This window comes from Mus musculus, chromosome 17 (genome assembly GCF_000001635.26).
Source record: "Mus musculus strain C57BL/6J chromosome 17, GRCm38.p6 C57BL/6J".
Lineage (NCBI taxonomy): Eukaryota > Metazoa > Chordata > Mammalia > Rodentia > Muridae > Mus > Mus musculus.
Genome location: NC_000083.6, coordinates 32,109,089 through 32,178,524, shown reverse-complemented (window position 1 = coordinate 32,178,524; position 69,436 = coordinate 32,109,089). Strand labels below are relative to the sequence as shown.

General features: G+C 49.5%; 1 protein-coding gene and 3 long non-coding RNA genes across 6 annotated transcripts; 2 read left to right on the top strand and 2 right to left on the bottom strand.

Moving 5' to 3' along the window:
• The first annotated feature begins 11,628 nt into the window (after positions 1-11,628).
• Notch3 (notch 3) lies at positions 11,629-57,705 on the top strand. 3 transcript variants are annotated; one of them, XM_017317293.1, is made up of 33 exons: positions 11,629-11,849; positions 14,281-14,362; positions 19,543-19,685; positions 19,768-20,106; positions 20,192-20,314; positions 20,401-20,634; positions 22,118-22,273; positions 22,382-22,567; positions 23,674-23,787; positions 24,098-24,211; positions 24,539-24,772; positions 24,890-25,000; positions 26,817-27,009; positions 27,088-27,239; positions 27,809-27,922; positions 28,395-28,550; positions 30,535-30,760; positions 31,062-31,263; positions 31,397-31,544; positions 31,934-32,118; positions 33,691-33,823; positions 33,901-34,158; positions 34,239-34,357; positions 34,716-35,281; positions 36,976-37,308; positions 38,726-38,880; positions 39,172-39,394; positions 40,625-40,709; positions 42,978-43,140; positions 44,797-45,137; positions 46,176-46,323; positions 54,146-54,243; positions 55,665-57,705. In XM_017317293.1, exons 1-33 carry the CDS (start codon positions 11,732-11,734, stop codon positions 56,703-56,705), a joined length of 6,993 nt encoding a protein of 2,330 aa, XP_017172782.1. In that variant the 5' UTR covers positions 11,629-11,731; the 3' UTR covers positions 56,706-57,705. The 3 variants fall into 3 exon arrangements, with proteins under 3 accessions (XP_017172782.1, NP_032742.1, XP_030105415.1); NM_008716.3 differs by having other exon boundaries at positions 11,635-11,849; positions 44,833-45,137; XM_030249555.1 differs by lacking the exons at positions 11,629-11,849; positions 14,281-14,362 and adding an exon at positions 18,272-18,533.
• On the bottom strand, positions 35,590-38,731 carry Gm41568. The gene is made up of 2 exons (XR_876749.3): positions 38,387-38,731; positions 35,590-37,597 (listed from the first exon to the last, which is right to left on the bottom strand). It is a non-coding gene; the product is annotated as a predicted gene, 41568 (long non-coding RNA).
• Gm38585 lies at positions 47,033-65,359 on the bottom strand. Its single transcript, XR_876750.3, has 2 exons — positions 64,515-65,359; positions 47,033-50,926 (listed from the first exon to the last, which is right to left on the bottom strand). It is a non-coding gene; the product is annotated as a predicted gene, 38585 (long non-coding RNA).
• Positions 65,360-65,507: 148 nt separating this feature from the next.
• Gm30729 lies at positions 65,508-68,394 on the top strand. Its single transcript, XR_385541.3, has 3 exons — positions 65,508-65,596; positions 67,247-67,424; positions 68,341-68,394. It is a non-coding gene; the product is annotated as a predicted gene, 30729 (long non-coding RNA).
• The last annotated feature ends 1,042 nt before the right edge of the window (positions 68,395-69,436 follow it).

Sequence of the window (69,436 nt, the reverse complement as noted above, 5' to 3'; positions counted from 1 at the left end):
AAGGGTCAGAGCCAGCTGACGTGACCTACAGGGAAGGACCCAGATCACCTTCTGTCAGTGTTTCAATCTGTTCAGCCCTGATGAAAGCCTAAGCTGGGCAAGGGAAGAAAGGAGATGTGCTTGGAGGAGGCAGAGCAGGCTGGGCCGTTGAGAGATGAGCACTGGCCGTGTAAAGGGAGATTCAACCTGTGGCTAAGGAGGAGGGAAGAATTTATCTTCCAGCCATTTCTTGCTTGTTTGTTTTCATTACATGCGTGTGGCAAGAAATCATCTAGCCACTCCCTCACTTTTAAAGTTGTCTTTTTGATTTTCATTTATTTATTTTGTTTATTGAAATGAGGTCTCTCTGTAGCTAGCTCAGAGTACTCATGAATTTTCTATGTAGCTTATCCTGGCCTCAAAAGCACAGCCTTAGCTTCCCAAACTCACACACACACACAATGCGATCACAAGCACACACACAATGCGATCACAAGCACACACTCAGGGATCACAAGCACACACACAATGCGATCACACGCACACACACAATGTGATCATACGCACACACACAATGCGATCACAAGCACACACTCAGGGATCACAAGCACACACACAATGCGATCACACGCACACACACAATGCAATCACAAGCACACACTCAGGGATCACAAGCACACACACAATGCATCACAAGCACACACACAATGCAATCACAAGCACACACACTGCCCAGCTGCTCTAGGGCTTCTTCTTTTTCTTTTTCCTTTTTTTTTGTTTTTGTTTTTTTTTTTTTGTTTTGTTTTGTTTTTTGTTTTTTGTATTTTTTGTTTTTTGTTTTTTTAAGACATGGTTTCTCTGTGCAGCCCTGGCTGTCCTGGAACTCATTCTGTAGACCAGGCTGGCCACGAACTCAGAGGTCTGCCTGCTTTGGCCTCCTGAGTGCTGGGCTTAATGGCCTGGCTCCTCTAGGCTTTTTAAAGAATAAATATTTATTATATTTATATGTATGCCTGAGTTTATGTGCAGCTGTGTCAGTTTATGTGCATTTTGTGTGTGCAGGCTTTTAAGATTTGTATCTTTTAGAGGCTGGAGCGATAGCTCAGTGGTTAAGAGCATGTATTGCTCTTTCAGAGGACCTGAGTTCCCAGGACTGATGCCAGAGGCCTCACAAACTACCTTTAACTCCAGCTCTAGAGAACCTGACATCATCTTCTGGATCCGTGGTCACCTGCAGACATGTGAGCACAAAACCGTGTGAGCACCCGTGCAAATTCACACGCACACATACACACACAATTAAAAATAAAATAAATATTTTAAATGTATCTTTTAAACTTTTTTTTACAGTGATAGGAATCTAACCAAGAACTGCACAGCTCCTCCAATGAGCTACATACACCTCAGCCCAGGGAAGCAACTTCCCTTCTCTAAAGCAAGAAGAAGGGGTGGAAGGGCAAATGTGCTTAGAAGAAGTAGGGGTGACACTCTTTTCTTCGCCAAAACTGCTTCAGCAGTAGTTCAGCTAAACTGAAATGAGATTCCTCTTCTCCACTTCCCTTTCCACCTCATGTCCTCCCTCCAGACACTCTACCACCCACCATTCCTTCCCCATCATCTAATGGGGACTGGGGTATCTGAATCCAGACAAGGGGCTCTCTGGGAATGGGCTGGTCCTGGTGGTGTGTACATTTCAAGTCATCCAATTAACAGTTACTAGGACTGGGGGGTGGAGGTTAGCTCAGGGGCAAACACTTGCCAAGTATACGTGTAGCCTTGGGTTCTAGCTCCAGCTTGCAGCTCCATCATAAGACAATTATTTTACCTCTTGTGCACCAGACTATGCTAGTCTGAGGGCAGGGAGGGGACCCACGCAGGATCACATGGAAGATCTGGAGCTCTGAGAAGAAGATCATGGCGGCATGTGGATAGGTGTCCCCTAAGAGACAAGAAGGTGGGATTTTTCTCAGAATAATCGTCCTCTCTCACTAAACTTTCCCAGTGTTTCCCACTGTACTTGCTGTAGTACTTGGTTTGGGATGGGAGGTACCACCCTGTCATGTGGTCTAGAATTGTATGAGAAAGCAAGATGAACAAACCATGAAAATTTATTGAGCAAGCAGTGCCTCCTCCATGGCCTCTGCTCCTGTTCCCGCCTCCGGGCTCCTGACTTGAGTTCCTGCCTTGGCTTCCTGGATGTTAGGATGGGATGTGAGACAAAATAAATCTCCTTTCCAAGTTGCTTTTGTTTGTTTGTTTGTTTGTTTGGTTGGTTGGTTGGTTTTTCGAGACAGGGTTTCTCTGTGTAGCCCTGGCTGTCCTGGAACTCACTTTGTAGACCAGGCTGACCTCAAATTCAGAAATCCACCTGCCAGCCGGGCGTGGTGGCATATGCCTTTAATCCCAACACTAGGGAGAGAAATCCTGTCTCAAAACACCAAAAATAAATAAATAAGTAAGTAAATAAATAAATAAAACCAAAACCAAAACAAACCCACAAAAAAAAAAAAAAAAAAATCTGGCCGGGTGTGGTGGCGCACGCCTTTAATCCCAGAACTCGGGAGGCAGAGGCAGGCGAATTTCTGAGTTCGAAGCCAGCCTGGTCTACAAAGTGAGTTCCAGGACAGCCAGGGCTACACAGAGAAAACCTGTCTCAAAAAAAAAAAAAAAAAAAAAAGAAAAAAAGAAAAAGAAAAAGAAAAAAAAGAAAAAGAAAGGAAAAGAAATCTGCCTGCCGAGTGCTGGGATTAAAGTGTATGCCACCACTGCCCGGCCCAAGTTGCTTTTGGTTTTGGTATTTTATCAAATCAATAGAAAGCAAACTAAGGGACTAGAGAGCTGGCTCTGTGGTTCAGAGCACAGGCTGCTCTTCTAGAGGACCCAGGTTCAGTTCCCAACACCCACATGGCAGCTCACACCTGTCTGTAACTCCAGTTCCAGAGGATCTGGCACCTCACACAGACATACATGCAGGGGAAACACACTAATTCACGTAAAAATAAGTAAATATTAAAAAAAGAAAGCAAACTAAGATAGGGTTTTTTTGTTTTGTTTTGTTTTTGTAGCCCAGGCCGCTCTTGAATTCGAAATTCTCTTCACCTGAGTACTGTAGTTACAGGCATCGACCACCATACCAAGATTTTTTTTTCCTCCCTCTCATCAGAGGAACTGGCTCTGGCTCTCAGGCTCTGAGTTAGACCACCTCCATTACATAGGCCTTTGCCAGGCTGGGTGTGTTGATTAGAATCCTAGTACTTGGAAGGCTGAGGACGGAGAACCTAGTTGTCCTAGTTAGGGTGTTATGGCTTGTGAACCATGACCAAGACAAGATTTAATTGTGGCTGACTTACAAGTTCAGAGGTTCAGCCCCTTGTCATCAAGGTGGGAGCATGGCAGCATCCAAGCAGGCATGGTCCATGAGGAGCTGAAAATTCTACATCTTCATCTGAAGGCTGCTAGCAGAATACTAGCTTCCAGTGACCCACAATGACACACCTACTCCAACAGGGCCACCCCTTCTAATAGAACCACTCCCTAGGAAGTGGACCTTCCCAAACTCACACACGCACACAATGTGACCGAGCATATATGAACCATCACACTAGTGTTCAAGTCCAGCTTGGGTTACATATAAAAACGTTGTCTCAGCTGGGCAGTGGTGGCGCACGCCTTTAATCCTAGCACTTGGGAGGCAGAGGCAGGCAGATTTCTGAGTTAGAGGCCAGCCTGGTCTACAGAGTGAGTTCCAGGACAACTAGAGCTACGCAGAGAAACCCTGTCTCAAAAAAACAAAACAAAACAAAACAAAACAAAAAAACCCTTGTCTCAAAAAACAAACAGGGCATGGGTGTTCCTGACAAATCCTTGGATTTGATCCCCAACACATGAAGTGAATGTGGCATTACATACCTATAATCCCAGCACTTGGCAGGTAGAGGCAGAAGGAACAGAAACCAAGGTCATCTTTGGCTATATAGTGAGTTAGTGAGTGAGTCACTTCAAGGATAGCCTAAAATACTTGAGAACCTGTTTCATAAATACATACATACATACATACATACATACATACATATATAATAGGATGGTAAGATGGCTCACCTGGTACTTGCCACCAGGCTTTGGATTTGAAACAATCCCTAGAATCTACATGATAGTAGAGAACCCACTTCCACAAGTTATCCTCTGACCTCCACAGACACCATGGCACACATGCTATTCAGGTACACACACATATACACAGAAACCAATAATGTCTTAAAATGTTGTTACGAAGGCTTAAAATGTAGACGAAGAGATGTCTCAGGGGTTAAGAGCACGGGGTGCTCTTCTAGAGGACCTAGGTTCAATCCCCAAAACTCACATGTCAGCTCAAAACTCCAGTTTCAGGGAATCCCATGGCCTTTTGTGGCTTTTGAAAGCATCTGCCACTAAAGTGGTCCACAAACATGTACACACAGGTAAAATACTCATGCTGAACATAGAAAAATAAAAATAAAAAATTTAAGTGTAATTTAAAAGAAAACACAGCCGGGCAGTAGTGGCGTAGGCCTTTAATCCCAGCACTTGGGAGGCAGAGGCAGGCAGATTTCTGAGTTCGAGGCCAGCCTGGTCTACAGAGTGAGTTCCAGGACAGCCAGGGCTACAGAGAGAAACTCTGTCTCGAAAAAAAAACCAAAAAAGGAAAAAAAAAAGAAAGAAAGAAAGAAAAAAGAAAACACAGACAAGTAAGTAAACAAGTGGTTTAGGGAATGAATGAATGAATGAAGAAAAGGCAGTGTGTTGGTGTGAACTGCTGTGTGAAGAGCTGTCCTGGGTGTGTGATTAGTGTTTCTGGCCCTGCAAACAGCCTGGTAAAGGCTCAAAGGTTGGAGACAGGGAGGTGAGGTTATTAAGGACAGTTTCCATGCCACTCTAGTCAGGTTGGTAGTTCAGGAATCAGAAGATCCCAGGGAGGCTGTATCATCAGGCCTGGCTGGGTCTGCAGCCCACATGTCCTGGAGTTCAGTTCCACCAACACTTGCCTCTACATCGTCCTGGGCTCTCACAGTTCCCTTCCTGGGTGTGAGGACACAGAGGGCGGTCCTGGGAGGAAAAGCTAAGGGCATGTTCTCAGATTCCTAGTCCGAGTGCCTACAGCTGTGTCTTGGCCTGGACCCACGTCCCAAGTCCCCAGGGACTGAGCTCATGGAGGAGAAATGTAGTCCCTAGCCAAGGCAGCCAGCAGGGTCAGGGGAGGAGGGGCTTGCCCATCCACACCACACAGGTCTGAGCATCCAAAGGCTGCAAGGTTGTGGGAACGATCACTGCGCTTGTCCTTTGCCCTTGGGAGCCTCGGATCTTGGGCAATGCTTCTGCCACAGCTAGAGAAGAGCAACAGGGATTTGAAAGGATGGAGACCTTTCTTTCTGTCTGATTCCTGTTTTGTAGCTGTCTTCCTTTAGTCTCCACTCCATGTCATCTTCATCCTGGAGTTCACAGTTTCCCATGGAACAGGAGCCTCAGGATTAACAAATTCCTCGAATGCTTTTTGTGCTGGGGAAATCTCCGCACCCCTAGGGCATCATTTTAAGAGAAAGTTTCCACTCAGATGGAGAGAAACGTGGCCTACCAGAGGACTCTAGCCACAGGCTCTTCTCTGGATCCCATGAGCATCTGAATGGATCTGAAGAGGGTGTTTTGGAACCACCAGACAACTTTTATAAGCATCCTAACACTTCCAGGGTTACCCCTCTCTGTTCTCATTCCCTGTTAGGGGCTCTTGGGGCACTCATCTTTCTTCTGATCCTCAAAAACTGCTCAGTTTCCTGTGGGAAGGCTGTGACCACAGAGGGAGATAAAGCCATCTCCAGCCCCTTGTGAAAAAGGCTGAATCAAAGGAAGAGAGCTCGGGGGTGGGGAGAAGACTTCAACTTGTAGGGAGGAAGGGCTTCCTGGAGAAATTTTTTTGTTGTTTTGTTTTTTAATTTCTTTTTTTTAAAAAATCTTTAAAATTTTGAAGGGAGGCGGGGCATGAGTGTGGAGGTCAGAGAATCAGTGTCTGGAGTCAATTCTCTCCTAACATGGGCACCAGAGATAAAGTTTAGTTTATCGGGCTTGGTGGCAAGCTCCTTTGCCCACTGAGCCATCTCTCCAGTCATTTATTTATTTATTTATTTATTTATTTATTTATTTATTTATTTTGATTTTGAGACAAAGTTTTACCATGTAGTCATGGGCTGCCCCGAAATTCTGTATGCACACTAGACGCCCTCATGCTGGCAGAGATCCACCTACCTCTACTGGGATTAAAGTTGAGCGCCACCATGCTCAGCTTTGATTTCGTTTTAACTCGAGTGTCTTTATTTATTTTGTACATGCATGAGACATTCTGTGCATGGAGAAGTCGGTCGGCTCTTTTCCTTTTATCACATGGTTCCTGCGATGCAACCCTCATTGAGCCCCCTGAACTGTATCTCTCTGACCCTGTTTCAGTGGAGGCGAGGGTAGGGTTGAGACACGTTTCATACATCCCAAGCTGGCCTTGAACTTGCTCTACAGCTGAAGCAGATCTTGGGCTTCCTGAACGGCCCCCTCTTTCTGAGCACTGAGATCACAGCCAACGCACCACGAGTACTTTATGCAATAGAGATTCAACCCAGGGCTTTGTGTGTGCTAGACAAACACTCTACCAACTGAATTATAGTCCCAGGAACGAAATTTATTCTTTAATACTATCTTATTTTATGTATGTGGGTGGTGTTTTGCTGCGTGTATGTCTGTGCACCACGTGCCTGGCTGATGCCTTCAGAGGCCAAGAGAGCCCCTGAAATTGGAGTTATAGATGGTTGTGAGCTGCTGCATGGGTGCTGGGAATCAAACCTAGGTTCTCTGGAAGAGCAGCCAGTACTTTTAACTGCTAAGAGAAGTGAACAGGAGGACACCAGGTCCAGGAATGAGGAAAGGGAAAGAATTTCAGAGAGGGTCCATTATGGGCATTGGGTAGCATGTGAGAAGTAACAAACCATTCCTGACAACTATGAAGGTGCTCCATGCATACATGCATGTACACATGCATATATATTATATATATATATATACATGTGTGTGTGTATGTGTGTGTACTTGAACTCACAGAGACATGACTGTCTGCCATTGCCTGTTTTTTTTGTTTTTTTTTTTTTAATCTTGAATTTTCAATCCATCTGCCTCCACCTGCTAGGATTACAGTTGTCATCCCCATACTTACTTACTTTTTTTTTTTTTTTTGGAGAGAGAGAGTTTGTTGATTTTTGCTTCATTTATATGGATGTTCTGCCTGTATGTATGTCTGTGCACTATGTGTGCGATACCCACAGAGGTCAGAAAAGGATATTTTGAGTCCTCTGGAACTAGAGTTACATATGGTTGTGAACTATTGTGTGGGTGCTGGGACTCAGAGCTGGATTCTTCAGAAGAGCAGCCATGGCTCTTAACCACTGAGCCAGCTTCACCATCCTATGTTCTGCATGGTTTGCTAGGAATCAACCTGGGCTTCATATATATGAGATAATACGTTTCTTGATCATTGGAATTTCAGGAGTTCCCCATGACTGTCTTCAAAGGTGCATTTTACGTTTTTTTGGTTTTTCGAGACTGGATTTCTCTGTGTAGCTTTGGCTGTCCTGGAACTCACTCTGTAGACCAGGCTGGCCTCGAACTCAGAAATCTGCCTGCCTCTGCCTCCCAAATGCTGGGATCAAAGACATGCGCCACCACTGCCCGGCTCAAAAGAGCATTTTAAAAACATTTGTTGTCAGTCACTTCCTGCCTAGAGAGGAAGCAGAAGGGTCCTCCCATCACGGACAGAAAGAAAAGTCTGAGCCAGGGCCATGAAAAGTGCAGGCCTGCTGGTTGAAGATAGTTTGATACAGGATAAAGAGCCATATCTTTAAGAAATATGGCTTGTGCTAGACCCAGTGATCCGAGTTTAATTCCCAGAACCCACATAGTAGAGAGAACTGACTTTCAAGCTGCCCTCTGACCCCGATACCCGTGTGGCAAATGCATACCATCACATAAACATGCACAAAGGAAGTAAAATGCAATTTTGTTTTATTACTAATGTTGATCATGTGTGTGTCTGGGTATGGGCTTATGCATGTGAGTGCAATTGTCTTTGGAGACAAGAAGTTCAAATACCCTAGAGCTGGAGCTACTGGTAGTTGTAAGAAGTTCTGGGAATCCAACTCAGGTCCTCTGCAGGAACACTAGGTGTTCTTAACCCTGAGTCATTTCTCCAGTGCCAATAAGATGTAATAATTTTTTTTCAAAACAGGATCTGTAACTTTGATTTTCCTAGAATTGGCTCTGTAGACCAGGCTGGCCTCTCCTACTGAGTGCTGGGATTAAAGGTGTGTACCACCACTGCTGGGCATAATTTTTTTTTACAATGGGGGTTGTACAACAGGATGGGGTGGGGCTTGGATTTCCTCCTGGGCTTATAGCAGAGGAGGAACTTGAGCTGCACCTGCCCAAGCTGATTAAAGAGACATAGTTGAGTCGGTTGACAGATAGCTGACTCAGCACATTGCAGTGACTCAGCCTACCTCCTTCTTACGCAACATTTTTTTTTCTTTGTCCAACCTTTACTCCTTCCTTATTTCTCCCCTGCAATACACAGGGCCAGGAGTCTCCTAGACCCCAGTTCAAATCTGAGCTCTAAATGCCTACACAGTGAGTTCCAGGCCACTCAAGGGTACATACTGAGACCTTGTCTCAACATACACCCTCATAAAAAGAGAAGACAGCCACAGGATTCTATTTATATGGAATACTATACTGAGGGCTGAGAGAGATGGCACACAGCCAAGCCTGATGACTTGAGTTTGATTCCAAACCCACGTGGTAGAGGGGAAGAACTGACTCCTACAAGTGGTCCTCTGACCCCCGCACAGATGCTGTGCATGCCCCACAACCCTAGGAACAAATACAATCATAGAAAATAAATGTCCAGAGCAAGCAAAGCCACAAATGCAGGGAGCTGGTGGCAGGGATATTAACAAGATCCCTTTTCCAGGATAATGGAATGTCTTGGAGCTAGAGAGGTCATAACTGAGAATATATTAAGTGGCACTGAATTGCAAACATCAAAATCTCAAATATGTACATTTATATAATATAAATTATACCTCAACTTAAAAATAATCAAGAATCAGGTGTGGTGGTGCACAGTGCATGAGCATAGGAGACCTCAAAAATGGCCCCACAGTGACACACTTCCTCAAACCAACAAGGCCACATCTCCTAATGGTGCCACTCCTTATGAACCAAACACTCAAATACATGAATAGGAAGCTATTCCTATTCAAGCCACCACACTGCGCTTGGCAGCACATGCCTACAGTCTCAGTATTAGGGAGTTGGAGGTATATTCAAGATCTCAAGGTCAGTCCGGACTACACTGTGAGTTCAAGGGGAGTCCGAGCTGCATTCAAAGACCCTGTGTCAAAACAAGGGGAGTGGCTGATTTGGTAGAGTAGTTGGTCAACATGCTCAAGGCCCTAGGCATCATCACAGCACTGCAAAATAAATAAACAGAATATTGAGATAAGAGGAAGAAAACGTCACCAACTCAGCCTAAGCCGTGAAAGTTTAATACCACCGATACTAGGAAAAGATGGCAGGTACCCTGATAATATGCCCTGGGAAGGATACGGGGATTCTGCCAAAGACGCATAAAGTTAATCTTGTAGAACTCGCAGGTCATTGCAGGTCCAAGAGGCACTCTTTCAAACAACTGACCTCAAACTAAGGCTGAGGTGAAGATCTGGGATCCAGTCTTCGGTCCACAAAGAAGCTATAAGGGATGTTATTCGGAATAACCATAAAACTTTGAGTAGAAACTTGGGTGAGGACTGGAGATGTGGTTACATGGTAGAGTGTCTCCCTTACACACTGGAAACCCCAGGTTCTGGCCCCAGCATCACAAAAATCAGGCATGGAAGCTCATACCCTTAATCCTAGCACTGGGAGGCAAAGCCAGGAAGACTGGGACTTCTAGGTCATTCTGGTTTCAGTAAGTTCAAGGCCAGTCTGGGTTGCACGAGACTCTGCCTGAAAAGGAGAAGCCCCCAAAGTAGGACAACAACGAAGTGGGCCTGAAAGACTGTTCAGTTGTTAAGAGAGCAGCAGCAGCAGCAGGAGGATCTGATTTCAGATTCCAGTTGTCTCATGTAACAAGCTGGCTATTCCACAAATGACCATAACTCCAGCTTTGAGGGGTGCAGTGCCTTCCCTGGTCTCTGCATATGCAGGTACTCACACTAGTGCACACACACACACACACACACACACACACACACACACACACACACACAGAGAAACACACACACACAAATAAATCTTTAAAAAGTGTATCCGTGACTGTCCTGGAATTTGCTAGGTAGACCAGGCTGGCTTTGAATTCACAGATCTATCTGCCTTTGCCTCTGGAGACCGTGTGAACCATGACATCTTCCCCAATTAACAAAAATACACTTATTTATTATGTAGCCAGTTGGGGGGGGGGGCGCGGCAGGGAGGGGAGATGGGCCCTCTACAATGTAGAGATCAGAGGACAACTTGTGGAAGTTGTTCTCTCCTCCCACTACAGGAGTGTCTGTGTATGCCCTTCCAGGATTATATGGGTCCTCTGTTTCAGTCCTTTGGTCTCCTAGTGATGGAGATGTTCAAGAACGGCACCCTTCACCCGACTCCTGAGATTTCCCCTGAATGCACCTCTAGAGCTTCCATTCTCACTTCACACAGAGGGAGTGTTCAGAGCCTTTGCAGGTCTCCTGGATGTAAAACTCAGTGAATGGCAACGAAATGATAGGCCTCATGGTAAAACCATGTAGAGTGTGGGATGTGCTAGGAGCTGGTGTGGATTTTTTTTACAAAGTATTTTATCTTATTTCTTGCGCACATAAGCGTGTGTGTGTGTGTGTGTGTGTGTGTGTGTGCGCGCGCGTGCGTGCAAGCATTCGAGCACAGTGTGTGTAGGAGTGCATGTGTATCACGGGGTACATGTGGCAGTCAGAAGACAATGTATGTGTTGGTTTTTTTATTTTAGCATGGGAGGCCCAGGAATTGAACTCGGGTGTCTGTGATTGGCAGCAAGCACCTTTCCCTCTTCGGTAGACCTTTGTGATCTTCACATTGTAGGAGAGCTGCACACAGGTACATGAGACTCATATCCACGAAACCCCTGGCCAGATTGTAAATGCTGCCCGCCCGGGTTTGTGGCGCAGTTGGAGCCTGAGTTTTGAGGTGATTGATGTTTAGTGTCCCCATGAAACTTCTATATGGTTTGCATGGGTGCGGCTACTTTTGTTCATTGGCCTCTCTACACCCAGGTTTAGAGGGTTTGGAGTCAGGGGTGTTTGCGTTTGTGTCATGACTGTGTGTGTGAGCCCTGGCTTTGGTTGTGTGCTGGAGGATAAGGATGGATGTGCTCACGAGCTGGATACCTGTCACGTCACGCAGGTTAAGCCCGCATCTCTTGTGGCAGACCTGAGTGTACCGAGGTCTGCAAGTCCCAGGCTTGGCGGGTAGAAGGGTCGGACCCCAGGAGGCCGGGCAGGGGGCGGGGGCGCTCAGAGCCGGCCCCGGGGCGGGGCGAGCCGCCCAGGCCTGGGGGCGGGGCAGCCCGACAGCCTCACTTCGGCGAAGTTGGCGGCGCGGAGGCTGGCCCGGGACGTGCCCGGAGCCCTGGGAAAGAGGGAGGAGGGAGGAGGGAGGGTCGTGGCCGGCCGCCATGGGGCTGGGGGCCCGGGGCCGCCGCCGCCGTCGTCGCCTGATGGCCTTGCCACCGCCACCACCGCCCATGCGGGCGCTGCCCCTGCTGCTGCTGCTAGCGGGGCTGGGGGCTGCAGGTGAGGGATCAGGGACTCGGAGGGTGGGACTGGGGTTGCAGGGGCGGGGAAGCAAAAAAAAAAAAGTATATATATATATATATATATTCTCCTAAGTTTGGAATTTAGAGGACCTGCCCCCCCAGGATTAAAGCCGGGGCAGAGATGCAGCAGCTGGGGGTGTGTATCAGTCATGGGGTTCGCACAGATTCATGATGGGAAGGCAGGATCCTAGAGGCCCAAGGAATCGAGACCCTTGAATGAATCAAGAGTCCAAGAGTAGGAGCTGGAGTTGTGGGAATCTGGGGCTGAAATTCGGAAGCGAGGTGTACCAAAAGTTTCAGGCTCACCCCATCCTACTTCTGCCTGGAGTCCTGGGAAGGTTAGGATGGGGGCTCAAGGACCCCCCAAGGCCTAGGACCCCTTGCACAAAAGCGCCTCCCCTATCCCGGGCGGGCCGTGAAGGGGGGGGGGGGACAAGGAGGGGGCGCGGAGTTCTCGGAGCTCTGAACTCGGAGAAAACGTCTCATGTTGGAGAGCTGCAAGACCCGGCGCTGGAGCGCGAGAAGCAGGAGCTGGAGCCCTTGCGAAGCCCGCGCCCCCTCCCCCGCGTGCCGCCCGATCCCTCTTCAGGCCGCCGGGATCCCGTAGTCTCGGGACCCCGTCTCTGTGCCGGGAGGAGAAGGGGCGAGGTCCACGTGCTCATCTCCAGCTTCTGGGCCCCCATCCCTGTGGCCGCAGCCCCTCCCCAGCATGCCTGGGCCCCCCTCCCCTCTTCCTCCACTCTGAGCTCCCCTCCCCCGCTCGGGACAATGGCTTCGCCGTCTAGACACCCCCTCCCCCCGGCCGGCCTCACGCTTTCTTTGCCAGACAAAGCGGGACCCACGAAGGGCCAGAGCGGGGACTGAGGGGGCGCCCCCACCCCTGCCCCGGGAGGCCTGATCAGCGGGGGAGGGGCATAGGCAGTTGGCTGTGGCCAGGGGTTCTAGGGCTCCTATGGTGGGACTCAGTGCTGGGCCGGGTGAGAGTTGCATAGAGAGTGGCTTAGCCTCTAGGCTCTACTAGGCAGGACTGGGCAGGAGCCACCGCCCCCGCGGGGCCAGTGCAGACTCATGGCCTGTCACACATAGAAAGGGAAAAAAATGCATGTGCACAGGTTTAGTACAGCCATAGATGCACACTTGGCACACACAAGACACACCTATGTGTTTGCTGCTCACATGTTGATGTGCATTCAGGCATAGGTCACCCAAGACCTGCTAGGCATTCATGTTCAAGGTCACATTTATAGCTGCCAATCCATGACCCAGACAAGCACACCAGTGGCCACACAGCTGTATGCTTGAATACTGCTGTTCATATAGATGGATGCACAGTGCATGCAGCTCGTGTGCACATGGTGTACAAGGCTATGCTGTTTGAAGATACCAGCATGGTACCAAGCACATGCACTATTAGTCACTATTAGTAATATAGTGGCCTAATACACAGACTGTCACACAAACTCACAGGCATATGTACACACACACACACACACACACAGAGCTCACATGGTTGTGTTCTCCCCCCCCCCCATACAGCTTCTAGTGTGATGTCACAAAATTGAATAGGTCCTTCATTCTTAACTCATCCTTTTACTGTCTCTGTTTTTTTTTTTTTTTTTTTTTTTTTTTTTTTTTTGGTTGGTTTCTCCTTTCAGTTTCTGTCTGTCCCTATTTCTCAATTCTCCCCCAATCTCCTTTCCTTCTCTCTCTGAGGAACAAAACTTCTACAGGGGCCCACACCTGTCTGAGCACATAATTCTCCACCAGCTCAGACCTGGCCACACCTCTCACCATCTGGCAAGACTGCCACACCCAAAGTGGGATACAACCCTGAGGGATGGGGACACTGGACAGGGCAGCACATATCTTGCACCAGTTCTCTCCCTTACACTCCATAGCCTATCCATCTAGTACCCAAAACCACCTCTCTATGGCTGCTGTTGGTTCCTCCTAGGTGTACGCTTTGCCTACTCTTTCAAGAGCTAGCAGGGACTACAGTAGACACAGGCTCAACACTGCCTGCCTTCTCCATCTACCCAAGACATGGGCTTGAAGCTGCAGATCCCCTTTAACACTCAGCATCTTTACTTCCTACTCTGTGCCTTTTCTCTGTTGTGCACATCCTAGTCAAGGCAACTTCCTGAGCCCACACATCTGGCACAAGTCAACTCCTCCTTCTCACCCCTGCCTTGTGGTTCCCAGGGCTTGAGCTGGCAGGGACAGCTGCAGCCCCAACAGCTGGGGCTGGGGTGGGGGGCCGTGGGAACTGTAGATAGGGGGCCTCTTAGTACCCACACAGATACCCTCCTAGCCCAGTGCAGCTGTTGCCTGGCAGACAGGAGGGGAGGGTCTGATTTGGGGTTCTGTGTGCCTGTCTGACCTCCCCACCTTCTTTTGCCCCCACACAGCACCCCCTTGTCTGGATGGAAGCCCATGTGCAAATGGAGGTCGGTGCACCCACCAGCAGCCCTCCCTGGAGGCTGCTTGCCTGTGAGTGTCTGGCCCAGCGCCATCAGTGGGCCCTGTGTGGGGAGGGAATAGGTCCTCTGCCTCTGAGTCTCCTGGGGGATGCTGGTATCACTTCCTCCATGTGTGTGGCTTCGGTAACCTCTTGTGTTTCCCCATAGGGAATCAGACAGCTTTAAGAGCAGAAGCTCTGGTGTCTCTCTGGCTTGGGTTCAAATCCCGCATCATCTTGCTAAGTGTCTGAGACTTAACCAGTTCGTTAAGTCACAGTGCTCTGGAATAAAAGATTGATTTCCAAGGCCAATGACAGTGGCTTGACAGTGACAAGGACGTCCATGCCCTCCCATATGTCAGAATACAGGAGGCACCCAGGAGACCTATTTTAGAGCCCTGTTTTATTTTGTTCTAGTTTGTATGACCTTTGGTTAGTCATTTCTCTTTTCTGAACCTCACGGCATCTGTGAAGCAGGAGTGCTTTCCCTGGCCTGTGACTGTGCAGGAAGGGACCCAAGAATTATTTGGGAAATGCAGAAAGTTAGAGAAGAGGAGGAGGGTTTGGGAGCTACCAGAGGCAGGCAGAACTCTAGATTCTGGGACATCTCGAGCAAGTGCTGGGGACCTTCCCAGCCACTTTTGCATCTACAATGGCTTTTCTTTCATGAGGTTGACTGTAAAGATTTGAAAAGGACCTTTAACTGGGCTTACGCTTGTATTTCCCAGCAGAAGCAGGAGGTCATTCCGTACAGTTCCAGGGCAGTCTGGGCTCTCACAGAGTGAGCTTGTCTCAATGTTTTGTTTTCTAAAGGGGGCTGGGGCAGCTGAGAGCTTAGTAGGTAAAGGCACTTGCTGCCAAACTGGACAACCTGAGTTAAGTCCTGGGGACCCAAAAGATGGAAAGAGAGAACTAATCTCGGCAAGTTGTTCTCTGGCCTCTGCATGAATACATACACACACAGATAATGTAATAAAAATCAAAACTATATTAAAAATAAGAGAAACTTTTGAAACCTTTTGACGACTGGAGATTTCAATGGTGTTTGCCCAGTACATACAAAGCCCTGGGTTGGAGGGAAAGGACCTCAAGGTCTGTGGGCTTATTGGTTTTGTTTTCTTTTTAATAGTAATAGCATTCCATTCAGCAGCTATTAATTAGTTCGTTCATCAGTGTGTTCATTTCCTCAATACTGTGTGGGCTAGCCAGTGGATCAGCCTCAAGCTAGGTGGGGCCAGGATGACTTCCGATATAGAAAAACAAAAACCTTTAAAATTCAATGGCTGGAATCTCATTTAGCTTTATTGGGGGTCACTGGCCGAGGGGCATCCTGAGGCTGAGGGTTGGGAGGGTCCTTACTTGGAAGCAGTCGCTTGGAAGGGAGGCTGAGGCGTGGGGCGGGGCGCCTGCGCAGTAGAACTACACGCCTGGACAGCTGCCGACAGGTGAATACGCCTGAGGCTGCCCCGCCCCTCGACAGGTGAATCACCGGCTCACGCGGCCTCCGGGAGCCCGGATCGCGCGGAGTGGAGCTCGCTTAAGGCTCCAGAATAGAGATTTGGGGGGGACCTCAGCCTATGTTCTTCTCATCCCAACCCACTCTTTCAGGCTTCTCAAATCCTGCTGTCTCCTTAGGAGTGACCGCCCCCTCCCCAATGACACTTTCTCCCCCACTTCTCCCCAGTCTTCCGACCGGGAGAAGGCTTCGGAGTTCTCCGTCGCTTGGTCCTTGTCTGTCTTGCTAGTCCGTTCCCTCCTTGGAAGCTGCTCCCCCGCCCCCCTCCCGCTCCGCTACGTCTCCCCTAAAGCTAAGGCGGCGAGGCGGGTCCGGGGCTGGAACCGGCCGGACCGGTCGGCGGGGGCGCGAGGTGCAGAGCGTGGGAACCCGCCCGCGGCGCAGGGAGGGTGCCGCGCCCAGCTTGGCGATGATACCCGTGGTCCCCAGTGCTCTGCACGCAGCGCCCCCTCCTGGCGTGTCATCGTCGCCGCCTTGCAGGACTGGGTAGGGGGTTGAGAGCATCACCTCCAAGGTTCGAATGTCCACCACACCCTTGCAGGGTTGAGCTTCGACAGGGTTGAGCTTCGACACGTTTATCTAGGAACGGAATTCGGGGTGGGGGTATTGTAGGGTGACGCTAAGAAATGAGTCACCTGCTTTGAGTTCTGCCCTTGGTGTTTGAGACAAGACTGAGCTAGGGGATCCTCGCTGGGAGCCGGAAGGGTAGGGTAGAGGAGAGGAGGGTTGAGGTAGGGGTGATGTACGTTGTGTCATTGCATAGTTGCATAGCCAGGATTGTTTGACTACTCCAGTCCCCTTCCTTAGCCCTCCTCACCTCTGTCCGTAGAAAGGTTACAAACTTAAGTCGTCTTTTAGTTTTTATTTTCTAGCACTCAGGACTTAGATTTTTTCGAGACAGGGTTTCTCTGTGTAGCCCTGGCTGTTCTGGAACTCACTCTATAGACCAGGCTGGCCTCGAACTCAGAAACCCGCCTGCCTCTGCCTCCCAAGTGCTGGGATTAAAGGCGTGTGGCACCCCTGTCCCACTACTCAGGACTATCTTGATGGGTTTGGGGAAGGGGCCGCAGGCCTTGGTCCAGATTGAGGGCTGAGGTGCCCATGCCAAGCCCCACCGATCCATGAGAGGAGGATTGCATGCTCTTGGGAGAAAGGAGTTTATGATTTGTGGCTATCTTCCTGCCTCTCCATATGAGTGAGAGTTTCCCATATTCGTGTGGGAGGCTGTGGCTTCTTGTCTGTGTATGCCAGGCCAGTATGCCCAGTTGTATGTGTCTGTGCGGTTTCTGGGTCTTTCTGGGTGTGTCTGCCTCCTGGAGTCTGAGGCTTTTCATTTGTTGTTCCCAGTACCTGGAATGCCCTTCCCCACATCACCCTTTGGCTCACCCATTTTTTTGCCGTTTTTTGTTGTTTGAAAATATAACACCCACTCATTCTATCACCCTTAGGCTGCTTGTGAGTTTCCTGTGGTTGCTGTACCAGATTACCACAAACAGGGTGGCTTAAAACAACAGAAATGTACTCTGGAAAATCCTGGAGGCCGGAAGTCTGAAATTAAGGCGTTGCCAGAACTGGCTTTCTTTACTGACCATCCAGGGGGAGAAGACTTTCTTATGTCTTGTCCAGTTTCTGATTGGCTCAGGCTTATGGCTGCCCCACCCTACTCTCTGCCTTTGTCTGCACATGACCTTTCTTCTCTCTTTAGTTTCTATCTGTCTCTCTCCCGTGTCCTGGGAAAGGAACCTAGGCCCCTGCACATACCATACAAGAACTACCACTGTGTCATGTCCCTGGCTTTTCTCTTGTAAAGATACTGTGTGTTGGGGCTGGTGGCACGACTCAGTAGTTTAGAGCAGAGTTTGGTCCCCAGCTCTCATTGGTTACTCACCTGTAACTCCAGCTCCAGGGGTTTTGGCCTCTGAGGAAGGACACTGTACTCAGGTGCACACATACTCACACACAACCACACATGCATACAATAAATAGGGGCTGAAAATGGCTCCACAGTTAAGAGCGTGTATTATTTTCTCAGAGGACTTGGATTTGATCCCTGGAATCCGCATGATAACTCATAACCATCCTTAATGCCAACGCCCTCTTCAGACCTCCATGGGCATCAGGCACGCACAGCATGCACGTACATACATGCGTGGAAAACACTTATCCACATCAAAGTAAAATAAATCTTTTAAAAATTGGCTTGAAATACAAAGTGAACTTGTCTTGGTATTCTTCACAATTACATTGGCAAAAATTCTTCTTCCCTTTCTTTTTCTTGTGCTGAGAATTGAATCTAGGGCTTTATGCATCCTAGGCAAGTGCAGTACCACTGAGCTATATTCCAAATCCTCTTGTTATTTGTTTAAAATATATGTATTGATCTTGAGACAGCGTCTCATGCAGTCAAGGCTAGCCTCAAACTTGCTATGTGGCCAAGGCTGACCTTGAACTCCTCATCCTCCTGCTTTTTCCTCGGAATGCCAGGTTTGTGTGAACCACCTTGCCTGGCACATCTCCTTTAAAAAGAAATAAAGTGATAGTCACAGCTTCTGGGACATGGGCGTGTTCTTCAGTGTACCACGTCCTTTGTGAGCTTGTGGCATGTACAAGCTGTTTTTGGTATGTTCGTATTAATGTGTTACCTGTCTATGTTTTCTTTGCCTGACCTGGCTATGAGGACCAAAAGGGTAAGAGTCACTTTTATTTTGCTTGCTGCTGTGTTTTAGTATGTAGTAGGTGTCAATAATATTTGTTGTCAGAATAAATGAGGATGGCTGGGAATGGTGGCACTTGCCTTTAAACCCAGTGCTAGAGGCAGAGAGGCAGAGGGGCAGAGGGGCAGAGGCAGAAGAGAGGCAGAGAGGCAGAGAGGCAGAGAGGCAGAGAGGCAGAGGCAGAGAGGCAGAGAGGCAGAGAGGCAGAGAGGCAGAGAGGCAGAGGCAGAAGAGAGGCAGAGAGGCAGAGAGGCAGAGGCAGAAGAGAGGCAGAGGCAGAGGCAGAGGGGCAGAGGCAGAGAGGCAGAGGGGCAGAGGGACAGAGGCAGAGGCAGAGAGGCAGAGAGGCAGAGGCAGAGAGGCAGAGGCAGAGAGGCAGAGAGGCAGAGAGGCAGAGGCAGAGGCAGAGGGGCAGAGGCAGAGAGGCAGAGAGGCAGAGGCAGAGGCAGAGGGGCAGAGGCAGAGAGGCAGAGGGGCAGAGAGGCAGAGGCAGAGGCAGAGGCAAAAGAGAGGCAGAGGCAGAGAGGCAGAGGGACAGAGAGGCAGAGGCAGAGAGGCAGAGAGGCAGAGGCAGAGGCAGAGGGGCAGAGGCAGAAGAGAGGCAGAGAGGCAGAGGCAGAGGCAGAGGCAGAGAGGCAGAGAGGCAGAGAGGCAGAGAGGCAGAGAGGCAGAGAGGCAGAGAGGCAGAGGGGCAGAGGCAGAGGAAGAGAGGCAGAGAGGCAGAGAGGCAGAGAAGCAGAGAGGCAGAGGCAGAGACAGAGAGACAGAGGCAGGTAAATTACTGTGAATTCCAGTCTAGCCAGCGATATGTAGTGAGACCCTGCCTAAAATATATTAAAAAAAAAAAAAAAAAGGGAAGGAAGAGTAAATGGATTTGTCTGATAGTCTGTCTGGCACGAGTGTTGTTTGATAAACGCATCTTGTGTTATCTGTCTGGCATTGCCATGCTTTTATACCGTCCCGACCACACATCTTCCCACAGGTGCCTGCCAGGCTGGGTGGGTGAGCGGTGCCAGCTGGAAGACCCTTGCCACTCAGGCCCTTGTGCTGGCCGAGGCGTTTGCCAGAGTTCAGTGGTGGCGGGCACCGCCCGATTCTCCTGTCGTTGTCTCCGTGGCTTCCAAGGTGAAGGGGTGTGTCTGGACGGGAACCCTTGGTAGGCGAGAATGTAGTCAGACCCAAGCTCACCCTCTCCTGGTTCTTCCAGGCCCAGACTGCTCCCAGCCAGACCCCTGCGTCAGCAGGCCCTGTGTTCATGGTGCCCCCTGCTCAGTGGGGCCGGATGGCCGATTTGCCTGTGCCTGCCCACCTGGCTACCAGGGTCAAAGCTGCCAAAGTGACATAGATGAGTGCCGATCTGGTACAACTTGCCGTCATGGTGGTACCTGTCTCAATACACCTGGATCCTTCCGCTGCCAGTGTCCTCTTGGTTATACAGGGCTGCTGTGTGAGAACCCCGTAGTGCCCTGTGCCCCTTCCCCGTGTCGTAATGGTGGCACCTGTAGGCAGAGCAGTGATGTCACATATGACTGTGCTTGCCTTCCTGGTAAGTAAGTTGTGCCCAGGGAAGGCAGCTGGGGACAATAGGCTAGCCTCTTAGTGACCATTGTCACCTTGTCCTCCCCTACGAGGCTTCGAGGGCCAGAACTGTGAAGTCAACGTGGATGACTGTCCTGGACATCGGTGTCTCAATGGGGGAACGTGTGTAGACGGTGTCAATACTTACAACTGCCAGTGCCCTCCGGAGTGGACAGGTGGGCATCAGGGCTGCAGAGAACCAGGGTGGCTGACCTCAGGTGGGCACACGGGCAACTTAGACTAGCACATCTTTGTGCCCTAGGCCAGTTCTGTACAGAAGATGTGGATGAGTGTCAGCTGCAGCCCAATGCCTGCCACAATGGGGGTACCTGCTTCAACCTACTGGGTGGCCACAGCTGTGTATGTGTCAATGGCTGGACGGGTGAGAGCTGCAGTCAGAATATCGATGACTGTGCTACAGCCGTGTGTTTCCATGGGGCCACCTGCCATGACCGTGTGGCCTCTTTCTACTGTGCCTGCCCTATGGGGAAGACAGGTGAGTGGCCCTTTTCTTTGTAGGCAACAGAATGGTTTCAGCATGAAAGGTAAAAACAGACTCTGAGTTGAGCGTTAGAAAGATTGGGGGCTGGGGATGTTTCTTCCTGGCAGAGTGTGTGCTTAGTGTGCACAGGCTCTGAGTTTAATCCTTAGCGTGAAGGAAGACAAGAAGGAGGAGGGAAGGTGGAAGAAAGAAAGGAAAGAGGGAGGAAGGGTTTGCTGGACCCTGGGTTTGGAAAGAAGCCTGAGCCTCTGTCCTATGAGGTGCATAGTCCAAGGCAGAGACTGTTGGAATTGGGGAACTATTGAGAGGTCTAACTGGGAAAAAGGCAGGAACTATGGAAGTCACAAAGGTCTGTTTGTCCCTTACATCTTATTTTGGTGGGGGGTGGTCAGACTCTGGTTGTCAGGCTAGGTGGCAAGTACCTTGAGTTTATTGTTGTTGTTGATGCGTTGAGACATGGTGTCACTATTTGTACATCAGGCTAGCCTCAAACTTGCAAGAAAGGATCCTTGGGCTTCTGTGTTCTGAGTGGTGGGATTAAGGAATTTTGTTGCTATGCCTGAATAGGGTCTTGATTTATCATCTTTTAAAATATTAAAAAAAGTGTGTGTGTGTGTGTTTTGGCTGCATTTATGTATGTTATATTATGTCATGCTACACGCATGACTGGTACGCTGAGAGGCCAGAAAAATTCATCAGCTCTCCTGAGATTGGAGTTACTGATGGTGGTGAGCTGCCGTGTAGGTGTGTTGGGAATGAAACGTAGGTCTTCTGGAAGAGCAGCCAGGATTCTTAGCCGCTGAGCACCTCTTTGGGCCCCGGTGCCTTGTTTGTAAAATGTTTCTAAGTTATTTTCAAATGGTATCGAAGAAGCAGATTAACAGATAATACTGAACCAATATTCCAATGTGAAACGTCCTGAATGTTTCACTGTTTCATAATAAATGGCTTTTCCAGGACAGCCAGGGCTATACAGAGAAACCCTGTCTCGAAAAAAAACCAATAAATAAATAAATAAATAAATAAATAAATAAAATAATATTAATAGATGGCTTAAAAAAATAAGAACAGATACTAATACAGTGCTGGTTAATATACATAAGAAACAGGAGGCAAGGGCCACCCCAAAGGGTGCTCAGGGCGTAAAGGCACTCGCTGAGTTGGCCTGGCAAGCCTACTTCTATCAAGGGAATCCACTGGTAGAAGGAGAAAACCAACCAAGTTTCCTCTGGCTTCTACACATGCACTATGACATGCACACACTCCCCAGATAAGTACATTAGGAATGATGATGGTGATGATGGTGATGATAATGCAAGGAGCTGGAAGCGTAGCTGAGTGATGGTATTCATTCGTTGTATGCTCATGGTCCTGGGGATCCATTACCAGTACCAGTCTTCTTCCTCAAACGCTAGGTCTGGGGGAACTTTGGGCCACCCCGAGGATCAGCGCTTCATTTCTGCTTACCTTTTCTCAGGCCTCTTGTGTCATCTGGATGATGCATGTGTCAGCAACCCCTGCCATGAGGATGCTATCTGTGACACAAACCCTGTGAGTGGCCGGGCCATCTGCACCTGCCCACCTGGCTTCACTGGAGGGGCATGTGACCAGGATGTGGATGAGTGCTCGATTGGTGAGAAGAGTACCTTCTGGAAAGGAGCCTGAAAACGGAGGGGTGGGGCCATGGCTGGCCACGCCCACACTGGCTGTGTCTTCTCCCCCATATTCCCCCTTCTTGCAGGTGCCAACCCCTGTGAACATTTGGGTCGGTGTGTGAATACACAGGGCTCATTCTTGTGCCAATGTGGCCGTGGCTATACTGGACCTCGCTGTGAGACTGATGTCAATGAGTGTCTCTCCGGGCCCTGCCGCAACCAGGCCACGTGTCTTGACCGAATTGGCCAGTTTACTTGCATCTGCATGGCAGGTGGGTGGTGGGTATGGCTTGGGTGGGTCATGAAGGCTGGGGCCTGGGGTAAAACTTGGTTTATTGTTATTTACTTGAAGAAAAAATGCTGGGCATAGAGACACATGACTGAAATCCCAGCACTTGTGAGGCAGAGATAGGCTCATCTCTGTGAGTTCGAGGCCAGTTTGGTCTACAGGGTGAGTTCTAGGATGGCTAGGATTATAAAGTGAGACTCTGTCTCAAAATAAATAAAATAAAATAAAATAAAATAAAACAAAACAAAATAAAAAGGGGATAGAGAGATAGCTTAGTGGTTAAGAGTCCTCCCTGCTTTCTAGAGGGCTGAGTTTGGTTCTCAGTACCCATATGGGGCAGTGCACAACTATCTAGCTCCAGGAGATCTACAATGCTCTTTTGGCCTCTGAAGATACCCATGTGTTTGGGACACACACACACACACACACACACACATGCATGCAAATAAACAAAATTAAACAAACAAATAAACAAAAGACATTTCAAAAGAGCTGAAGTGGCACAGTAAGACGGTCTGGAACTCACTGTGTAGACCAGGCTGGCCTTGAGCTCACAGAGATCCACCTGCCTCTGCTTCCCAAATACTGGATCGAATGGCATGTGCCTCTCGGCCTAGTGCACTTTAACCATGAGGGTTCCAAATTGTCAGGCTTGGCAGCAAGCATCCTTATTTGAGCCATCTTGCTTGCCCATGACTGAGTTTAAAGTGAAGCTTCCTGGCTGGAGAAAGAGAGAGAGAGTTATGTGTGTTTAGGATGAAACCTTGAAAACTCGATAAGGTAGGTGCAGGGTCAGAGCGGATTTTACCAGATAACATCAAAGGGGAGCTTCATAAACCTTAGTCCATGAGGGGCCACAGCTGGGTGAGGGTCCAGCTTGTTTGAAACTAAATCTAAGCCTGAAAGTGTCGTGCACGCCTGTTATCCCAGCACTTGAGCAGCTGAGGCAGGAGCATCATTAGTTTGAGGCCAGCCTCAAGGCCATAGTAAGAATTTATCTCAACAAACCCACAACCAAATCAAAGTCCCCAAACCAAGTGAAGAGGCCTTCTGAGGGAACTTTCTGGGCCCTCATACCATTCCCTTCAGGCTTCACAGGGACCTACTGTGAGGTGGACATCGACGAATGTCAGAGCAGCCCATGTGTCAATGGTGGTGTCTGCAAGGACAGAGTCAATGGCTTCAGCTGCACCTGCCCATCAGGTGAGGACCCTGGGACAAGGAGCCTGGTGTGTCAGGTTATGACAATGTGGAACTTAAAAAAAAAAGTAATTAGTTACTTAACTCTTTTGTGTGTGGGGGTTCTCTCCTTCCACTATGTTATGTACATTTTGGGAATTGAACTCAGGTGGTCAAGCTTGGCTGGCAAGCATGTTTATCTTCTGAGCCATCTCTCTGGGCTAGTCTGTATTGAAATTAATTTAAAACAAAGCCAAGGGGGTTTCCCACTCAAATAAGGCAGGCTGCCTGCTTTAACTGTTTGTGTCACCTTTCATCCACTACTCACTTCCAGGATTCAGTGGGTCCATGTGTCAGCTGGATGTGGATGAGTGTGCAAGCACTCCCTGCCGGAATGGTGCCAAGTGTGTGGACCAGCCTGACGGCTATGAGTGTCGCTGTGCAGAGGGTGAGGGCGGACCGTGAGACTGTGGCAAGAGCCAGAAGGTGGGCTGGTGGGCCAATGGGTGTCAAGGACCAATAACAGACTTGGGGATGGCCTCAGCTAGGCCAGGTCAGGGCCAGTGACGCTGATGATGGAGGTAGGCAGAGGTCTTGGCAAGATTCAGGGTGCAGCTAGCAGTGAGATTTAAAGTGGGCGTTTCTGGGTCAGGAACAGAGCTTGGAGCTGGGCAGAATGGAAGGGAGAAGGGGTGAGGTCTGAGAGCTGAGCTGGAATTGGGCTGAGATTACAGCCATGGAGAAGTGGGCAGACCCTCACCTCCCGTTCTTGCAGGCTTTGAGGGCACTTTGTGTGAGCGAAACGTGGATGACTGCTCTCCGGATCCCTGCCACCACGGGCGCTGTGTCGATGGCATTGCTAGCTTCTCGTGTGCTTGTGCCCCAGGCTATACGGGCATACGCTGTGAGAGCCAGGTGGATGAGTGCCGCAGCCAGCCCTGTCGATATGGGGGCAAATGTCTAGACTTGGTGGACAAGTACCTCTGCCGTTGTCCTCCCGGAACCACAGGTGGGGCCTGGGGCTGGGCTATAACAGTACGTGGGGGTGTGTGGGGGTCTGTGATGAATTTGTAACTGGTGCTTGACAATAGTAGGTACTCTTGCCATACTTCTTCCCTCCCTGTAGGTGTGAACTGTGAAGTCAACATTGATGACTGTGCCAGTAACCCCTGTACCTTTGGAGTTTGCCGTGATGGCATCAACCGTTATGACTGTGTCTGTCAGCCTGGATTCACAGGTGGGTAGGTGGCTGCCATGTAGTGGGGGGGGGGGGGCTTGTAAGATAGGGATTAAGACACAAGTCTCTTGGGTGTCCCCACTTTATTTTTTTAAAAAAGGAAATATTACATTTCATTTATTTTGTGTATGTCTGGAGGTCAGAGGGCATCTGGGGGGAGTCAGTTCTCTCCGTAAAGGTCTCAGGGACCCCACTCATGTCATCAGGCTTGGGGACACGTGTGCTTTCCCCCCAGTTAAGTCCCTTTCTTCCCTTTATCAAGATTATCTCCAATACTCAGAAGGCCAAGGTTGGAGGATTAGTGCATGTTTGAAGCTAGTCTGAGCATCATAGTGAGCACTAGGCCAGCCAGGGCTGCATAGCAAGATCATGTCTCAAAATAAAACAATATATAGAGAGGGCTGGAGAGATAGATGGCTCAGCAGTTTCAAGCACTTGCTCTTGCAGACGACTCGGGTTTAGTTCCTAGCATTAACACGCTGGCTCACAAGTGCATAGTTTTGTTTTTGTTTTTGTTTTTTAAATAATAAAGTAAAATAAGATAAAACAAAGCAAAAAAAAAAAAAAAAAAAACACATCAGAAATGGACAAAACAAAACAAAATCAGGAGGGAAAAGAGCCCAGGAGAAGACACAAGAATCGGAAACTCATTCATTCACACACTCAGGAGTCCCACAAAAACACCAAACTGGAAACTATAATGTATAGGCAGAGGGTCTGGGGAGGGCCTGGCAGGCTCCGTGCATACTGCCCCAGTCTTGGTGAGATTGTCTGAGCTTTGATAATGTTGATTTAGAGGGCCTTATTTTCTTGATTTTCTCCATCCCCTCTGGCTCCCAGTCTCCTTCTGCCTCTTCTTCATCGGAAAAGGGATTTGAAGGAGACACCCCCTAGGTTTCTTAGTCTCTCACTCTCTGTGTACAGTCTAGGAGTGGGTCTTTGTATTTGTTCCCATCAGCTGCAGGAGGAAGCGTCTGTAATGATGGCTGAACAAGGCACTGGTCTGTGAGGTATTAGGAGTCATTTTAGCCTTACCTTTTTTCCCCTTAAGGCTGGTTCTACCCTTGCCCTCTGGGCTATCTAGCCGCAGGTTCTTGGTCACTGAAGCAATATTGGGTATGGGTTCTGTCTTGTGGAGTGGGCCTTAAGTCACACAGATATTGGTTGGTTACTCCTGCAAGCTCTGTGCCACCACAGCACTAGCAGATCTAGAGGCAGGACACCACTGTAGATCAAAGGGTTTGTGGTTGGGTTGGTGTTTATGTTTCTCTAGCATGCAGAAAACCTTTCTGTACCAAAGACCCTAGAATATAGAAGGCTCTATGTAGGCATAAGTTTGACTTCTCCATGTTCAGTGAGTCTCACAACTGCTTATAACTCCAGAGTAAACTTATAATTCCAGGAATCTGACATTCTCTGCTGGCTTTCATGGGCACCAGGAATGCACCATGATGCACTAACATACATCCAAGCACTCATATAAAATAAATAAATAAATAAATAAATAAATAATCTTTTAAAAAGCAGAGAGAGAAAGAGGAGAGAGATGGAGAGAGGGAGGGAGGGAGGGAGATAGGTGCACACCTGTGCACACACACACACACACACACACACACACACACACACACAAAGTTGGGGGCGGGGGGGGGAAACCACCTTGGACTATCCTGAGCTTGTTTCCTCAGTGGCATGGGGCTGTCGTTCTGTCAGCAGAGTGAGGTCAGGATCAGCTGTGTGATAGAGAACAGGACGTCCCTTTCCTTCAGTTGGCACCACTGTCTTCGTTCTGGAATGAAGTTGCCTGTATGCTCCCCAGGGCCCCTCTGCAACGTGGAGATCAATGAGTGTGCATCCAGCCCATGTGGAGAGGGTGGCTCCTGTGTGGATGGGGAAAATGGCTTCCACTGCCTCTGTCCACCTGGCTCCCTGCCTCCACTTTGCCTACCTGCGAACCATCCCTGTGCCCACAAGCCCTGTAGTCATGGAGTCTGCCATGATGCACCAGGCGGGTGAGGCCCTTTCCCAACTCCCGACCCCTCTTCTGCTGTCTCCAGCCACCTGTCACACCTCACTGCCTCCCCCACCAGGTTCCGCTGTGTTTGTGAGCCCGGGTGGAGTGGCCCTCGCTGTAGCCAGAGCCTGGCTCCAGATGCCTGTGAGTCCCAGCCCTGCCAGGCTGGTGGCACCTGCACCAGTGATGGAATAGGCTTTCGCTGCACCTGTGCCCCTGGATTCCAGGGTGTGTGACCCCATATTCCTCCCCCAGGGCACCCGACACCCTTGTTTCTTATGTTTCTTTCCTGCTTTTTTTGTTTTTAAAGCTTTGCTTAGTACCTTTTGTTCTGTGTGTCTCTGTTACATATGTCTGTGTGTGGAGACCAGAACCAGAAGAAGGCATGTGTCGTCTTTTATCACTCTCTACCCATTCCTCTGAGGTGTGCAGGGTCTCTCCCTGACCCTGGGGTTTGTGCTTTCTCGGATAGGCTGGAAGCTACTGAGTCCCTGGGATGCCCCTGTTTTTCTTTCAACTTGCAGCTGGGGTTACTTGTTATAGAGGTGGGAGGGTCTGAGTTCTGGTCCTCATGATTGGGCCTGAGGTGCTCTTAACTGCTGAACCATCCTTCCAGCCCCATCTGCATTTCCTTCCTTCCTTCCTTCCTTCCTTGCTTGCTTGCTTCCTTCCTTCCTTCTTCATTCCTTTAATTTCTCTCTTTTTTGTCTTTTCTAAATATCAGGGTGGGGACTCCAGGGATGGGGGAATTGGGAGCAGTGAGTTTCAAAACTATCTAAACTATCTGCTTCTAACAGGCCATCAGTGTGAGGTGCTGTCCCCCTGTACTCCAAGCCTCTGTGAGCACGGAGGCCACTGTGAGTCTGACCCTGACCGGCTGACTGTCTGTTCCTGTCCCCCAGGCTGGCAAGGTACACTAATATCCTCCTCTTCTTCTCGTCTCCCTTCTCTCTTCTTTCTCTTCCTCTTCCTCTTCCCCTCTTTCTCCTCTTCTGCACTTTGCTCCATGTTGGGCAATGCCAGGGAGCCCAGAGAGGACTCAGTCCTGCCCTGCCTTTGAAGTTGTTTCTTTCTGGGAAAAGACAGCTGGATCCAGACATTCACAGCCCAGGAGTCAGCTCAGGAGAAGAGGGAAGCCATATGGAGCTGAGGACACTGGGATACCTGAGATTTGATGACATTTTTGATCGGGTGACTTCAGAGTGTGTATTCAACATCTAAAGAGATAGGCAGAATATATTTCAGGAGTGGCATGTGCCAAACGCCCAGGGATAGCGGCTGGTCTTTGCTTTCCTTGACTCCACCAGCGGGTTCTTGAGCTGCAGGCATCCTCAGACCCCTTTTTACCCCTGTAACCTCAATTGCTTCCCCTCTCACCTCCAGGCCCACGATGCCAGCAGGATGTGGATGAATGTGCCGGTGCCTCACCCTGCGGCCCCCATGGTACCTGCACCAACCTGCCAGGGAATTTCAGGTGCATCTGCCACAGGGGATACACTGGCCCCTTCTGTGATCAAGACATTGACGACTGTGACCCCAGTAAGTGCAGGGATCTTTGGGGCGCTTCCTTCCCCAGGGAACCCACCCATCAAGTCATACCATGTCCTGGCACTGTGTTGCTGTTTCCTGACTCTCCTGACAACTATTACTCCCCTCATTCATGAGGGTCTTACTTCCATCCCAGCACCACTGTAGAAATGGGCAATGGGCTGCTGGGATGACTCTGCAGGGAGAGGCACTGCCTCTAAACCTGATGAACCTAGGTCAGTCCTACAAGTTGTCTTCTGATCTCTACATGCCTGCTATGCACACACACACACACACACACACACACACACACACACACACACACACAGAGAGAGAAAGAGGGGGCGGGAGAGAGAGAAAAAAATAACAATAATAACCCAAAATAGAATAAAAAGTTAAAAATATGTTTTATTTAAGCCAATATAGAAAATATTTTCATTTCACATATAAGCCTTCAAAAATTTAAATTTTGCTAAATGTATTTTACATTTGCAGCTTGTCTCATTTGGCCTGGCAGTGAGATCACGGGCCTATTAACCTCATGTGGCTAGTAGTAGCTACACTGGTCACCACAGGCTGTGCTGAGCGTATGAATCAGAGCAGGCAGTGGCACTACAAGTATTCCTTGGTTCTTTGAGGTTGTTCCCACAGCCTCCATGGATTACAGACTCTATGGGTGTTTAAGTCCCTTATTGTCAAATGGCTTAATGTTTGCAAATAGCCTCTGCATCTCCTCCCAGATTATTTAAATCATCTCCAAATAACTTTTTATTTTAAAATGTTTACATTTACCTGTTATTGTGTGCATGTGTGTGAGCGTGTATGTACCACGTGTGGAGGTCATAGGACAGTATAGTCCTTCTACCTTGTGGGATCTGGTGTTCCAACTCAGGGTGTTGGGTTTGGTGGCTTTACTCAGGCTGAGTCCTATCATCAACCCAGACTTCATTTTTAATTGAACTGGAAGGAGGGAGGGGGGAGGGAGGGAGGGAAGGTGAGAGAGAAGGGGGGGGTGTGGAATGCAAACATGCTACATTAGATTGTGGAGGCCAGAGGACAGCTTGCAGGAGTTGATTTTCTTCTTCCACCATGAGGGTTGCAGGGATTGAGCTCAGACAGGCAGTCCTGGGTGGGCAAGCACCTTTACCTACTAAAGTCATCTTGCCGGTCCCTCTAGATGGCTTGACACACCAAGTACGATGGACATAGCATGTATATGTTTGCTATACTCTATTGTTTAGAAAATAACAAGAAAATAGTGTGCATGTTCTGCCCTTGGGTAATCTCTGATTTTCCCTATTGTCCATCTACTGGTTGAACCCACAGATTCTGAACTTCAGAATAGGTAGGGCCAGTTCTATAGCTCAAAGGGTTTTGTTTTTGTTTTTGTTTTTGTTTTTGTTTTTTGTTTTTCGAGACAGGGTTTCTCTGTATAGTCCTGGCTGTCCTGGAACTCACTTTGTAGACCAGGCTGGCCTCAAACTCAGAAATTCGCCTGCCTCTGCCTCCCGAGTGCTGGGATTAAAGGCGTGCGCCACCATGCCCGGCACTCAAAGGGGCTTTTTTTAAAAGGATATTTTTAAAATGTATTTATTTGTCTATGTGTTGCATGACACATTTGTCTACGTGAGCCATGACATTCACGTGGTGGTCAGAGGACATCTTATAGAGGGGGGTTGACCACAAAAGGGGACTAACTTTGATCTCTGACCAAGAGTGTCTCTTGTAGTCTGGGATACACACACGTTTAATTTCTGCACTTAGAAGGCAGAGTGCAGGCTCATCTCTGAACTATTCAAGGCCAGCCTCATCTACATATTGAACTCCAGGCTAGTCTTGGCTACATAGTAAAACTATTTCAAAAACAAGCAAGCAAACAAAAAGGACTGTCCCCTCTGGCTTCTTCCTGAGTCTTCCTGTGTGTAAAGCATAGCTGAGTCAGGCCAGGCTGATGTGGGCATAGGCACTGACCAGATTATTTTCCTGCTCACTGCAGACCCGTGCCTCCATGGTGGCTCCTGCCAGGATGGCGTGGGCTCCTTTTCCTGTTCTTGCCTCGACGGCTTTGCTGGTCCTCGCTGTGCCCGAGATGTGGACGAATGTCTGAGCAGCCCCTGTGGCCCTGGCACCTGTACTGATCACGTGGCCTCCTTCACCTGTGCCTGTCCACCTGGTTATGGAGGCTTCCACTGTGAGATTGACTTGCCGGACTGCAGCCCCAGGTGGGTGGAGCATGGGCTGGAGACTCAGGGGCCAGAGAGGGCATCCTGGACTCGGCATCTGTTAGAGGGCTGGAATGATGCTGGCACATGGCTGAGGAATGGGCAAGGCTGCTTGGAAGTCACAGACTCCAGTTCTTTGGAGGCCTAGACTGAGGCAGCGTCCGTAGGCGAAGGAGCCAGGTTAGATCTTCATAGTGCTATGGCTTGTTGAGGATAGCAAGGGTCCGAAATTGGGAAGTACTTAGTTCTAGAAGGATTGGGGTGGTCTTTAAGGTCTTGAACTTCTTGTCCTGTTCTCCAGTTCCTGCTTCAATGGAGGGACCTGTGTGGATGGCGTGAGCTCCTTCAGCTGTCTGTGTCGCCCCGGCTACACAGGCACACACTGCCAATACGAGGCTGACCCCTGCTTTTCCCGGCCCTGTCTGCACGGGGGCATCTGCAACCCCACCCACCCAGGATTTGAATGCACCTGCCGGGAGGGCTTCACTGGGAGTCAGTGTCAGGTGGGTGGTGTCTGAGGTCCTTGGTGGAAGAGTCCAGAAATGAGGGGGGACCCGTGGGGGGCATCCTGAAGGGATAAGGCCATCTGGTTTCTAGGGTCTCTCCCAGCACTGATCTTGAAGATTTCTTTTGCAGAACCCAGTGGACTGGTGCAGCCAGGCACCCTGTCAGAATGGGGGTCGCTGTGTCCAGACTGGGGCTTACTGCATTTGTCCACCTGGATGGAGTGGCCGCCTGTGCGACATACAAAGCCTGCCCTGCACGGAGGCCGCAGCCCAGATGGGTGAGGGAAGCATGTGGTGCGTGCGTGTGGGGCTGAAGGGTGGTGGTGCATCCCTCTTGCTGGCATGAGCCAAATGAGAGCGCCATACAACATATGGGACTAATGAGGTGTGTGGCTCAGTATGTGTGTGACTGGAATAACTGGCCAGAGTGTGACTATATCTGTCACAGTGAGACAGCTGGGTGTGTGTGTGACTAAGCTGATAGAGTCATCAAAGTGGTGCTGTGGAAAGAGACCAGGTTAGCTGACAAGTGGCCTGACAGCTTTTGGATGTGGGTGAGACACTAGGGATTGATGGCAGTGGGGATGTTAGATGAATGTGTGATGTGGCCGGAATAGGAAAGGTGGCATGGCCACCTCTGAGTCTGATGTCACCCTCTGCTTTTCAGGGGTGAGGTTGGAGCAGCTGTGTCAGGAAGGTGGAAAGTGCATAGACAAGGGCCGCTCCCACTACTGTGTGTGTCCAGAGGGCCGTACGGGTAGTCACTGTGAACACGAGGTGGATCCCTGCACGGCCCAGCCTTGCCAGCACGGGGGCACTTGCCGTGGTTACATGGGGGGCTATGTGTGTGAGGTAAGTGCGTCTCAGGGAGAGGGAAGAGAAGTCAGTCATGCTTGCCTGTGTTTCTGTGTCCTGGTGTGGGTCCTTCCCCTCCCCCGTCGGTGGGAGAGCAGGGATGTTTCATGTGTAGTAGGTAAGCACTCTGTATCACTCAGCTTCATCCAGAGTCAGCATGGCTGCTATAGAATTTTTTTATTTTATTTTATTTTTTTTTTTTTTTGGTTAGATTTTTGAGACATGGTCTCGTTATGAAGCTCTGGCTGTCCTGGAATTTGCTATGTAGTCCAAGCTGGCTTCCAAGTCACAGCAATCCTTCTGCCTCTGGCTCTATATGAGTGCTAGATAACAGTCATGCGCCATAATACTTGTCTGCGTGTCTTTTCTTTCCTCCTTTTCTTTATCTTTTCCTTTCCCTTCTTTCCTTCTCTTTCTTTCTTTCTTTCTTTCTTTCTTTCTTTCTTTCTTTCTTTCTTTCTTTCTTTCTTTCTTTCTTTCTATTTTGAGACAGAGTCTCACTATGTAGCTCTGGTGGGCTTAAACTATTAGAGATCTACCTACCTCAGCCTCGTGGGTGCTAGGATTAAAGGAATGAGCAACCAGGCCTGGCCTAGCAGTCCTTTTATGGGTATATGTCTGTGTGTGTGTGTGCACAGGAGTGTAAATGCAGAGGTCAGGGGCAGACATCAGGTGTCCCCTCTATCACTGTACTTTGTTCGCCTGCGGTTCTCTCACTGAACCTCAAGTTAGGCTGTAGATGGTGAGCCCCAGTGATCCTCCTGCCTCCCCCACCCCACACCTGGGTGACACACATAGAAGACCACACCTAGCTTTTTAAGTAGGTACTGAGGATTTGAACTCAAATCTTCACGTGTGTGCAGCAAGCGCTCTTACCCACTGAACCATCTCTGCAGCTCCTTAACCCTCATGCACTTGTGGATGGACTTGGGGCATGTGAGTTTCTGTCTCCAGTTCTGTGTCTCTCTCTGGGTATGAGTGACTTACCATTGTGTCTGGACATGTGGTCTGGGGTACCTGGGTATTTTTCCTGCGTGTTCTCATCAGCCTATCTCCCTCTGTACTGAGTGTGCTGGTGGCCTTCCCAGTCTCACCCTGACCAATAGCAACTTGAGGGAGGAGAGGATTTACTTCAGCTTACAGGTTACTGTCCATCATTGAGGGAGGCTGTGAAAGAAGCCCAAGGCAGGGAACCATCGTCCAGAACTGAAGCAGAGACCATAGAATTGTGTTGCTTTCCCGGAGCGGTCTGGGTCTTCCCACATCAATCAGCACTCAAGAAAATGCCCCCACAGACATGCTATAGGCCAATCTGAAGGAGGCAGTTTCTCAAGCAAGATTCCCTCTTCCCAGATAGGTCTAGGTTTGGTTCAAGTTCATGCACACACACAGATAACAAGTGTGGGCACAGTGTGTTTCCTTGTACTGGGTAAGTCTGCCCCCTACACTGGCTTTGTGTTGGATGTCTATGTGTGTCCTTTTGTGGTGAGATTCTGTGTGCTCACAGGTATGCCGAGGCACGTCTGTGTCCCTCGGGGCTGAGTGAATTCCTTTCTTGCCTCAATACAGTGTCCAGCTGGCTATGCTGGTGACAGTTGTGAGGATAATATAGATGAGTGTGCTTCCCAGCCCTGCCAGAACGGAGGCTCCTGTATCGATCTTGTGGCCCGCTATCTCTGTTCCTGTCCCCCTGGCACACTGGGTATGTTAAGGCCAGGGTTGGGGGCAGGATAAGAGGATGAGTTTCTAGCCTCCACTGACCATGCTCCTATACCCTAGGAGTTCTCTGTGAGATCAATGAGGACGACTGTGACCTAGGCCCATCCTTGGACTCAGGCGTTCAGTGCCTACACAATGGCACCTGTGTGGACCTGGTGGGTGGCTTCCGCTGTAACTGTCCCCCAGGATACACAGGTCTGCACTGTGAGGCAGACATCAATGAGTGTCGCCCGGGTGCCTGCCATGCAGCGCATACTCGGGACTGCCTACAAGATCCAGGTGGGCATTTCCGCTGCGTCTGCCATCCTGGCTTCACAGGTAAGAATGGCAGAGAGCCTGGCCAGAAACCTGATGTGGTTCTGCTTCTGTAGTTGATCCTCCTGCATCTGTTTGTTCAGGGCCTCGCTGTCAGATTGCTCTGTCCCCCTGTGAGTCCCAGCCATGTCAGCATGGAGGCCAGTGCCGTCACAGCCTAGGCCGTGGAGGTGGGCTGACCTTCACCTGTCACTGTGTCCCGGTAGGTGTGATTGGTAGGGGTTGGAACCCTTGGGGAAAGAAAAGGCCTGTGGCTTTAGGGAAGCATAGGTCTATACGGGAAAAGTAGAAGGAAAGGAGGTTCTGAAATTATGAAATTATGAAATTATGGTTTGGAGTGTAACTTAGTGAAATTGTGACTTGGCTTTGTTGCCTCCTGGGGAGGTATGGCTTATCTTCAAAATGAGGTCAGTAGAGGAAAGGTTGCTGGAATTGGAGGGGTGGGGGTGGGGTGTCAGCATTTCTCAAGTCTTGACCTCCATTCTTTTCTCTCTTTTCCACTCTCCTGTTTCTTCTCACTACCAATTTTTTCTCTTTCTGTCTCCTCACTTCACCATTAGCCATTCTGGGGTCTGCGTTGTGAGCGGGTGGCACGCTCTTGCCGAGAGCTGCAGTGCCCAGTGGGTATCCCATGCCAGCAGACAGCCCGTGGACCACGCTGCGCTTGTCCTCCGGGGCTGTCCGGGCCCTCCTGCCGGGTTTCTAGGGCGTCACCCTCAGGAGCTACTAACGCCAGCTGCGCCTCTGCCCCTTGTCTGCATGGGGGCTCATGCCTACCTGTACAGAGTGTCCCTTTCTTCCGCTGTGTGTGCGCTCCGGGCTGGGGCGGCCCGCGTTGTGAGACCCCTTCCGCAGCCCCTGAGGTCCCCGAGGAGCCACGGTGCCCGCGAGCGGCTTGCCAGGCCAAGCGAGGGGACCAGAACTGCGATCGTGAGTGCAACACCCCAGGCTGTGGCTGGGATGGCGGTGACTGCTCACTGAACGTGGACGACCCCTGGAGGCAGTGTGAGGCACTGCAGTGCTGGCGTCTCTTCAACAACAGCCGGTGTGACCCGGCCTGCAGCTCTCCAGCCTGCCTCTATGACAACTTTGACTGCTACTCTGGTGGCCGCGACCGCACCTGCAAGTGAGCCCCCTGACTCTGTCCTTCTGTCTATCTATATGTTGCACTGTCAGTGAGCCACATCTGTCCCAGTTTGTCTGTCAGTCTGTTTTTGGCTCGTCTGATGGGCTGTCCCTTCCAGCTGCTACCACCAGGGCACTGGTGGTTTCATCCGCCTGTTTCCACCCATGTGCCTCATCTCTGCCTATTTATATTTTTACCTATATATCTTGCCCATTTGCTTCTGTCTGCCTGCAGTTACACATCCCATCTGTCCACACTTAGGACTTGTTCATTTGTCTTTCTTAAAATTTTAAAAATTAAACTGGGTCTAGTTGCTCACACATTTTAATGCCAGCATTTCAGAGGCATAGACAGCAGGTCTCTGTAGGGATTCAAGGCCAGCATGATCTACATAGTGAGTTCTAGGCCAGCCAAGGCCACACAGTGATACCCTGTCTCAAAACAAAAACAAACAAACAAACAAACAAAGCAAAACAGGAGCCCACAGCAGGTGCTCATTCAAGAGCATACAATAGTGATACTGGTTGAGCATCCCAAATCCCAAACCTGAATCCCTGAGCCATGTGGGGCATGGGCATGATGCCACAGTGGAAAATTCCATCCTTTGCCCCAATGATAAGTTACAGTCAAAATTCAGACACAGGTTGGTCTGTAGTGGCAGAGCACCTTCCTAGATGGCATGTGGCCCTTGGTTCAATCCCCGCCCAGCATGGAAATAAAACAACCACCAAAGGCAGGCACACTAAAAATATATAGTTACTTTTGGGTATGTGTATTTTTGTCTTTAGACTTGGGCCTCATCCCAGAGGTGCCTTATATAAATTATGTATAGAGGGCTGGGGATGTAGCTCACTTGATGGAATGCTTGCCTAACATCCACAGAGCCAGGCTTGGGTCCCCAGCACCACCTAAACTGTGAGAGGTGCTGTGTGCTTGTAATCTTGGCTCTCAGCAGGTGGATCAGGAGGATAATAAGTTCAAGATCACCCTCAGCAACATAGTTTTGTTTTCTTTGTTAAAAATAAGGCTTCAGCCAGGTGTGGTGGCGCATGCCTTTAATTCCAGCACTTGGGAGGCAGAAGCAAGTGGATATCTGAGTTCAAAGCCAGCCTGGTCTACAAAGTGAGTTCCAGGACAGCCAGAGCTACACAGAGAAACCCTGTCTCGAAAAACCAAAATAAATAAATAAAATAAATAAATAAATAAATAATAAAAATAAAAATAGGGCCTCACAATTCCTGGCTGGAATTGGCTGTGTAAATCAGGCTGGCCCTGAACACACAGAGATATCCTTGTCTCTGCCTCTGGAGTACTGGAATTAAAGGTATATGCCAGCCTGTCTGACTAACATAGGGAGTTTGAGGCCAGCTTGAGATACATGAGATCTTATCTTAAAATATTTATAGAAAGATATCTCATTGCATTTATTTGCATATATAATATTTAAGCATATGTGTAAATATTCTAAAACTATAATTTGAACTCTGAAATAGTTTTAGTCCCAATTATTTCAAATTAGGAACACAGAACTTGTGCTTATGCAGCCAACGACTGCATTTGCAGAAAGCATATGCAAGAACATTTCCCACCACCACCATCCCCAACCCCATACCAGCACTGTCCACTACTGCTATTCTCTGTGTGTGCATTTAGGTGACCCGAAGAATCTCTGAGTTTGTGTTCTCTGTCCCCAGCCCTGTTTATGAGAAGTACTGCGCCGACCACTTTGCAGATGGCCGTTGTGACCAGGGCTGCAACACTGAGGAATGCGGCTGGGATGGGCTGGACTGTGCCAGCGAGGTCCCGGCCCTTTTGGCCCGAGGGGTTCTGGTCCTCACAGTTCTTCTGCCTCCTGAAGAGTTGCTGCGCTCCAGTGCCGACTTTCTGCAGCGACTCAGCGCTATTCTGCGCACCTCACTGCGCTTCCGCTTGGACGCACGTGGCCAGGCCATGGTCTTCCCCTATCACCGGCCAAGCCCTGGCTCTGAATCCCGGGTCCGTCGTGAGCTGGGTCCTGAGGTGATCGGGTGAGTGACTGTGGCTCAGGGCTGGGTACAGCGGTTAGGGCACCCGTGGTCCAGACCGTCTGTTTCACGCTTCTTAGTTGAGAGCTCTCTTGGCAAGGCGTCTTCCACAGGTTTTTCCGTGTCTGTCGGGTTGACATCTTTGCTATGGGGGGGGGGGGGGTTCATCCTCTGTACACTACAGGGAGCCTCGCTGCAGCGCTGAGATTTTACTCTTCAAATGCAGGTGACAGCACCTTCTTGTGTGCATGATGTGTGTGTGTAGGTCCCCAAGTGCCATGACGACGCATGCCTGTAGAGGTTAGAGGACAACAGTGTGAAGTCAGTTCTCTCTTCTCATCAGGATGTCAGGCTTGCATGATGAGCATGTTGCCTGTGAGCCATTTCGCTGGCTTGTTTGTTGTTTTCTTCTCGTTGTTTGCTTTGTTTGTGTTTTATAGGCACTAACCTGAAATTCAATCTGTAGCCCAGGTTGGCTTTGAACTCATGGTTCTCCTACTCAGCCCTTCCAAGTACTAGGATTGCAGGCATACAATATCGCCCCCGACACTCACTCTCTTTCCTCCCCACTCTCTTCATTCCCCTTTCCCCTCATCTCACAAAAGTTGTAGAACTTGCTCACTGGTGACCTGGTAGGGGGAACCTGAAGTGGGAGAGGCATTTTTTTGAGGGTGGACCAGGGCCTGAAGATTGGGCCCTGACAAGGAAAGGAGAGCTGAACTTTAGAGATGCTGTGGTTTGTGGGTTCTGATTGGATGCAGGCAGAAGTCAAGTAGATGGGTGAGGTGACACATGGCCCCTTTCTTGGCTAAAGTGGCTTAGTGATGAGGACATAGGGCTAAGCAGGGGCCACCTTGGAACTTGCTATTCTTAGGGGGTCTTGAGGTATGGGGAGGAACCCCAGGAGATGACTGAGGGCTGAAGATGCATACAAGACAACTGGGTATTGGAGGCCATTGGAGGGAAAGAAGGGAGAATCAAGGAAGCAGGAGAGAAGGAAATGAAGAAGGAATCTAAGGACTCTCAGAGACCTAAGAATTGGGGGACAGTAGAGGACGTGGCTCAGTGGTAGAGAACCTACCTTGTATATTCAAGGCCCCAAGTTCATCTCCAATACCACAAAGAAGGATAAAGGAGAAAAAGCAAGCTTTTAGAGAAACTGACATGGTACACTGTCCCAGCAAAGGGCGACACCAACAGACTCTACCAGGGCGAATGAAGACATTATTGAATTCACAGCTTTGAGACACTGTGACCAATAAGATCTGTTGGGAGAGACAGTGGAGTTGGATGCCAGCTGAGAGCTGGGTGGGTGGTAGAGACATGGAGAGTGGAGACGGATGTGGCTCTCTGAGGTCGGGTGTCTAGGATGCTGTAGACAAGTGTTGAGCCTTTGGGTCCCTCTGCTCTGTTCCCACAGCTCTGTGGTGATGCTGGAGATTGACAACCGGCTCTGTCTGCAGTCAGCTGAGAATGACCACTGCTTCCCTGATGCCCAGAGTGCTGCTGACTACCTGGGAGCCTTGTCAGCAGTGGAGCGACTTGATTTCCCATACCCACTTCGGGATGTGCGAGGTGAGCTGGGAAGAAGAGAGGGTAGTACATTAGAGCGTGTAGCCCCAGAGATGGTTGAATCCTATAGTATGGTTGAAGCCCTGTGAGTAAAGCCCCATCTTCTGGCTGAAGCTGTCCCATAGCTAAGCCAACCCCATGGGTAAGAGCCACTTAAAATTGAAACCTTACTTGTAGTCCTGCTCCACGGCTACAGCCCTGCTTATAGCTGAGTATCGCCCATGGCTGAAATCTGCTCACTCGTTCCTGCCCTGATACTTGGCTGAAGGCTCATCTGCTGCTTCCATCCTACAGGAGAGCCGCTGGAGGCCCCAGAGCAGAGCGTGCCACTGCTGCCACTGCTGGTGGCAGGGGCTGTCTTTCTACTCATCATCTTCATCCTGGGTGTCATGGTTGCCAGGCGAAAGCGAGAACACAGCACCCTCTGGTTCCCTGAGGGTTTTGCATTACACAAGGACATAGCTGCTGGCCACAAGGGCCGGAGGGAGCCTGTGGGACAAGATGCACTGGGAATGAAGTAAGAACCTCACATGCTCTACATCCCCAACTGTGGGTCCCTTGTAAGCTCTAGACCATACTCACCTCGGTCATATTCCAACCTCTGACCCCAGCCTAACCTTAACTACAGACTCCATCTGGGCCTTCAGTGTTAATCCTCTTGACCTATGACCCCATGATCCCTGAGGATTGCCCCAACCCCTATCCCTTGACGTGATTTTCTATTTCTATACATTTCCTGACTCATATCTTTCCCTGACGCCATCCTGAACTAACCTCACAAAATTCATTCTTATGACTGCTAACCTCAAGACTTTTGTCATTTCAACCTGTCCCTGACCACGACTGTATCCTTGATGACTCCTGAATCATCTCTGGCTTCAACCCACCTGTACCTTTGACCTCACCTCAGACCCCTGTTTCTACCCAATCCTGTGTTAATTCCCTTGTGATCCTCAATCCCAAGCCTTCAACTTGACTTATTCCTCAACACCAATAGCCATATTCTGACCTTAACCCTTCCCTATGACACCATAACTCCTGACTCCTCATCCTGATGTTTCAAGCCTGGCTATCCCGTTTGTCACAAGAGAGTAACTCCTCTTCCATGAGCTTTGATAACTCCTTTATCAAAGTTATGAGAGGAAACTTCCTTTGCCCCTGCAGTTTGTCTCATCTATCCTCATGCATCCATGTTCCATTGTGTGTGCCACTCTTGACTCTGAGTTCACCTTATGAGTCTGGCCACCTCAGATGTGAGGTGTGGAGCAGGTATAAAGACCGTTGTTTGGATCCCTAGAACCTGTATAAATGCCATAAAATCCTTAAGTGCTCAGTGGGCCCGGCAGCCTGACTTGGAAGATGGAGTCCTGGTCCCTAGAGCAAGCTGACTAGTGAGTCTAGTCATATCCGTGAGCTCTTGGTTTGATTGAGGGACCCTTCCTCGATGACCAAGACTGAGGAGAGATTCCTCTTTATCAACCTCAGACCTGTGCACCCAAAACACACACCTGCACTCACAGATGGAAAGAGAAAACATTTTGATTGCCACCTGACATGCTTCCTGCAACTTCATCTCTATCCTCCTATCCATCATTGGAATCTTTGTCAACGACCCAGGACCCCTCCTCAGTTCCTGACCCCTTACCTACCTCTATGACCTCTGCCTGAACCAAACCCTAAACCCTCTTCCCAGGCCAGAGTTCTCTAGTGTACTTTCTCACGTCTTTTTCTTCTTGTTTTCCCCAAGGAACATGGCCAAGGGTGAGAGTCTGATGGGGGAGGTGGTCACAGACTTGAATGACTCAGAATGTCCAGAGGCCAAGAGACTGAAGGTATTAACCTGCTTCTCTGACTCTTTCCTTCAGGGTTCCAAGTTGGGATCCCCTAACAGCTGGAGAGCCCAGGGAAGTCTCTCTTCTCCCGATTGCCTCAGCCCCAGACAATTTCCACATCTGTGTGGACCTCACTTTTCCCTTAATGTGATTCTGTTGCTGTGTTGGGAGGAACAGAGATTTACCATGGGTTCCCTGGGTGGGTGGGGCTTCCCCTTCTTCATATGGTTCCTCCTCACACAGGTTCCTGCTCCCAGGTCTGCCTAGGGTCACCCTAGAGCAGCAGCTCTTAACCTGTGGGTTGTGAACCTATTTGGGCTGCGCTCTTCAGTTTCAGATGGCTCAGTCGGTAAAGAAAGAAAAGAAAGCCAGGCGTCTTGTGGTACACAGGTAGTCCCAGTGAACAACCTTTCCACAGAGGTTACCTAAGACCATTGAAAAACACAGGTTTTTACATTATGATTCATAATAGTAGCAAAATTACAGTTATGAAGTAGCAGTGAAAATAATTTTATGGCTGGGGGGTCATCACAACATGAGGAACTATATTAAAGGGTGGCAGCATTAAGAAGAGTGAGAACCAATGCCCTAGAGGGAACACCCTAGTCCACAGAGTGATTGTTTTCTGTTCCTTGTCTAGCATCCCCAGCCTGAAAGTGTCCCCAGCTGCTCTAGGGTTCCATCTATCTTTAGGAACCACACCCATTTATTTGGGCTGTGCTCTTCAGTTTCAGATGGCTCAGTCGCTAAAGAAAAAAAAAAAAAAAGAAAGCCAGGCGCTTGTGGTACACAGGTAGTCCCAGTGCTGGTGAGGTGGCAAGAGCAAACTCCTGGCTGGTTAACTAGCCTAGCCTTCTTGGCAAGTTCTTAGAAGAACCCTGTCTCATAAAGGAAGATGGATCGTGCCAGAGAGTGGTGGCACACACCTTTAACCCCAGCACTCGGGAGGCAGAGGCAGGTGTTTCTCTGAGTTTGAGGCCAGCCTGGTCTACAAAGTGAGTTCCAGTACAACCAGGGCTACACAGAGAAACCCTGTCTCAAAAAATGACACAATAACAACAGTAACAAAAAGAGGGACAGTGCTACAGAGCAATGACATAGGAGGCGGTTCTTTGGCTTCCATACACACAGACACACTCGTGTGCACACACACACAAGCTTGCACACTCATGCAACCTGAGGGCTGGGTAATGTATGAAGGAAAGGTCTTTCTGCCTCAGCTTCTCCAGTAGCTGGGACTGCAGGTTTGAGTCACAACATCCAGCCTCCATATTTCTTTTACCAGGGATCTGAAGTATCCAGGGTTGGAGGACTACATTTAATTTTTTAAAATTTCAAATATTTTGCTCTTTTTATTTATTTATATTTATTTTTAAAAATTGGAGACTAGAGAGATGACTCAACAGTTAAATGCTGGCTGCTCTTCCAGAGGACCTGTGTTTGATTCCCAGTACCCACACAGTGGCTTACAAATGTCTGTAACTTCAGTTCCTATAGATGTTTGACGTCTTCTGGTCTCCCACCAGGCATGCATGACAGGAGTGTGCCACCGTGACAGCTGTAGTTTGTTAATTTAAAAATTTGCATTCACTTATTATTTATTTATTTTGTGTGTGGGCCGTGTGAGCTACATTATGGGGGAGGGAGGTCAGAGAACAACTGTGGGCGTTATTCTCTTTCCACTGTGTGAATTCCAGAGATCAAACTCAGGTCATTGGGCTTGGTGACAAGTTATCTCTTGTTTTGATAATTTAAATAAAAATATCCTTTTTCTTTTAAAAAAATATTAATTTGTTTTTTTTTTTGAGACAGGATTTCTCTGTGTAGCCTTGGCTGCCCAGGAACTCACTCTGTAGACCAAGCTGGCCTCGAACTCAGAAATCCGCCTGCCTCTGCCTCCCAAGTGCTGGGATTAAAGGCGTGCGCCACCACCACCCGGCTTAGATCTACCTATTTCTGTCTCTTGAGTCCTGGGATTAAAGATGTCCCCCACTGCCACCCAGCTAAATATTTATTTTTGTGTATATGTGTACACATTGGTGTGTGTGCCATGGCAATGTGTGGAGAAGCACATTTAATCTGCAAGTACGTTTACCTGCTGAGCACTCTCCCCAACTCTGTTTTATTTTTTTGAGACAGCAGGTTGCTTTTGGTCTCCTACACCTGATACAGCTTTATCAGCAGCACTGGTGGGAATGCCCACCCTTTTTTGTTACTGCCTTTCCCACAGCAAATGAGAGGTGAGCGCCTGTATCTGTGTCCCTCCAGGTAGAGGAGCCGGGCATGGGTGCAGAGGAGCCTGAGGACTGTCGCCAGTGGACCCAACACCACCTGGTTGCTGCTGATATCCGTGTGGCACCAGCCACAGCGCTGACTCCTCCTCAGGGAGATGCAGATGCAGACGGAGTGGATGTCAACGTCCGAGGGCCTGGTGAGTGCCCTCCCAAAGAGGCCCTCATTGGTCCTACCTGCTGGATCCCATGCAGGGGTTCTGGGAGCGTCTGGGCCTCTGGGCCTCTGGGCCTCTGGGCCTCTGGGCCTGCTGCGTGTGTTGTATTCTAAGTGATTGGAACGCCATGCAAGGTGAAGCAGAAGGTGGGCTGGCTGCAACTGAGAACCCTGAGGCTGTGTGGACCCTGGACTCTTTCTTTTATGAGATTAAAATTTCCTTCTTTTCTTTTCTTTTCTTTTCTTTTCTTTTCTTTTCTTTATTTTTCTTTTCTTTTTTTCTTTATTTTTTTCTTTTTTTGTTTTTCTTTTTTTAGATTTATTTATTATTATATCTAAGTACACTGTTGCTCTCCTCAGACACACCAGAAGAGGGTGTCAGATCTCATTATGAGTGGTTGTGAGCCACCATGTGGTTGCTGGGATTTGAACTCAGGACCTTCAGAAGAGCAGTCAGTGCCCTTACCAGCTGAGCCATCTCACCAGCCCTCTCTTTTTGTTTTTCAAGACAGGGTTCTCTGTGTAGCCCTGGCTGTCCTGGAACTCACTCTGTAAACCAAGCTGGCCTCTGAACTCTGAGATCCACCTGCCTCTGCCTCTTGAGTGCTGGGGTTGAAGGTGTTTGCTCCCCCAACCCCAGCTCTTTCTTCCTGTGTAGCCCTGGCTGTCCTGGAACTTACTCTGTAGACCAGGCTGGCTCCAAACCCATAGAGCTCCACTTACCTCATCCTCCCGAGTACTGGGATTAAAGGCTTGTTCCAGCACCACCACTGCCTGGCTCTTGCTCTTGCTCTTTCTCTCTTTCTCTCTTTCTCTCTTTCTCTCTTTCTCTCTTTCTTTCTCTTTCTCTTTCTTTCCCTTTCTTTCTCTCTCTCTCTCTCTTTCTCCTTCTTCTTCCTCCTCCTCTGCCTCCTCTTCCTCTTCCCTCTCCTCTTCTTCCTCTTCCTCTTCCTCCTCCTCTTTCTTGTTATACTTTTATATAAGATTTCACTATATAGCTCTGGCTATCCTGGAACTCATAATGTAGATCAAGTTGTTGTGAAGTCACAGAGATCCTCCTGCCTCTGTCCCCCAAGTGCTGGAATTAAATGTGTATGCCATCATATCCAGCTGGGATTTATTTAAAAATCACACTTATTTGTGTGTATTCGTGTACTCGGAAGTCAGAGGACACCTTACTGGAGTTGATTATCTCCTATCTCGGTCCAAGAGATCTCATTCACGCTGTCCAGTTTCTCTGTAGCTTCTCTATCCATCAAGCTCCTGGATGTTCAATCCCTCCTTACCCCTCTAGCCCCCTTAGCTTCAGCCATACAGCTTGTCAGGAGAGTCTCGGATTAGTTCTGACAGGGTGAACTAGAACCACGTACTTATTCCTGGGCCAATGAATGTGGCTAGGGCCTATAATATGCAGATAAGCCAGTCCCCATCTGGTCTAAGTAGGGCTTGCTATTAGGGAATTCGTGAGGAGAACTAGGGAAAAGGTGGTTCCCTTCCCCTTTATTCCAAGTGCTCGGCTTCCTGGAATCGCTTTTGCGGTCCATCATGTAATCTTCGTGGGGTGGCTTTGCAGTTGGGAGAATTTACCTCTGTCTGTGGCGCTGTGTGTCACAGTGCCCCTGACATTTGCCCCAGGAAGACCCCTATGCCTGTGACACACTACTGGTTCCTGCAGATGGCTTCACCCCACTTATGCTGGCCTCCTTCTGTGGGGGAGCCCTGGAGCCGATGCCAGCTGAGGAGGATGAGGCGGATGACACATCAGCCAGCATTATCTCAGATCTGATCTGTCAAGGGGCCCAGCTCGGGGCACGGACTGACCGCACTGGCGAGACCGCCCTGCATTTGGCTGCCCGCTATGCTAGAGCGGATGCAGCCAAGCGTCTCCTGGATGCTGGGGCGGACACCAACGCCCAGGATCATTCGGGCCGCACCCCCCTGCACACCGCAGTGACAGCTGATGCCCAGGGTGTCTTCCAGGTGAGACAGGCCTGTCTCTTCAGACTGCAGAGCTGCTGGGAGGGGATCAGACACACCTAGATTGGAGCCCCGGTCTGTCTTGCAAGGCTTTTGTCATTTGGAAATAGGAATAGGTAGTATCTCACCTAGATTTCCCGCCGGCCCCCCCCCCCCCCCCCCAGGACAGGGTTTCTGTATAGTCCTGGCTGTGCTAGAACTCACTCCAATAAACCAGGCTGGCCTCGAACTCAGAAAGATCCACTTGCCTCTGCCTCTGGAGTGCTAGGATTAAAGGCATGCACCACTAACACTGGATAGAATTTTTTTCTTTTTTAATTTTATTAATATATGTAAGTACACTGTAGCTGTCTTCAGACACTCCAGAAGAGGGAGTCAGAACTTGTTGCAGATGGTTGTAAGCCACCATGTGGTTGCTGGGATTTGAACTCTGGACCTTCGGAAGAGCAGTCGGGTGCTCTTACCCACTGAGCCATCTCACCAGCCCTGGATAGAATTTTTTAAAAAGTATCATTAAAATTACATTTATTTGGTGTGTGTGTGTATGTTATGCTGATTGGTTTGTGTTTGTTTGTGTGGCATATGTGTACCTGGGTATGTACATTGCCCAGCTTGCTGAAGCTAGAGGAGGCTGTTGATTGTTCTGCTCTATCGTGCTCCACCCAATCTTTTGAGACAGAGCCCATCAGCGAGCCTGGAGTTGAGCTGGTGTCCAGAAAGCTCTCTTGATCCTCTTGTCTTCTTCCCCACAGCCCTGGGGCACACATGACCAAGACTGGCTTTTTAGGTGGACTTTGGGCTCTGACGTCAGGTGCTTGTCCCCTGAGCCATCTCCCTGTCCTTCCATATCATACTGTTACTTAAATCCATTTTGAATGAGCATATTTTTTGATTTATAATGTGCTTAGCAGGAATAGCACCTCATTTTAAGTCAGGAGATATCTGTAGCTCCTGGGTTCCAAAGCTGTGGCATTTGGGGTTCAGGGTGTGGTATACTCCTCCCTTGGCATAATGTCCTGCCATGGCTTTTGTCGTCGTTAGATTCTCATCAGGAACCGCTCCACTGACCTGGATGCCCGAATGGCAGATGGCTCTACTGCACTGATCCTGGCAGCCCGCCTGGCAGTGGAGGGCATGGTGGAAGAGCTCATCGCCAGCCATGCCGATGTCAATGCAGTGGATGAGCTTGGTAAGTGCTGCGGAGGGGATGGGGAGGGGCTGTGGTGCCACTGCCCTCTTAATGTGAAGTCACACCTACGTTGACAGCAAGGTGTGCACGCCAGGGCTCCCAAACGGATGGAACAGGACCCACAGAGTGTTCTGGTTCAGAAAAGATGTAGACTCCCTTCTCCTCCCCTCCCTTCCCTTTTTCTTCCACTCCCTTCCTTTCCCCTCCCCCATCTCCTAGACCCCATCCCCCACTTTCACATTATGATACTCCTCTTCCTCCCCTTCCTCCCGGGCTTCCTTCTAGAGTCCAAATCGTTGATCAAACCCAAAGTGCTTGTCTTTGAGTCTGACTTATTTCACTTACTGTGATGATCTCCAGTTCTATTCATTTCTTGAAGATTGTTTAATTTGGCTCCCCCGACTTTTGAGACAGGGTCTCATGCAAGCTAGGCTCGCCTCCAACTTACTGTGTAGTCAACGACCTTGAAATCTGGACCCTCCTGCCTCTGTTTCCCAAGTTAGGCATTCGTCATCACATCCAGCCCAATTTCTTTCTTTGTTTTGGTTGAGTAGCATTCTGTTGTATGCAGTGTGGGTGGGCACCTAGGCTGAGCAACTCCATTGTATGCAGTGTGGGTGGGCACTTAGGCTGACTCCATAGTGTACCGGCTTCGAATAGCAATGTGGATGCCACAGTTCGCATGGGCATGCAGACATCTCTTATTGTATGCTGACTCAGCCCTCAAGTATAGACCCAGGGGCACAGGAGTGCCATACCTGAACCTAGGGTAGTTCTTTTTTTTTTTTTTTAAGAATTATTTATTTATTATATGCAAGTACACTGTAGCTGTCTTCACACACTCTAGAAGAGCGCGTCAGATCTCATTACGGATGGTTGTGAGCCATCATGTGGTTGCTAGGATTTGAACTCAGGACCTTTGGAAGAGCAGTTACTGCTCTTAACCACTGAGCCATCTCTCCAGCCCCCTAGGGTAGTTCTACATTTAGTTTTTTGAGGACCCTCCATAGCATTCTCTATACTTACTACTTAGCATACTTAGTTACTTTATCATTAATAGGGCATGAAGATCCCTTTCTCTAGTGTTTGTATTCTTTCTTTCTTTTTCCCTTTTTTGGCTGTTTTCATGATTGAAGCCATTCTGGTAGCATCTAAGTACAGTTTTTGTCTGTTTTTATTTTTTTGTTTTGTTTTGTTTTCAGACAGGGTTACTCTGTGTAGCCCTGGCTGGCCATGGAACTCACACTGTAGACCAGGCTGGCCTTGAACTCAGAAATCTGCCTGCCTCTGCCTCCTGAGTGCTGGGATCAAAGGCCGGGATCACCACCACGCCCGGCTGAGACCCTCTTTTTCTGCCAGGCACAGAAAGGCCACCTTTTGCCTTCCTGCCCAGCTATAGGCTATTCAGCTCTTTATTTAACCAATCAGGAGACGATGGAGAACATTGTTTTACAAAATACCAAGTTAGACCAAAGTCTGGACTGTAACCAGATCTCTGGGAACAGAAATCAGCATCTGAATACACAGTGCACAAAACCACCCCCCAACGGGACTTCATCGCCAACTGGGGGTAAACGCTCATGCTTTGCCCACACTGACCAAGCACACGAGCTTGCTTCTTAGTGTGCTGTCTAGATGCTTTGTTAAGGAAACGGACTCTCCTGCTACCTGCTAGACAGTGGGATAAACTTGCATGTGGTGATCTGTGGGGGCAGCTGCCTGGTAGTGGCCTGCTTGGCTTGGGTATGTCATGAGCAAGGGTCACAGCAAGGGTTCTTGTATTCACAGGCCGCACAGCTGTAGACACTCTAAGACACTTACACACATTTGTTTGACGTACCCTTGGTTCTCAACTTCATCAGCATTGACATCTATGGTTGGGTAATTCTTGGTCTGCGTGTTGGATGAAGGTCTGGGCTGTGCACTCCGGCCTGTGGGGCAGCATCCCACCAGGAGCATCCCATCTCTACAATGTTACTGAGTATAGTGGGCTTCTTCCCTGGGTGGGCCTTTGTTTCAACAACAAAAGGATTTAGAAATGGTCTCAGAAGGAAGCTCAAACACAGTTAGACTAGAGTTTGATAGCAAAGCAACAGATCAAGCAAGCTGTCAGTCTCTCTGGAATAGAGAGATGGAGAAGATGCATTCATGTCTTTTGAGCTGTGGCTGGAAAGCCGCAGCCTGGTGGGAGCTGGGGGAGAGGTGAGCTTCCGAGGACAAGTGCGAGCTCATGTCCTGGCTTTAGCCAGGATCTGAAAGAAAAGGAATTGAGAAGAAAGAAAAGGGGTGCGGTGGCCAATGCATTTGCTATGCCAGGGCGAAGACCTGAGTTTGGATCTTCAGAAACCTATGTAAATGCTAAGTGGGTGTGATGGCCACCTGTAATTCCAGACACACACACACACACACACACACACACACACACATACCCCATGTATACACAGAAAAAGAAAAAAATATTCAGAAAAGCTGGCAGGGTGCATAATGGTGGCTCCAATGTGCTGCCTGCCTGATGGATGTCCTGCAAGTAGCTGCTTTGAGGGAGAGGCTCCTAGGAAGGGAAAATACAATATGTCATTAAGGGGATAATTAGTCCTTCCCTGTCAATAGCATGTCTTTAGGTGACTCAGAGTTTTTGGCGGGACAAAGGCAGACTCTTGGACAGATAATTGACAGACTCTATTGGGATACCTTTAAAAATAGTCTATTTATGTTTACTTTATGTGTAGGGTGTTTCGCCTGCATGTATGTCTGTGCACCCCGTGCATGCAGTGCCCACACAGGCCAGAAGAGGAGAGGGCATCAGATCCTCTGGAACTGGAGTTACAGACCGTTGTGAACTGTTATGTGGGTGCTGGGAACTGAACCTGGGTCTTCTAGAAGATCAGCCAGTACTCTTAACCACTGAACCATCTCCCAGCTCCCCGAATTAACTCTTAAAAGGAGACAGTCATAAGTAGCATGTTGGGTTCCACCAAGGATTGGAACTAGAACTCAGATTCTATTTAAGAAGCAGCTTTGCATTAAGTGGGCCTCAACAAACTCAGACACTCCCAGCTTTTTATGGCAAGTTGATGTCTCTCCTAAGTAGTCTTAGTCCTGTAAGACTACTGTAACAGGCAAATGACCTGGGGGTGGGGGTGGGGGGAGGGCAGTCATTCATGGTTGATATTAGCTAACTTTTAAAAGGCAACAATAGAGGGGCCAAAGGTAGAGAGAAAAAGACTTGATTGTGGATGCCAAAATGCCTACAGGGGAAGATGGGATGTGCCTCTTATAAGGGAGGACTCCTGTAGTCCACAAGGAAAGCTGGGAAGTGTAGTCCTTCAGCAGGAAACTCGGTCCCAATTCTGAGAGGATATTAAAAAGACGCAGGGCAGGATGTCATAGCTTTTTCTTTTCTTTCCCCGGAGGAGAGTCTTTATCAGAGGGGTTAGTTCTGGGTCCAGTAAAGGGAAACTCTCTGGCCATGTTGTATGCTAGAGTCTTGATTAGCTGTGATGGATCAGGCCATTGTCATTCCGCATTCCTGAGGAGAGCTGGGAAAATATTTATTAGAAGGCCACAAGCAGATGATTTGGTTATAGAGTAGAGCTGAGAGATTTTCTGGGAAGGTTGAGGGAGGGGGAGGAGCAGGAGCCTAGGCAGAAGAGACAAGAGTGAGACAAAGTGGGCAGAGGCTGGTCCCAGGGTGACAGTGACTGGTCCCATTGCCAGGACTGCTAGAAAAATGAGCTAGCAGAAGCAGCAGAGGGCTACAAAGCAGCAGAGGACGGGAAGAGGGGTCAATAAAGGGTTAATGTGAAGAACTGTATCTGGCCTGTGGTGGAAGAGATCACGGTCCCTTTTCTATTCAGCACCTAAACAATTGTTGTTTAGGTGCTGAATAGAAATTGTTGTTGTTTCTCAGATGTGTCAGGAACAAATGGAGCTGTTGTGGGATGAGAGCCACTGAGAGAGCTCGAATGGGAAATTCTGCGTGGGTTCAGTAAGCAAAACATTTAAAGACACGGTAAAAATGTAGGTATTAAGATAAAGAAGGGAGAAAGCGTGAGGCAGGGGAAGAGACAGAGTGGGGGGAAGCCAGGAGGAACTTTTGTCTGGTCCCTGTGCCTTTAGGCCCCATTTCAAACCAGGCAGCATTTGTTGGCGTGGTAGCAGCCCTGATCAAGGAGGGCAGCAGTCAGAGCTAGTCCTTTTGAGTTGTAGAGTACCGCGTCCGTCAAGGAGTTGACCTGCTCCTAGAGGGTGTCACGCTGATCTGAGCTGGTGACACAGAGTTCACTGATGCAGCGAAGGCTTCAGCCCAGCTGTGACACAGAGAAGTTCACTGAAGGTGTCAGTCCAGCTGTTTCAGTCCAGAGTGGCAAGAAGAGGGGTGGCTTGGCTCATTCATGGTCCATCATCCCCTCTTAGATGTCGTCCAAACTGCTCTTAGGGGCCTGGGGTGTTGGTCTCCCTGTGACTTCTTTAAGGCTGGCAGAAGTGGGACGAGGGGAGCAGCCGTCAGAGTGCCTCAGAAGAGGGTCCATCCAAGGGGACATGATAGAACTTAAGAGTTGGCAAAGATCCAGAACATAAGTCCCAGGGTGATAACACACAGCTGAATGGAGACAAAGTTACAGAAGGAAAACTTTGACAACCAGTTGAATACAACTGGACAACTGACTGCACCAGAAGGATACGGTAGCTGTAAGTAGCTCTTTGTGTGCATTAGAATCCTGCCAGCTAAGAATGACTGTGGCTCAGTGCTGGACACTAGAGCTTTCTCTGAGGATTGGAAGGAATATTTGTTGGCCCAGTCTGTTTTGGCTGCTACTGGCCTCTTGTGGCTGATGGCCACTTGAAAACTGGCTTGGACCAATGAAGAGCTGTTTTCTTTAGTTCATCCAATGTTTACAATATTGGGCCAGGGATATAGCTCAGTTGGTGAAGTAATCCTGCTAGGTCCATTCTCTACTACCACATAAAATCAGGCGTGTTAATCTTAGGCAGGCCCAGGATCCCAGGGCTCAGGACCCATCTGCAGCCAGGAGGATCAGAAGTTCGTCTTCAGGTGCACAGTGAGTTACAGGCCAGCCTAGGATACTTGAGTCCTTGTGTTTGTTTTGTTTTTAACTATTTAAAAAAATATTTATTTTATGTGTATGAGTATACCATAGCTGTCCTCAAACACACCAGAAGAGGGCATTACAGATGTTTGTGAGCCACCATGTGGTTCCTGGGAATTGAACTCAGGACCTCTGGCAGAGGATAACCTTTTAACCGCTGAGCCATTTCTCCAGCCCCTGAGACCTTGTCTCAACAACAACAACAACAACAACAACAACAACAACAACAACAGTTAAACGCACATAGTGTTCTTGCAGAGGACCTGACAGGGGTTCTTACCACCTAAGTTGGGCTCCCCACAACCATCTGTAACTCTAGTTCCAGGGAATCTGATGCCCTCTTCTGGACGCTGCAGATACCTGCACCCATATGCACCTCCCCTGTGCAAACACACATATACACATAATTAAAAACTATAAAAATAAATACATCTTAAAAGGAAAAGCCCACCCTGAACAGGCAATCTAGAATATAAAGACTGAAATCATATCGACAACTGCCTAAAGCTTGGGATGGGAGGAGACTGATCAATGATGAGTAATTAAAGTGATGGAAATGTTGTAAAACCTGATTAATTGTAAATTATGACTCAACAAAAATATAGTCTTGTATATATACAAGAAAAGATATTAAAAACAAAAATTTTGAGACATCGTCTTAGCGTTAACTGTCAACTTGACATAGCCTAGAGTCTCTGAGAAGTGTGTCTCGGATCAGTGTGATTGTCTTGATTGTTAACTGATATAGGAGGGTTCAGCCCACTGTGGGCAGCAGTGTTCTGGGCCGTGTGATCCTGAGCTATACAGGAAGGTTAGCTAAGGATGAACCTGCAAGTGAGCTGGCGGCACCACCATCCTGCACGGTTTCTGCTGTGCTTTGGCTGGGAAGTGAGCTCCTTAGTTGGAGCTAATGCTGTCAAACCTGCCTTCAGGTTATTGCCTTACTTCACTCAGTGATGGATTGTGATCTAAGAGTGCAAGCCAAATAGGTCCCAAGTGCTGTGTGTGCCACCACAACGGAGGTGCTAGGGATTAAACCCACACCTCCGTGCATGCCAGGCAAGCACGCTACTGACTTATCGACAAGCCCAGCACATGTTCTAAATATTCTATATTTTAAAAAGCTTTATTATATAAAAAACCATGCAAGTAAATGAAAGTACCACATATCATGCTGGAGACATGGCTCAGTAGTTAAGAGCACTAACTGCTCTTAGAGAGGACCTGAGTTCAGGTCCCAGCATACACAGAGTGGTTTATAACTTCCTGTAGCTCCAGATCCAGAAAGACATGATGTCCCCTCTGGCCTCCTTGGGCACTACAGTCACATGCACATACCCCCACACGTACATATAAATAATAAAAGAAAAAATTTTAAGGGTTGGAGAGATGGCTCAGCAGTTAAGAATACTGTCTGCTCTTCCAGAGGTCCTGAGTTCAATCCCTAGGAACCACATGGTGGCTCACAGCCATCTGTAATGGGATCTGATGCCCTCTTCTGGCACGCAGGTGTACATGCAGATAGAGCACTCATATATAAAATAAATATTTTAAAAAATCATATATCCAAATTAACCAGACCCAAAGTCTATATAACGTAATAAATTTATATACAGTTAGAATTGGCCTTCTGGCAGAAGCTATGAAACTTCACATTAAATTTTATATTTTTAGTACTGAACAAATTTTAGATTCTTTTTTTTTTTTTTCTTTTTTCTTTTTGTTTTTTCGAGACAGAGTTTCTCTGTGTAGCCCTGGCTGTCGTGGAACACACTTTGTAGACCAGGCTGGCCTCGAACTCAGAAATCCGCCTGCCTCTGCCTCCCGAGTGCTGGGATTAAAGGCGTGTGCCACCACGCCCGGCTATTTTAGGTTCTTAGGTTCTTATCCACCACCAACCCCAAAAGACCATGGCAAATCAGAACTAGAACACCTAAGTTTTTGTCGTCATTCACAAATGCCTCGTGCCTGCACTTAGTCTTTCCTCCTCCCATACATTTAGCCTTTCTTGTTCTCTTCTCTCTGTGTTGTGCTGTACCCACATGAACATGTGTGGCTTTAGCTTGCATTTCCCTCATGGGAAATGAACCTGGCTAACTTTTCACCTGATCATTGGTCGTACGTAGATCTTCCTTGAGGAAATAATTATTTGGAATTTATTTTGGTGGTGCTGGAGATCAAACGCAGGCTCTTCTAGATGCTACTCAGCGTTCCAGGGCTCAGCTGCACACCTAAGCACCGAGATTATCATTTCTCACTGTTATTAGACTTCATATATATGTTAGAATTGTATATGTGAGCCGGCAGTGGTGACGCACGCCTTTAATCCCAGCACTTGGGAGGCAGAGGCAGGTGGATTTCTGAGTTCAAGGCCAGCTTGGTCTACAGAGTGAGTTCCAGGATAGCCAGGACTGCACAGAGAAACCCTGTCTCGAAAAACCAATTAAAAAAAAAAGAATTGTGTGTGTGTGTGTGTGTGTGTGTGTGTGTGTGTGTGTGTGTGTGTACACATACACAGATCCCATTACAGATGGTTGTGAGCCACCATGTGGTTGCTGGGATTTGAACTCAGGACCTCTGGAAGAGCAGTCAGTGCTCTTAACTGCTGAGCCACCTCTCTAGTCCTTGCCAGGCCATTTTCTACACATTTCTGCCTGTTCTGTAATGGAGAACCTGACATGAGCCTGACACTGATGTTTATCTCCTTACAGGGAAATCTGCCTTACACTGGGCTGCAGCTGTGAACAACGTGGAGGCTACCTTGGCTCTGCTGAAAAATGGAGCCAACAAGGACATGCAGGACAGCAAGGTGAGCCACTGGGGGCCTACAGTGCTACAGCCCCTGAATGTGACAAAGCAGAGTCAGGGAGGAATAAGCCTGTTAGGGGCATCCATCTTGCTTGCAGTCAGCTCTCAGGAGTGGGATTCTGGCCTGAAGGCTGTGAGAGCAAACTGTTGAAGTCGCTGTGTGACATCGAACGCAGTTGTCCCCATTGTGACAGGGGAAGCAGCAGCATGAGCTGCTGAGCTTGAACAAGCCTACTTTTCTTCCTTCCTTCTTTCTTTCTTTTTGAGACTAACTTCCTACCTCAGGTTGGCCTTGAACTCACAATTCTCATATTTCTACTAACTAAATGCTGGTATATGCTCTCATGCCTGGCTTTTTCTTTTTTCAATGATATATTTTATTTTTAAATAGTGTGTGCGTGTAAGTATGTGGACATGAGTTGCAGATATCCTTGAAGCAAGAAGAGGGTGTTGAATCCCCCTAGAGCTGAATCTATAGGCAGTTGTGAACTGCCCGTGTGGATACCAGGGATGGCACTGAAGTCACCAGGCTGAGTGACAAGTGTGGTTACCCACTGTGCCGTCTTGCCGTCTTGCCAGTCTTTACATTGTTTCCTTCTCTTTTGGAGATCATGTCTTACTGGTTAATTTAGCAAAAGCTGACCTCAAACTCTTGGTGAGTCTTCTGCCTTAGCCTCTCAAGTGCTGGGGTCATAGGCTCAGGTTCTCTCTCTGTCTGTCTCCATCTCTGTCTTTCCCTCCCTTCCTTCCTTCCTTCCTTCCTTCCTTCCTTCCTTCCTTCCTTCCTTCCTTCTTTCTTTCTTTCTTTCTTTCTTTCTTTCTTTCTTTCTTTCTTTCTTTCTTTCTTTCTTTCTTTCTTTCTAAGACAAGGACTCACTTTGTAGACCAGGCTAGCCTAGAACTCAGAGACCCTTTTGCCTTTGTGTCCTGGATGGTAGGACTGAAGGTGTACAGGACCACCAGAACCCCAACAACTCACTTTTTAATCTTTTGTTTTTTTGGTTTTTCAAGATAGGGTTTCTCTGTATAGTCCTGGCTGTCCTGGACCTCACTTTGTAGACCAGGACAAAGAAACTGGTAGAACTCAGAAATCTGCCTGCCTCTGCCTCCCGAGTGCTGGGATTAAAGGCGTGCTTTTTAATCTTTTATAACTCTTTTTAAAACTTTTATAACATCACCATGCAGTTTATTTTGATGACTGGAAGTTTTGATGCCCCTTTAAATTTTGTGCCTAAGGTAAGTCCTGGCCAGATGTGCCTGCTACAGAGAGAGCTTGTTTCTTCAACAGAGCTGGAATCCAAACTCAGGTCCATCTATTTCCAGGGTATCAACTCTTAGTTCTCAGGCTGCCCTAGAGATTAGAAAGCTAGGTGTTGGCCAGAGTGACTGACCTCCGTGGGTTCTGCCCCTCCCCCGCCTCAGGAAGAGACGCCGCTGTTCTTGGCCGCTCGGGAGGGCAGCTATGAGGCTGCCAAGCTGCTGCTGGATCATCTCGCCAACCGGGAGATCACAGATCACTTGGACAGGCTGCCCCGGGACGTGGCCCAGGAGCGGCTGCACCAGGACATTGTGCGGTTGCTGGACCAGCCCAGTGGACCTCGAAGTCCCTCTGGTCCCCATGGCTTAGGGCCATTGCTCTGCCCACCAGGGGCCTTCCTTCCTGGCCTCAAAGCGGTGCAGTCTGGGACCAAGAAGAGCAGGAGGCCACCTGGCAAGACCGGGCTGGGGCCACAGGGAACTCGTGGTCGGGGCAAGAAGCTGACACTAGCCTGTCCAGGACCTCTGGCAGACAGCTCTGTCACACTGTCACCGGTGGACTCTCTGGACTCACCACGGCCTTTCAGTGGGCCCCCTGCTTCCCCTGGAGGCTTCCCCTTGGAGGGCCCCTATGCCACCACGGCCACCGCGGTGTCCTTGGCACAGCTAGGCGCAAGTAGGGCGGGTCCTCTGGGGCGCCAGCCTCCTGGGGGCTGTGTGCTCAGCTTTGGTCTGCTCAATCCTGTAGCTGTTCCCCTCGACTGGGCCAGGCTGCCTCCACCTGCCCCTCCAGGGCCCTCATTCCTGCTGCCCCTGGCTCCGGGACCCCAGTTGCTCAACCCAGGAGCCCCAGTTTCTCCCCAAGAGCGGCCCCCACCCTACCTGGCTGCTCCAGGACATGGAGAGGAATATCCTGCAGCAGGAACCCGCAGTAGCCCCACCAAGGCCCGCTTCCTGCGGGTTCCCAGCGAGCATCCTTATTTGACCCCGTCTCCTGAGTCCCCAGAGCACTGGGCCAGCCCATCCCCCCCATCCCTCTCAGACTGGTCTGACTCAACACCTAGCCCAGCAACTGCTACCAATGCCACAGCCTCTGGAGCCCTGCCTGCTCAGCCACACCCCATATCTGTTCCCTCCCTCCCTCAGTCCCAGACTCAGCTGGGACCCCAACCAGAAGTTACCCCCAAGAGGCAGGTGATGGCCTAAGTTCTTGGATTTGAGGGGTGCTGAAGTGACACTCCTCTATGACTTCTTTCTTCCTCCTTTTTAATCTTACTCTCATCCCTTTCTCTCTGTCCCAGCCTTCCTGCACCTCTCTGTCTTGTAGTGTGACCAAGTTGGTCACCAGCCCAGACCCCCAGTCTTCCTTTATTTATAATGGGTAGGGGCTGACCTTCCACCACCTTGGCCCCCTAAGGGATCTGGGACCTCCTTTTGATCCCTCTCCCTGCCTCAACTTCCTCCCCCCCCTCTTTCTGCTTCTCATTGTCTCACACTCTGACAAGAGTGAGTTATTATTTTTTTCTTTTTTACATTTTGTATAGAGACAAATTCATTTAAACAAACTTATTATTATTATTATTTTTTACAAAATATATATATGGAGTTGCTCCCTTCCCCCCGCTGCAAATTCCTCCAGCGCCCCCGTGGGGCTGAGTCTGTGGGCCCGTTTGGCCAATCCGGACTCTGTGTACTGAGTACACAGATATGACTAGGGCTCCACGTACTGAGTATGTGGCCCTCGTATGTACCAAGTAGCCAGCCTTGGGCACACCCTCCCCTGGGGTCAGGGGACATTTGGGAGCCTCCTTCCCCTCCCCATTCCCCTTCCTCACTTCACTGCATTCCAGATAAGACGTGTAGACTCACTGGGAAAGGGGTCTTGTCTGCTCAAAGCCTCAACTCCAGGCTCACCTCCCAGAGCCTGGCTCACCTTTTAGGGCCTGGGGTGGGGGGGCACGTCAGGGGAGATGTATTTTGTATGCATTCCACTTCTAATTGTAAATACAGGGCAGAAGGTGGGAGTGGCTCTCCCTCTTCCTGTTGTTCTCTTGGCTCAGCCTGCCTAATAGAAATGTTTTTAGGCTGTTTTTGTAATATGGCACCTGGTCACAGTCCTTTGTAGCTGAATTCCCAGGTCCTGCACTGTACAACCCTCACCTTCTCAGTTCCCTTACCACCTAATAAAGGAATAGTTAATACCCAAGTGTCTGGTTTCTGTGCAAGGTCCAAAGTGGGGGTTTCTGGGCCTCTTCCTCCACAGGGCTAACTTGAACTCCCATCTTGGGGCAGAGCCATGTGCTTTGTCAGTCCACCTTTGACTCCTTTTTGGTCAGGTATCTAGCTTCATTTCTGTTGCTTTAAGCAAATACCTAACAGAAAAGAAACTTAAGGGACAGAGGGACTTTTTCCTAACTAAATATTCCAGGTTACAGTCCAACATTGTGAAGAAGAGGCAGGAACTTAAAATAGTTCACCACATCACACCACAGTCAAGAGCAGAGAGAAAGAAGTGAGTGGATGCATGCTTGCTTCCTTGTGTCGGGCTGAATCATTACACTCTTAAACAGTTTAGAAACCCTTGTTTGGGGAATGATGCCACCCACAGTAGGCAGTGTCTTCCCACATTAATTTGACTTAATTACGACAATCTCCTAAAGACATTCTTTCAGGTCAACTCGATGTAGACAACTTCTGTTCCCAGGTGATTTGTAAGTTCTGTCATTGTGACAAAACTGATCATCATATCAGGTGGTTTCAATTTTTGAATCTTGGGTTGGAACCAATAAAGGGACTCAAAACAAAAACAGGCAAACAAACCAAAAGGAAAAAAAAAAAACCTACAAAACTCAATAGTGTTATTTTGAGAACTTACTTTTTTCTTTAAAAATTTTATTATTATTATTATCATTGTTGTTGTTTTTTTTTGTTTGTTTGTTTTTTGAGACAGGGTTTCTCTGTGTAGCCTTAGTTGTCCTGGAACTCACAAAAGAAAACACACAAAATAACACCAAACCCAGTACACAGGAAGCAGGCCTGGCTCACCTGCAGAACTGCCCGAACAAGGCAAGACAGCCTATGGGACAGCAAAACAGGGCACAAAGAATGAGAGCCCAGGAGAGAGAGCAACAGACAGAAGAGACAAACCCCTAGGCGCCACCAGAGAATGATTGCCCTGGAGGGGAGAAGGTGGAGTACTGGGTGCTGGGAACACGCCACACACACACACTCTGTGTGCTGGTGTTTGCTTTGTGCTAAGCCACTGAGCTCAAGTGCTTGCGGTTTGCATCCAGAAACTCATCCAGTTGAGCCAGTATTACCCCCAGAGCAATGTGATGGAAATCAGCAGTGGTTTGAATCCAGAAATATAAAAACGGCACTTTTTTTGCTCACCTATCTATTCTAGACTTCTGTGCACTGATATAGGTTCCAGGGTCTCAAATCCCTTAAAATTCTAATCAACTGTGATGGGCCAGGCTGGAAGCAGCGATGACACGCGTCCTGGAAACCCTGCCAAGCTGTCCTGTACCGCTGCTTCTGCGTGTGTTGATAATTAATCCTTCGGAGCGGGCGCACGAATGTGAGAAATTGGCTATTTTCCGCTTCTGAATGATGGCTCTGAGCCACTACGGCAGCTTTTCCATTTCAAATCTGACTGTCAAAAGTGGTGCATTAATCAGTATTTCGTTAGTTTCAACATTTCCAGAATCCGCCTCCCCAAGTGCACATACAAAGTGCAGCCATCCTCAGCCGAGAAGGCAAGGGCGGGGCCTTGCTTCAGGTGACGACTCTTTCTTTCTCTTTGCACCACTCCATCCTCTGAGAGGCTATGGCTGTGACTCCGGAGCTCACTTCCCTGCAAAGTAGTGGCTCTTGGCTGAGTACTTCCAACAGGGAGACAGAACAGGACCGGAGGGTGGCAGACGGTGCCTCTATCCAATGGCCCCCTGGGTGACTTCCCCAGAAGCACTTTATTATTATTATTATTATTATTATTATTATTATTATTATTATTATTATTGGTGTGGTTAGTTGTTTTGAGACAGGATTGCTCTTTGTAGCCCAGGCTGGCCGTGAACTCAGAAGTCCACCTGCCTCTGCATCTGGTGTGCTGATTCTGATGTCACCACCAGATGTGAGCCTCCACCATCAGACTCACATCCACTACAGACGACCTGAATGTCTCAGCCAAGCTGTATACTAGAGAAAGTGGCTACTGTTACAAAACTCAGTGGAGACACAGCTCTAGCAGATGTAGGTCTGGCTGACCACATAAGCACTGACTAGTGCTGGAGACACACTGGTACTGAGCGACAGCTGTGCTGAGAACCATATCTGGCTGAGGTGCTGCTTGGGTCAACCTCTCAGAGTGTCCAGCAGGAGGCAGGGCTTCCAGACCTACTGATGGATGAGTCTGGGGGCTGGGCAAACTGGACAGCATTATTCTGTGGAGAAGCCTTAGACTGTCCCCCAAAGTAAAAGCACCCCAACCAGCCTGTTATACTTCCTCCCTCCCACTGTCAGGGCCACCAACGCCCAAGAGTGCAAAAGGCACCCAGGAAAGAGAAAGTTAAAAAAACAAGGGAAGGTTGATTTTCCTACTTCCTGCTGCCCCTAACTGCCAGACGAGGCTTCTCCCCCTGCCCCTCAAGCAACCCTCAGACTCCGCCCATGTCCGTGCCCCGCCCCCTCCTCTCCAACAGTGACGCGTGCTGTGCTGGCATGGCTGCCGGTGGGCAGGTGATGCACATCCCAGGAACATTTTGCCCGCCCCAACTGCTTCATCACCAAGCCTCCAGCAAAGAGGCTCAGGCAGCCTGAAGCCTCGCTGCCTGGCATAGCGCATTTAGAGTAACAGCTCAGCTAATCTCTTCCAAGGGAGGCAGAGCTGCTCAGCACAGCAGGAGTGGGGCGAGCTCTGGAATATTCCAGTGTGGTTCTCCCACAGGCATCTAGGGACAGAGAGGAGTGTGGGGGTGGGGGACAAGCTGAGCCTCACAGGTGTTCCTAGGCTGATGCTTAAGTCTCTCACAGATGGGAATCATCAAGCAGGCTGGGCAAGCCTAAGCAATCTAACAGTCATAAGTCACACTCCCTTCCCGCCTCCCACCACTGGTCTTTGATCAGCCTTCCCACTCAGCCGGACCACACCCTCTGCTCTCCGTGGTGAACTGCTACTAGACAGCTTGCATCATACACAGCATCTCCTCTCCTACCCTGCTCACTCCAGGTCCTGCATCCACCCCTAGCCTGGCTCACAGCCCTCGATGCCAGGATTACAGTGCTAGACAGGCATAGCTAGGGACCATGTGTAGCTGCTGAGGTCTGCCTGTGTTGGGTGGGCTGCACAGTGAAGCCCTAAGGGCAGTGAGCTGTGCTGAGCTCACTGTGGGATCCTTAGGACGACCTTGTCAGCATGGGATGCTGCCAGGTCACTCTGAGACTTGGTAACCCAAATACAAGTTCTGGATGGTCACCGAGAAGCAAGAGGGTCAGGAGATGCCCATCACCTCCTTGTCTCCCTGCTGGCCAGTTCTCACATCTGGCTCAGATAGCTGGGAGTGACTGAGCTTCTGGGGGGCTGCCAAAACAGCATTCCTGACCCCCAAATGAGTTGCTCAATGTGGCCTTGGCTCACCCTTAGAGGCCACTGCCTCAGAGGGACTCCTGCTCTGGTCTAGGGTCACCCTCCCACAGGGCGTCCTGCACACTACCCCCAGGATGTCCCAGAGTGAGTGCGGGTAGTAGGATCTCACAGCCGCTCATAGCAGCTGGCCTCTGGGTGGGCTATGCCTTGTCCTCAGCGCTGTCCTCAGTTAAGCTACATAAGGGGCTGCTTTTTCCAGGAGACAGGGTAAGACAGGGCAGGACCAGGATGGAGTCCCTAGGTCCTTAAGCACCTCTCAAAACCCCTCCCCTGACCCTTACTTGCTGCAGAACTCTGGAGAGCAGGCTCTGTACCCCCAGTGGGCAGCATAGTAGAGCATGCCCTAGATGTGGGTGAGCCAACCTTGAGGACATGAGCACAGGAAAGCTAGTCCTGCCCCGGGTCTGCTGGGCCATGGCTGGGATAAGGGAAGAGATGCTGTGGTGGTATGAATACATTTGCCCCCCAGAGACTCATGTGTATCAATGCTTGGCCCACAGGAAGTGGCACTGTTAGGAAGTGTGGCCTTTTTTGGATGGAATAGATGTGGCCTTGTTGGAGCAGAGCAAATGTGTCACTGCGTAGATGGGCTTTGATGTTTCCTAGTGTTGCTCAAGCTCCACCCAGTGCAGAAGAACACCTCCCCCTGGCTGCCCGAGGAATAGACTTCTGCTGCCTTTGGATCAAGCAAGATGTAGAACTCTTGGCTCCTCCAATACCATGTCTGCCTGCAAGCTGCCACGCTTCCCCCCATGATGATAATGGACTGAACCTCTGAAACTGTAAGCCAGTCTCAATTAAATGTCTTCTAAGGGTTGCCTTGGTCATGTCCCTTCACAGCAATGAAACCCTGACTAAGACAGATGCCCTCCTTCCATCCCTTGTCCCTTGCCACCTATGGCAAGCGGGAGAGCTGGTTCCAGGGTCATGAAAGTAAAAGAACTGACCTGTCTCTCACAGGCTGTAACACTCAGGAGAGTGGGCCCTGCACCTTGCCTGGGCAGCAGGTTAGAGCTGGCTCTGGTTACAGGGGTTGCAGGTGAGCCATCCCCAGTGCCTAAGAGCAGAAGAGCTAGCCACACCCCTCACCTGCTCCACTCTAGGAGAGAGCCAGCCCTGCATCTCTCCTGGGCATCACAACAGAGCCATAGCTGAAGGCAGGAGAGCCCTCCTACTTGCTGGCTGCTCTGTTGGATGGGTCAGCCAGGGCAGGGAAAATAGCTCACCTCTGTGGTGTGAATATAATGGGCTGACCAGCTCAGGTACCTCTCAGACCCAGATCCAGGGCTTTGAATTGGCATCTACCCCATCAATGAGCTGCTGGAGTGTGTGATGGAGCCTGTCCCACAGATCAAAACTACAGGATCCCCATGACACAGGGCAACAATGGGGAATCTGAGGGGAGTCCCAGTGAGGTTCCTGTGTGGATAGTGTAGCAGATGCCAGAGGCCCTGCACCCAACAAACTCATTGCAATGAACATTTGCAAGCAAAGAAGTGTGTACATAAGGATACACTGTGGGACACACTACAGCTTCCACAACGAGATTGTTTGCCCCTTTTTTTTTCACTGTTGGGGAGGAGGTGACAGGGTAGAGGGTGGGTACAGGGGCAGAGATGAGTGGGATTGGAGTGCATGATGAGAAAGTCACAAAGAGCCAATAAAAGGTGAGGAGGAGGAATGAGAGAAGGGCAAGGGATCCCCTCCCTTGAGCAGTTGGAACTCCATATCTTCAACCTGAATAAGGACACTGAGACCTTGGTGCAGACTAGAGGACAGAAGACCAGGGGACCCAGGGACCCAGGGACAGTGTGCCAGGTGAAGGAAGAGTACCAGCAAGTGGAAGAGACAAGCAATGCAGGACACAGAGCCTCAGAGGCCTGCACACCTCTGCCGGACTGACAAGACGGGACTGCAGGAAGCTCAGCTTGGCCCTGCCCTCCCTGCTGTCCCTGCTTCAGGGACTCTGCCCCTTTGCTCCTTAGTACAGTCTTACCTTAGGGACCTTGATACCCCCAATCCTGGCCCCCTAAGCAAGAGAGCAACGATTAAGAGCATGAAGCACCAGACCAGTGCATTCTGGGTAGAACAAGAATGGGTACCCCATGTCCTGTGTTGCTTGCCTCTTCCACTTGCTGGTACTCTTCCTTCACCAGGCACACTGTCCCTGGGTCCCCTGGTAGACCCAGTGTGGGTGAAGCACTGTTTATAAAGCAACAGGGGCTCAAACACTCAGCAACTGCCCTTGCCTACGGACTTTGATCTCCTATGCTGTACAATAACAATCAATTGCTCTATTTGTCTGGCAAGCATGCCTGACTCAGGACAGCCCTCGAGTGTCCTTACATGCAGTTCTGGCCACCTGTCTTCCTTCCAGGTCCTTCCTGCGGGTCCATGGTAGCCAGCTGCTCCTTCCAAATGCCCCTTGGGGGTCAATACAGTGGCTGGACATGAGCTGGAGGGATGCAGAAATCTGCCACCTTGCTCAGTGACCAGCCAAAAAGGTACATTGCAGGAGGCCACACCTGGCTGCCCAAGCCAGCCCAATCTTCCTGCTGGACCGGCCAGGCAAGGACGCTCCAGTCAGCCTGACATTGCCTCTGGCCTCCATTCTAATGCCCATGACAGCCTGGTTCCCTCCAAGGGCAACCGGTCACAAGCAGGAAGCACCGCCTATCAGAAATAATCAGAAACAGCCTCATTCATTACACACCTCACAGGAGAGAGGCTCTGGGAAGACAAGGCTACAAGCCCTTCTAACAGGTTGCTTCCAAAGCCAAATTCAGCAAACTGTGCTGTCTTTTAGGAATAGAAGCAAGCATGCGGGAGGTACAGAGTGGTTCTAGTCCCATCTCTGTGGATGACAGACCACCCTAAGAGTGGTCAGACCCAAGCGTGGGCCCAGCCTCCTCCTTGGTCCAAGTTCACAGAATGGGCAGAAGCAGAACGTGGATTTCAGTAGAGTGCGAGCAATCACTAGCCAATGTGTCTACCAAGAGGCTCTCCGCTCTCCCAAACGGAAGGATTCACCCAGCTCAGCATTTCAATGCTTCCGGAAGTCCCCCCACCCCGCCCACTGTTGCCCAGGCAACCAGAAGCAACAGGGACCCTAAGGGGCTACCGTGTGCACCACAGCCGGGCAGGGGGCTTCCTGCCACCTGCACCTCCCCACTGTAAGCTCCCCAGGGTAGTCCACGCCCCCGGCCTGCGTGCGCCCGTATCTGTCCTCAGAGCACCCAGCGCTCGATGGGGACCCAAAAGGATGGCAGCAGGGGGCCAAGGTCATTAGTCGGAAAAGGCCACTCAGCAAACCCGCAGACCTGCAAGCGAGCAACCCGGCTCGGTTACATAAGCAGTGGAGCGCATACCTGCAGAGGGAACATGGTCGCTCTGTTGTCCACGTAGCCGCGGACAACGTAGCTCTCTCTGGATGGAGAGCACCCCGCATTTGCCCCCCGCCCCATGCCGGGAAAGCTGTAGTGGCGCGTGGTTCGGGTGGTGTCACGGGCTGGGGTTGCTCAGGCCGCTCGCTCGTTCTCTGCTCCAGAGCTTTAAGCACGCGCAGTCGCTAGGCTTGGACGCACCCCGCCTCCTCTGACCTCAACAGGCCGGCTGCTAACTCGCGAGTCCCCCGGCGAGGGCAGGGTTGAAGGTGCTGCCTCACGCAGGCGCCGCCCCTCGGGGCAAGGGACTTGTGGAATCCAGCACGTGAGCTCCTTCTTCAGTGCTCCAGCACGTGGGCTCACATCCCCTTTTGCAGACCGGGCTCTGCATCAGCTGGCCCGTCTGGGTCACACTCCCCAACACGGTTCTTTCCTCCTTGGCCCGCGGTGCTGATCACTCCATGGGTGGCACACTCCGGAGCTGCTGTCCAAAGAGTTCCCACTGAGCTCCAGAGCCTGAAGACCCTCAGAGATCAGGAGATCCTTTCCAGCCACGCGGCCTGCGTGGAATCCCAGACCCAGTATGGCGCACAGGCATCTGAACTCAGACTACCCGGAGTCAAGAGTCACGTGTCTCTTCTAAACCTACTACAGATCTTCTCTAGGCTCAAGTCTGCTCAGAGTCACTCATGGGAATGGATTTGAAGCGGCTGCACTTGTCTTCCCCTCTTCACTACCCACCAAGTCCTCTCAGTCCTAGGGAAAGCGCACCTCTCTTCCTGTCTCATCTCCAGACCTACACTCCTGTGCTCACGGACACACCAGGGTCACAGATTAGCGGCACAGGCCAGCATGTAAAGTTGGCTTTATCTTGGTGAGAGAGAGAGTACTGGGGCCCAGATCTGCTCTGAAGGGAAAGGAACGTTCCCATTGCTTGAGGAATTTATCAGAAAGTGGTACTGAGGCTCCGTTGGTAATGTGCATACCAAGGCTTCAGAGCTAGAAAAGCTGAAAAGAAGCATGTTATAAGGACTGCTTGGCTGGAACTAACCAAATGGAAGTACATGGTAGGAATACTTAATTGCTGGCTGGATAGTAACGTTTACTGGATACTACGTATGTGCTAAACATTTCTTTTAAAAAAAAAGATTTATTTATTTGTTTATTTATTATATGTAAGTACACTGTAGCTGTCTTCAGATACTCTAGAAGAGGGCATCAGATTTCATTATGGATGGTTGTGAGCCACCATGTGGTTGCTGGGATTTGAACTCTGGACCTTTGGAAGAGCAGTCGGTGCTCTTAACCACTGAGCCATCTCACCAGCCCTAAACATTTCTTGTAACTGAACCTGCTAGCCTGGAGCAATGGTGCACATTTATAATCCCAGCATTTCTGTGTTTGTGTATGTGTCTAGAAGACCTCTGGTGTTATACCTAGGGAGGGGCAATTCACTTTGAGCTTTTCTTTAGCTTTTGAGACAGGGTCTCATGATGTCTCTCTCCCTGACCCAGCTCACTCTCTAGACCAAGCTGGCCTTGAACTCAGAGGCCTAGCTTGAGTGCCAGGATTAAAGGTGTATGCCAGCACACTTGACCCTGCCTTGGATTCATTTTATGTATTCATTTATTTAGATGCCCTTCTGGGACCCGGAAGTTCTCTCTTAGTTTGTCTAGGTTTCCTGGCTATGAGTCCCAGGGGTCCACCTGTTTCTAATTCCTCACTGCTGGGATTACAAATTTTGTTCTATCCAGGCAGTGGTGGCTCACGACTTTAATCCCAGCATTTGGAAGGCAGAGGCAGGTGGATTTCTGAGTTCAAGGTCAGCCTGGTCTAGAGAGTGAGTTCCAGGACAGCCAGGGCTATACAGACAAACCCTGTCTCAAAAAATAAAAACCCAATAAATAAATAAATAAATAAATAAACAAACAAATAAATAAATAAATTCTGTTCTTTTGTTTGTTCGTTTAAGCAAGGACTTACTATGTAGCCCTGGCTAGTCTGGAACTTGCTTTGTACTCTGGGTTGGTCTCAGAATCACAGAGATCTACCACTTTGCACCCCGAGTACTGGAACTAAAAGGGTGTACCACCGTGCCAGAGCAAAAAAAAAGTTTTTAATTTATATTTGTATTTAATTCATGTGGGAGGGGTGCACACACGTCACAGTGCCCATGCGGAGGTCAGAGGACAACTTGCAGGAGTTGGTTATCTCCTTCCACCGTGTAGGTTCCAGGAACCCACAAATCCTAGTATTGTGCCAAGTGCTCTCACCTGAATCAATTACTTGCTCCCCGGATAACGAGATTTTTTTAAACCTTTGACATCTTAGTGATTCAGTTGTGTTTTGCTTGGCATACTGGGTCAAGGGAGAGTTAACAAGACACTCTAAAGGCCAGCTCTTGAATGGTTGCCATTGTCACTGTGAATAAAATTAAATGTGGCTCAGAGTTCATGTGTCCTTCTGTCCCCTAGCCCAGGGAACTGTTGGGCATCTATACGCAGCTCTGAGATTCTGCAGGACACCTTCAGACAGGCAGTGCGTGGCGCCCAGAGCTGAGCCTCAGTTCTCCTGCATAGGCTTGCCTCCTCTGTGGGTCATCTGAGGACTTGGATTTAGGAACTGAATGTGGACAGAGCTCCCTGGCACAAGGCCTCTGCAAGTAAGTGCCCCACTCAGGATTTCTGTCCTTTCCTTTTCTCTATCTGCTCATTCAGCACGGAGCAGCCGCAGACTTTTTGCCACTCTCTGCTGAGCCTTCTCTAGAGTGACATGGACTGGAGGAGACCAGTGTGACTCCAGGAGACCACAGACCACCTAGCATTTCCCCTTCAGCCCCAGTGCAGCTCTCTTCAGCCAGGAAGTAGTTCCTGCTTTGTCTTAGCGCATTCTCTGGTGAGTGGGGTTGGTTTGTGGCAGGATTTCCCTGTATAATTCAAACAGGCTTCAAACCCAGATCCCTGCCTTGCCCTCCAATGTTTGGCGACAATAGTCACTGACTGTGAAACCTAGACAGGACCTTTCCATAAGTCTAACGGACATTATAGCCCCTTGGTGGACTCTGGCAGCCCTGGGGTAGTCCGGCTTTGCTGGGAGCAGGGGAGCTATGACCTTTCTGTGGCAAGTGCCTCACTGATGGGCTGTTTACCATGACTTTTTCATTATTAGCCTCCTGGCTCTCTCAGGAAGCTAGCCTAGAAAAGACCTTTATTTTAGCTCTAAGTAACACACACACACACACACACACACACACACACACACACGCTGACAGTATCAGGATGTGAATCCCTGCAACTGGAGAGGCAGCCCTAGCAGTTCAGAGCAGCTCTGAGTAACAAGGCCAGCATGTTCGCCAAGTACACACACCCAGAAGCCTGTCCTCACCCAGGTAGGGCACAGAGCCAAGCAGGCACTGTGGGGACACAGCAGATCCCAACAAAGCACCATTCCCAACATGCCCAGCAGCTGATCAAGGACAAACTGTCACCTGACCTCTCTGAAGATGAGGGTATTACCTAGGACCTGAGAGGTCACAATAGTCTCAGGTTGCAACCATGGGGGAGAGGGGGGCATAGCATAGCAAGTAGACAGAGCACTGGAGGGAATTTTGCTATGTTCTCCATTCCGAACTACATACTGTGTCTCTGTAAATGAAACCTGAGCCAAGCCAAAGTTTAGTTTAAAAGCCCAGTGCAGCTGAGTCTGTGGTTCTAACACTAGAGAGGCTAAGACTGCAAGATCTCAAGTTCAGGCTAGCCTAGGCTACATCAGAAGAACTGGTTCAAAAACAAACAAACCAAAAACCTCAAAGTTGCAGGGAGAAAGTGACTGGACTTGTGTCCTCTGAACCCTCGAAAGTCCAGAAGCTCGGCTGTGTCTTCCTGAGTTCACTGGAGACTCCTCGGGATTGGGCAGGACACCTTGCAGGCACAAAACCAGCTGCCACCAGGCTTTTGACCAGCAGGCATGGTGACATGACAGCTACAGCCCCTCTTGTAGAAGGTGAGTACAGAAGGCCTCATTGGGCTATCCTGGAGCAAACACATCTGACTCCTGCCAAGTGCCCAGTGACAGGCACCAAGAGACACTGGAAAGACATTGTGAAATACCAAAAAGTTATCATTTCAACGTGTAATCCATATATAAAGTCTAGGTGATGCACAGCCGTTCTGCCACAGTCTCAGAAAGTCACATGTGCTTGCATCCCAGTCGTGTGTCACAGGAAACCAGCCTGCTCATGGCTCACAGCTGTGATAAAGGCCAAGGCTGCTCTACACCCAAAGGTGAAAGGATGTTATCCAGAGACAAGCTGGGATAGGGACAGAGGGAACTCTGAGGCAAGGTTTGCAGAGGTAACAGGCATAAAGGCCCAGGCAGCAGAGGACAGAGGGCTGGCCAGGTAGAGCCCAGTCAGGAAGGCTGTGGAGACATGCAGGTGGGAGCACGCAGGAGCTAGAGTCCGGGATAGGTTCCCTGGTGGCCTCTGGACTCAGGAGCTGAGGCAGGATTACCATGGATTCCAGCCTAGTCTGTCCTACAGGGTGAGACCTGTTTCAGAAAAAAAAGAGAAAAAGAGAAGAGGGAAGAGGAAGGAGATGAGAGAAAAGATAAAGGACCAAAGAGAGGAAGGAGAGAAGAGGAAAAGGTAGCCTGGGCCTCTGACCTCCCCTCCTGTTAGGCAGGACAGCCTATTAGATGTCCTGAACCCCTACATGTGGTCCCTGCTCTCAAGAGGGACTTGTGCTGTTGGAGTCTGCCAAAAGACCCTCACTCACAAAGACCACAGAGATCGCCATCATTGCAAACTGCAAGAGGTTTTTTTTTTTTTTTAATTGATCCAACACGTTGGGGACCCTCCTAAGCACGCAGACAAGAGGAGAGACTCTGAGTTAAAAAAGAACACACTT

Coding starts and splice junctions, on each gene's coding strand:
- Notch3 (XM_017317293.1), top strand. CDS start 11,732: ATGGGGCTGGGGGCCCGGGGCCGCCGCCGCCGTCGTCGCCTGATGGCC. Junction 11,850..14,280: donor AGCGGGGCTGGGGGCTGCAG/GTGAGGGATCAG, acceptor GCCCCCACACAG/CACCCCCTTGTCTGGATGGA. Junction 27,010..27,087: donor TGCCATGATGCACCAGGCGG/GTGAGGCCCTTT, acceptor CTCCCCCACCAG/GTTCCGCTGTGTTTGTGAGC.